Source organism: Olea europaea, chromosome 18 (assembly GCF_002742605.1).
Source record: "Olea europaea var. sylvestris chromosome 18, O_europaea_v1, whole genome shotgun sequence".
Classification (NCBI taxonomy): domain Eukaryota; kingdom Viridiplantae; phylum Streptophyta; class Magnoliopsida; order Lamiales; family Oleaceae; genus Olea; species Olea europaea.
In genome coordinates, this window is record NC_036254.1 from 14,118,606 (window position 1) to 14,190,694 (window position 72,089).

At 35.1% G+C, this 72,089-nt stretch overlaps 3 protein-coding genes, 2 long non-coding RNA genes and 1 pseudogene across 6 annotated transcripts; 3 read left to right on the forward strand and 3 right to left on the reverse strand.

The window, feature by feature from the left end:
- Positions 1–2,856: 2,856 nt before the first annotated feature.
- On the forward strand, positions 2,857–5,440 carry LOC111367552. The gene is made up of 3 exons (XR_002697840.1): positions 2,857–3,068; positions 3,789–4,082; positions 5,094–5,440. It is a non-coding gene; the product is annotated as an uncharacterized LOC111367552 (long non-coding RNA).
- A 7,995-nt stretch (positions 5,441–13,435) lies between these two features.
- LOC111367551 (NADH dehydrogenase [ubiquinone] iron-sulfur protein 1, mitochondrial-like) lies at positions 13,436–27,455 on the forward strand. Its single transcript, XM_022988488.1, has 2 exons — positions 13,436–14,482; positions 27,318–27,455. Exon 1 carries the CDS (start codon positions 13,494–13,496, stop codon positions 14,418–14,420), a length of 927 nt encoding a protein of 308 aa, XP_022844256.1. The 5' UTR covers positions 13,436–13,493; the 3' UTR covers positions 14,421–14,482; positions 27,318–27,455.
- Positions 27,456–27,876: 421 nt separating this feature from the next.
- On the reverse strand, positions 27,877–29,801 carry LOC111367553 (annotated as a pseudogene).
- An 8,518-nt stretch (positions 29,802–38,319) lies between these two features.
- Positions 38,320–41,420, reverse strand: LOC111367554 (centromere protein V-like). Of its 2 annotated transcripts, XM_022988490.1 has the most exons (3): positions 41,267–41,420; positions 38,764–38,941; positions 38,320–38,649 (listed from the first exon to the last, which is right to left on the reverse strand). In XM_022988490.1, exons 2-3 carry the CDS (start codon positions 38,913–38,915, stop codon positions 38,490–38,492), a joined length of 312 nt encoding a protein of 103 aa, XP_022844258.1. In that variant the 5' UTR covers positions 38,916–38,941; positions 41,267–41,420; the 3' UTR covers positions 38,320–38,489. The 2 variants fall into 2 exon arrangements, with proteins under 2 accessions (XP_022844258.1, XP_022844257.1); XM_022988489.1 differs by having other exon boundaries at positions 38,320–38,941; positions 41,267–41,415.
- A 9,236-nt stretch (positions 41,421–50,656) lies between these two features.
- LOC111367555 (aspartic proteinase PCS1-like) lies at positions 50,657–52,351 on the forward strand. The gene has a single exon (XM_022988491.1). The coding sequence runs from the start codon at positions 50,722–50,724 to the stop codon at positions 52,066–52,068; it is 1,347 nt and encodes a 448-aa protein (XP_022844259.1). The 5' UTR covers positions 50,657–50,721; the 3' UTR covers positions 52,069–52,351.
- A 16,019-nt stretch (positions 52,352–68,370) lies between these two features.
- On the reverse strand, positions 68,371–70,384 carry LOC111366486. Its single transcript, XR_002697666.1, has 2 exons — positions 70,036–70,384; positions 68,371–68,788 (listed from the first exon to the last, which is right to left on the reverse strand). It is a non-coding gene; the product is annotated as an uncharacterized LOC111366486 (long non-coding RNA).
- Positions 70,385–72,089: the final 1,705 nt, after the last annotated feature.

Below are 72,089 nucleotides of genomic sequence, written 5' to 3' on the forward strand. Positions count from 1 at the left end.
TCTAAGGTTGCTAAGTTATACTTTCATGAGATCGTCAAGCTGTATGGCCTCCCAAAGACCATTGTCTCGGATGGGGATGTGCGTTTCACTAGCTATTTTTGGCGAACCCTATGGAGTATGGTTGGCACTAAACTGAAATTCTCTGCAGCATGCCACGCACAAACGGATGGTCAAATTGAAGTTGTTGACCACAATCTTGGTAATCTATTAAGGTGTCTAGTCCAGGAAAATCTTAGGAATTGGGACTTATTTTTTTCTACCGCCCAACTTGCATACAACAGTTCAGTGAATTGGTTTATAGGTATGAGTCCTTTTGAGGTTGTTCATGGTTTTAAGTCTAGGAAGCCGTTAGACCTTATTCTCATGTCTTCACATGCTAGTGTGTCCATGTCAGCTGAGTCTTTTGCACAACATTTGCGTGACTTGCATATTGAGATCAATAAGCAGCTAGAAGCGAGTAATGCATTATATAAATTTTGAGCTGATCTGCACAAACGCCACGTTGAATTTAATGTTGGGAATTATGTTATGATTCGAATTAGATCGAAACAGCGTCCATCTGGGCCTACTTCCAAATTACAAGCTCGTAGTGCTGGTTTTTTTAAAATTTTAAAGCGTGTTGGTCCAAATGCATATTTCATTGACTTACCATCACACTTTGGCTACACCCTGCCTTTAATGTTGAGGACTTAGTTTCTTATAAAGGTCAATTTCACCCTGCTGATGATACTTTCGTACCTCCATTTGTGGACCCTCATCTTGAACATGTTATCCCTGCACCGATTCCACTTGTTGCAGCACGTAAAAATAAAATTGATATTATTCTAGATGCACAGACCATATTAACCAAGGATGGAGACATTCAGTGTTTCCTTGTTCGTTGGGAGGGTCGTCCTGATTCTGATTGTATTTGAATCTCCAAGGAGACACTTCAACAGCTTGATCCCGATTTGTTGGAGCATTATATGAGTTAACAAGATCTTCCATTACCAGGATCACCATCCTTATGTGTCTATAGACGTTGAAAAAAGTTTGCTCAACCGCTTAGTTTGTGGCTGGGAGATTGACAGCAGCATTTTGTAGTTTACCTACTTGATGGGGTTGAATTTTTCTCCCATTCCAGAAGAGTTGATGTGGACATCATACTCATCATCAGGCCATTTGTGGGCCATTTTTATCTTCTATTTTAGGTTTATATTTTGTAGGACTTGTATATGAGTTTGGCCCATACCCAAATTTAGTATTTTGTCATTTATATGGTTGTAACTTCTCATTTGATGAGTGAAAGACATTTTCTTTGTTGGTTTGTCCACGTCTCTTCCCTCTCTCCCAGTTTCCCCTCTCCTCTACTTTCTTCTTCTTCTTCTCCCTGATTGATCCTACATCATATCTCAAGACTGGATCTTTTGTTGATTGGGTTTCTTTAGAGTTCCATAACATGAAATTGAGAAGATTTCAATGGTTGCTACTTTTTGAATGTTTGAATTTTTTTCTGGTCTGATTGTCGGTATAATATTTTTTTCTAAAAGTTCTCCATCTGCTTTTGAACCTTTTTTGGACCAAACCCGTACTTCCCATTGTTATTTTTTATGACCCTAGTATTAATAAAATGAAATATACATGATTTTGATCGAGAGTCCGCAGATTGTTGTATTGTTTTCTTTTTCTTTTTCTTCTTCTTTTCTCTCCTCCCTGGGGCATGTGGGCTACTCCTGCAGATCATTTCAATGCATCTCTAAGTTTGGTTCTGCTGTTTATGATGTAAATTCATCTATGGTTGGCTTCTGTTTTACAATTTGATTTGAGGAATTCGGTTTCTTGAGGTTTAATATCATAGATCTATTCAGCACATTTGGTCTAAAGTCTGATTCATTTTGTCCCCCCCTTTCGGTGTAGTGATCTAACCACAGTTTTTGGTTTGATATTAGTATTATTTTCATTCTCACCTTAATATGGGTATAATCTTTGTAAGCATGTTACTCGTGTTACGCCTCGATGATTCGCGCCTAGATACCGAAGTGACATCTCGATGATTCGCGCCTAGATACCGAAGTGACATCTCGATCATTCGCGCCTCGATACCGAAGTGCCATCTCACCATACGCAGAACCCGTTTACTCCGACCTGAAAATGACCCTCTCGAAACTTCTCCGAAGTGATATATCAATTCCTACTACTGATCTGCCAAAGCATCTCACCTCCGAGGTCGAGATCAAGTGGACCCCACTTAAAAGATCCGCCGCCAATTTAAGATTTGTCCTGCACCTAAGGCTTAAATTGATTTGACGTCTCCATGAGGCTATTTGATGTGACTTATCAACTTTATGTCAATTCAACTCGGGGGAAACAAACTTCCGCCCACTCTACAAGCGCGGCTGATTGACGCCTATGAGCAGACGCTTCATACCGTCAGATGTACACACGCGTTCCACATCCAGCGGTTCATACCACCTACAAATACCCAAGGTTTGACAAGAGGCAAAGGTAATGAAACTCTCAATACATAGCATTCCATAACAAGTTTATATATTCTCCTCCCCCCCCCTTTTTATTGATTGATTTGTGTAGCCCCTGGGCACTGTTCCGACCACCCAAACCTGACTTGACTGTCGGAGTGTATACGGCCGCCACCACCCCCGTCGATTCCGGCCGTGTGCGCCTGATCATTTGTTCATTGCGCAGGGAGGAATACGTGGAGTAACTATAAGTTGGCAACGTGGAGGAGCCATTTTTGGAGGTCAACAACTCGCTTTGTTGGTTGTGATTTCTAAAATTAATCTTTCTTAATAGTTTCTATATTTTCTCCTCAATCTGTCTTTAGGAATGAAGATTAAGACTGATACGCCTATTGCAAAGAAGGCAAGGGAAGGAGTGATGGAGTTCCTATTGATGAATCATCCATTGGACTGCCCAATTTGTGATCAGGGTGGAGAGTGTGATCTTGAGGACCAGTCTATGGCTTTTGGTTCTGATCGAGGTTGTTTTACTGAAATGAAGAGATCGGTTGTTGATAAGAACCTAGGCCCATTGGTCAAAACTGTTATGACTCGATGTATTCAGTGTACAAGGTTTGTATCTGGTTCACTTATAATTGACCTTCCTAATTGGGCATAGTGATGTACATCAACTAAGGTTTCTATTGCATTAATGAAATTAATTTTTTCAGTCTTCTAGATAGAAGTTAAATTGGCAATATAATGGTTCATTTCTATTAGGCTGCTTATGGCAGTTTCTAGCATGAATTTAGAAGCTAAGAAACAGAATAAGCTGGCTGAAATTTTTCGAGACAAACCTTGCCATCGATTTCATGACTATATGTCAGTATCTGTTTCTTTAGTGGTCAACTGTCAACATTGTCTCAGAGAGGCCTATTCTGTACTTCAATAGATAATGTTTGGAACCTGTCGTAATGTAGTCCACTTGAGACTGTACTTGTTCAAACTTATAACTAACTACATTCCTAAACTTGAATACATTTCATTATGTTAAGTGCAATAGTTATATTCTCTCCAGATGTTTTAAATTAATGTAATTCAGGCTGTTTCTATATGCTGATCTATTATAGATAAACGTGTCAAGTGAATGTAAATTATAAGCATGTTTTGGAAGTTTTTATAAACGGTTTAAGTTATAAATAGATAGAAGTAAGTGGTATAAGTAGTAGTCTTTACGTGTCTACGAGTGTGGATAAAAGTAGTTTGACTGATTGAAAACAGTTTATAAATATTAGCCAAACATATGCTGATTTTTTGAAAACCATCTTCAGTAAGGATATGTTCATCAAACAGGTGTGTAAGGTTTGCAACTGAGTAGTTGGTGTTCAGGATCTTGGCATGCTGCGTCGTGGCAGTGGAGAAGAGATTGGAACTTATGTAGAGAAACTAATGACAAGTGAACTTTTAGGGAATGTGATAGATATTTGTCCTGTAGGAGCCCTCACTTCAAAACCTTTTGCCTTTAAAGCTTGAAACTGGGAGTTGAAGGGAACAGAGAGCATTGACATCACTGATGCTGTTGGCTCAAACATCCGAATTGACAGTAGAGGTCCAGAGGTCATGCGCATTCTGCCACGATTGAATGAGGTATTTTGAAATGTAGTGTTGTTTTCCTATCAATTTTGTTTCACGTATCAATTGTTTTAAGCCATCGCTGAGGCTATTGAGAGGATTTGGCGGACGGACATTGTCTTAGAGATAATTTCAACCTTAGATTATGTATTGAATCAAATTTCTGTCAACCTTAAGCTGTGTTTGTTCTGATTGTGATTTTAGTATGCAGTGGAAATAAGGATAGATTCTATCAAGACCAAATCAGTTCAGTAACAAGAACAGAACAAAGTATATTTTGAGAGAAACTTTTTTTTTTATATATATGAATTATTTGATTTGAGTACATGACAAACCTATTTATAGGATAGCATAAGACTACTAAGAGTCACACAATTAAGAAGAATAATAATGACTAATAATGATGGTGAATGCATTCATCTCTTCATCTTCCTCTCCAACACTCTTCATCTTCCTCTCTAACACTCTTCATATTTCATCATGTGGAGAAAACCAAAAGTCTTCAATAATCAACAAGCTGCTTAATTTGGCATTGTTGCCAGTTGTTTAAGAGGTCTCTACATTTTCGATTTCTAGAGCTTAAGTTTCGTAATTTAATTCTGGCGGCATCTTTATTTTGTCAATAAATGATTTCATTGTATTCGTAACTTATGCTGCTTAGACATGGACGTAATAAAGGATATGCCATATCTAGCTGAGAATATTGTAAATTGGGTCTCCGCAAGCCCTATGTTGATATCTGATTTTGTTTACTTTTTCAAATTGATCCAGTGTTGAGAACCTTTTTTCTTGTTTTATGATTAACTTCCCCCTTTTATTTATCTATCCCCCACCCCACCCGGTGCATGAGTTGTATAATATTGCGAAGTTGCTCTCAGACAGTGTTCAAAAGATGTTATTTATTCCTTTGTTATGTATTGTTAACATATTGACCACAGTTTTCATGCAAACTCTTTGACTTGATTTGCTAGTTGTCTTGTTGAAACATGAGAGTAGGTTTAAATCTTTTGTTGCACATATATGCAGGACGTCAATGAAGAATGGATATCAGATAAGACACGTTTCTTTTATGATGGTCTGAAGAGGCAGAGGCTAAATGACCCCGTGATTCATGGTGCAGATGGGCGCTTCAAGACTTTAAGCTGACGGGATGCACTTGCTGTGGTCGCGAGGTCATGCACCAAGCTAAACCAGAGGAAATTGTTGGGGTTGCTGGTAAGTTGTCTGATGCAGAATCCATGATGGCACTAAAAGATTTTTTGAACAAGATGGGGTCAAATAATATTTGGTGCGAAGGAAATGGCCCCCCAAACCCAAATGCTGACCTGCGTTCTGGATATATCATGAACACTACCATCAGTGGGTTGGAGAGAGCAATTGTTTTTCTTTTAGTTGGCACACAGGTAAGCATCCTTGCTAATTGATATGTATGGGTTATGACTTTTGATGACTTCTATGTCTAGTGTCAATCTCAACATAGATTTTTAGCTTGGTAGGCCTCTCTAACCATTGCCAATTTGCTTTAAATTGGATGCCTGGCAAGGTAACAGTGTAAGGTTTTTCGATTTTTGCGCTTCTTAATTTTTGGTTATAGCGTTGATCTGAATACTCTTGTCATAGTACAGTATGATAGTACAGTATGACCTCTATAAGCTAATAACCTCTATTATATAATAAATTTCTTGGTCCCAACATTATTAATTCATAGAGGTAATATTGTATAGTCATAGTTTTGGAATATGCTATTCGTGGACTAGTGTAGAACGGCTGGAAAACTTTGAGAATGACGTACACCACAATTGACTATCTACCATTCAATAAACGCGAGGCTGTCTCAAATTACTAATCCAACCTCAAAATAATAGAAAACAGATGAGTAATCATCAGTTGACTGGTGCATGAAGTTGGCCGTTGTTTGATACTGGGCAATATCATTTCTGTTGATGGTGACGTATTGGTTGTGCTGATTCGATGACTAATTTTAAATGTTTCTTTGGATGGAGCTCAAGAATTTCTTGACAAATTATTATTGGTAGATACAAGTGATACAAGCACAGTGTGCTTGTTTGAGCCCATAGAATGACATGTTCATTTACAGACACAAGTCGATGAGAATTACCCTCTAAGCCCAGTGGTTGGTGCATAAAAACATCTTCATCTAGCTGACCATGGAGAAATGCATTTTGGAAATTCATTTGGAAGATACACCATTGTCAAGGTATTTCAATGGGTTTCACAATTCTGATTGGTGTATGTTCATTAACTGGATTGAAGGTGAGAGCACTGTTTATCCTTGTACCCTTGATAAACCATTTCGTGACATGCCTGAGAATTTTGCTGGCCAATGTTACTTGTTGGCATTGTGTATAGAAGAAATGCTTATTTGCAGCTGAATATGTATATGTAATTGGGTTAGATGGTTATAAGTACCAAGTGTTGTTACCGGTGAGGGATTTATCTCATCACGCATGATTTTCCTTCAGGTTTTTAGTGGAAGCTGTTAGAAAAAATTAATTAGCTGCAGTAGTGATCTGAACAATATAATGCAAAAATATAAAACTTATCGTCCGATCGAGTCTCGTGACAGCACGATGTCCTAAAGTGAAATTGCCCGTCAATAATTGTTGCGACCTCCGTGGACAATCACTCCCAGGATACAACGATCGTAAACCACTTGTACAGCAATCACGAATGATTTTTCTAGAACTCTCAATTGTACTCCAGAATAGATATAAAAACCCGAATATAAGACATTCACAATATGAAAAGAGTGATTGATGCAAGATGATTTTTCTATTTTCTTTTTGTGTGTCTTTTTCCCAAAACGAGATATGGGTTTATATATGCAAGATAGTAGTAATAGTCTTCACCATGTTAATGCAGAATTTTAATGACTGAGTAGTGGGTGTTTTAATGGCTGTTAGTGGGTTGTTACAAAAACAAACAGTCATAAAATACTGGCTAGTTTTACCCATTAAAAAAGAAAAAAATATTTATTTTAGTCAAGAAAGCCCAAGAGCCCAAGGCCCCAATCAAGACATTTTAATATCTGCGTGGGGAGTGACTCGAACCCCTGACGTCCCACACAAATGTCACATTTCCCACCACTTTGACACTTTATCTAATTTGATTATTTCTTTCACATTTTATATTTATACCATAAATATATAACAATCCCCCACATGAAAGAAATAAGATAAATGAAAATATTATTCTGGAGTACGGTAGAAATCATGCAGGCTTATGTGTCTATCGACTTGAACCTTGGCTTTGTATATTCTATCGAGCTTACTAACTGTAGAGTGAACTATGTCTTGAACTCTACAATTATAGTTGCAAACTGAGACAATAGAACACACACATGATTTCTAGAACAGTCATTGAGTTCTCGCGGTTGTGTTCATTTCGACCGTGAACTTTCCCAGTTTCTTTGAGTGCTCTAAAGAATTCGCCTCAATTCTCATAGGAAGCGACCCCACTTCCACACTCAAATAGGTGGTACCATCAAGGGTGCACTGTATTTAAACACCCCACTGAATATCAGCTATAGTAAGCATTAAGAGTATTAGCTCATCCTCTAATCAATACAGTTGGTACTACGCATCATAGGGAGGGGTTTGGAATAAATCCAATGTAGTACCCCCACAGACCACTCCAATAACTTTGTTGTCCCATTGAACCTTGACCATGGGATCTCCAATTGCAAGGTTGAGTTTCCATTATAGGTGATCTAATACATAATAGGCTTTAGCCCCATCCCCCTCGATGTTTGTTGAATTAGTTCTCTAGCTAATCCTTTGGTTAATGGGTCAGCAATGTTATCACTTGACTTCACATAGTCAATAGCTATAATTCCATCTTTAAGCAGCTGACGCACAGTATTGTGCCTCTTACGAATATGTCTAGACTTTCCATTGTAGGATGAATTTTGAGCTCTTGAGATAGCTGCTTGATTATCACAATGTATTGAAATAGTTGGAAATGGTTTAGACCACAAAGGAACATCCATAAGAAAATTCCTTAACCATTCAGCCTCCTCACCTGCCTTATCTAAAGCTATGAACTCAGATTCCATAGTAGATCTAGCAATGCAGGTTTGCTTAGTGGATTTCCAGGAGACAGCTCCGCCTGCTAATGTAAATACATATCGACTTGTAGATTTACTTTCATTGGTAAAGGAAATCCAATTAGCATCACAATATCCCTCAAGTATAGCAGGGAATTTGGTATAATGTATTCCCCAGTCTAGAGTGTATCTCAAATACCTCAAGACTTGAATAAGAGCATCCCAATGTTCATTGTTAGGATTACTAGTATACCTGCTAAGTCTACCGACAGCATATGGTATATCAGGTCTTGTACAGTTCATGAGATACATGAGACTGCCCATTACTTTAGCATACTCTAAAGCGGAAACACTAGGACCTGAATGTTTTCTCAAATGACGGCTTGCATCATAAGGTGTTTTAGTAGGAATACAGTTGTATTAATTAAACTTCTTAAGCACTTTTTCTACATAATGTGATTGGGTCAAAATAATTCCTTCAGAATGTTTTACTATTTTGATTCCTAGAATAACATCAGCAACACCCAAATCTTTCATTTCAAAGTGCTTGTTCAGAAACCACTTAGTTTTATTAACCACATCTAAACTAGTTCCCATAATCAGCATATCATCAACATATAAGCAAATTATCACACCACAATTATTTTCAAATTTGCTATATATGCATTTATCTGCTTCATTTATCACATAACCACTTGATGTCAAAACTGTATCAAAATTTTCGTACCATTGCTTAGGAGCTTGTTTAAGGCCATAAAGGGATTTTTTAAGTCTACATACTTTATCCTCAAGGCATTCTACAACAAATCCTTCAGGCTGATCCATATAAATCTCCTCTTCTAAGTCTCCATTTAAAAATGCAGTTTTGACATCCATTTGATGTATAATAAGATCATACAGTGAGGCAATTGCAATTAACATCCTAATAGAGGTAATCCTAGTAACGGGTGAATAAGTATCAAAGAAGTCAACTCCTTCCTTTTGTTTATAGTCTTTAGCTACAAGTCTTGCTTTATACTTATCAATTGAACCATCAGGTTTAAGTTTTTTCTTAAACAACCATCTACACCCAATTGTCTTACATCCTTGAGGTAAGTCCACTAACTCCAAAGTATTATTAGATATAATTGAATCATATTCACTATTTACAGCTTCCTTCCAAAATATAGAATCTGGTGAAAACATAGTTTCACCAAAAGTATTAGGATCATCCTCTACTAAGTAGGTTATAAAGTCAGGACCGAAAGAAGTAGTGGTCCTAGGTCTTTTGCTTCTCCTAATTTCAGCTTCTTCTAATTCAGATGGCTCCTCTCTAACACTAGGAGGAATACTAAAAGAACTGCTTGATCCTTTAGACTTTTCTTTAAACGGAAATCTATTTTCAAAAAATTCAGCATCTCTAGTTTCAAATATTGTATTCTTTTCAATCAAATTATTTTTAGAGTCAATGACTAAAAATCTGTAGGCATTACTATGAAAAGCATAGCCTATAAAAACAAAATCAACAGTTTTCGGACCAAGTTTAGTTCTCTTAGGTGCTGGAATAGAAGTTTTAGCTAAACACCCCCACACTTTAAGATATTTATATGAAGGTGTTCTGCCCTTCCACATTTCATAAGGAGACTTATTATTTTTCTTACTAGGAATTCTGTTGAGAATATAACATGCAGTAAAAAGTGCTTCCCCCCATATGTTAAAAGGTAATCCAGAAGAGCTTAGCATTGATATGACCATATCCTTAAGGGTTCGATTTTTTCCTTTCAGCTACACCATTAGATTGTGGAGAATAAAGTGGAGTAGTCTCATAAATAATACCATTCTCAACACAAAATTTATCAAAATCTCCTATATATTCTCCTCCCCTATCAGATCTTAAAACTTTAATAGTTTTGTCTAGCTGATTTTCTGCTTCAATTTTATAGGAAATAAATTTTGAATAGCTTTCATCCTTACTCTTAAGTAGATAAATATAACAATATCGAGAATAATTATCAATGAAAGTTAAGAAATATTTATTTCCACCACGAGTAACATATCCTTTTAAGTCACATAAATCAGAATGTATCAAACTTAAGACCGAAGTAGTCCTATCAACATGAGGAAATAGTTTTCTAGAATATTTAGATTCAACACATGTTTCACACTTTGAATTTGGACAATTATCGATTTTGGGAATGTTTCCCAAAGTCATTAATTTTTTAATAGAAGTTTTATTAACGTGTCCAAGTCTAGCATGCCACAAATCATAAGAATCCAACAAGTAAACGGAAGAGCTAGATACTTTATTGTTAATCACAGAGACATTGAGTTTAAACAGACTCTCATCTGCATACCCTTTCCCAACAAAAGAACCACCCTTAGACAGTACAACTTGACCACTTTCAAATACAATCTTAAAACTCTTTTTTACTAAGATAGATCCAGATACTAGATTTTTCCTAATATCAGGTACATAAAGGACATCCTTCAAATTAAGGATATTTCCAGAAGTAAATCTAAGCGTCACAGTTCCTTTCCCCTCTATTTTGGAGGAGGAAGCATTGCCCATGAACAGACATTCTCCATCACTAGCGGGAGTGAATGAAGAAAATGCACCTCTCGTGCAGCAAATATGCTTGGTAGCTCCAGAATCTCCCCACCAGTCTGTCATGTTGCTTACTAGATTCACTTCTATCACCATAGCAGAGAAATTCCCATCCTCTACCACATGTGCCTGATGCTTCACAACTTTTCCTTTCCTATTTCTGCAATCCTTTGCAAAGTAACCTGGTTTACCACAAACAAAACAGTCACCAACAATTTTATTTTTAAATTGGGGCTTAGACCGATTGTTCTTTCCTACAAGTTGTTTTCCCTTATTTCTGCCTTTAAAGTTCTGACCCCTTGTAAAATTTCCAATTGGTTTCTTAGTCCCAGAAATTCCTTCAATAAGATTAGCCTTGGTATCAAAATCTGGCCTTTCCTTACGTTCTGCCATTCTATTGTCCTCCTCAATTCTAATCCTGATAATTAGATCCTCTAAGGACATTTCTTTTCTCTTATGCTTCAAACTATTTTTATACTCTTTCCAAGTAGGTGGCAATTTTTCAATTATAACTGACACTTGAAAGCCCTCACAGATTTTATATCCTTCAGCAATAATTTCGTGAATTATAATCTGCAATTTTTCAACCTGACTAACCACAGTTCTAACATCATTCATTTTAAAATCTAAAAACTTTCCCACAACAAATTTCTTGGTTCCAGCATCTTCTGTAGCATATTTCTTTTCTAATGAATTCCATAACTCTTTTGCAGATTTACACGAGTAGTAAACATCATACAGATCTAAAGTTAAACAATTCAGAATATAATTCCTGCACATATAATCCTTATGTTCCCAATTAGCTAAATCCTCTGTTTCCTTATCAGTGGGATTATCAGCAATTACAAAACTGGGTTTATCTGATTCAATAGCATCAACGACTTTAAGTGTTGTTAAATAAAATCGCAGTTTCATTTGCCATCTCTTAAAATTCTTTCCATCAAACAACTCAGATTTTTCAGAATACTTAGGAACAGATATCTCTACAGCAGACATGGCAACTAATTATAAAATAATTTCACTTTAGATTGTTAGAAAAAATTAATTAGTTGCAGTAGTGATCTGAACAATATAATGCAGAAATATAAAACTTATCGTCCGATCGAGTCTCGTGACAGCATAATGTCCTAAAGTGAAATTGCCCGTCAATAATTGCTGCGACCTCCGTGGACAATCACTCCCAGGATACAACGATCGTAAACCACTTGTACAGCAATCACGAATGATTTTTCTAGAACTCTCAATTGTACTCCAGAAGAGATATAAAAACCCGAATATAAGAAACTCACAATATGATAAGAGTGATTGATGTAAGATGATTTTTCTATTTTCTTTTTGTGTGTCTTTTCCCAAAACGAGATATGGGTTTATATAGGCAAGATGGTAGTAATAGTCTTCACCATGTTAGTGCAGAATTTTAATGACTGAGTAGTAGGTGTTTTAATAGCTGTTAGTGGGTTGTTACAAAAACAAACAGTCATAAAATACTGGCTAGTTTTACCCATTAAAAAAGAAAAAAATATTTATTTTAGTCAAGAAAGCCCAAGAGCCTAAGGCCCCAATCAAGACATTTTAATAACTGCGTGGGAAGTGATTCGAACCCCTGACGTCCCACACAAATGTCACATTTCCCACCACTTTGGCACTTTATCTAATTTGATTATTTCTTTCACATTTTATATTTATACCATAAATATATAACAGAAGCTAGATAAAAATAAACAGTGTTGAAAAATATGATGATTTTTGCCTGCTCATTTATGTGGGAAGTTACTCATGTTTATGAGAACCATCAGATTTGTTAGCCGCGCAATTTGGATTGAATATGGGAGATTAAGTCTGATATGAGATTATGGCCTGATGGGAATGTAATTGATGTGATGGATTCTCCTTTTGGAAGTGGATTGAGGCAAATTTCTTGTAGAAGAGAATTTTCTGTGCTTGCTGCAGATTGAGAAATATGAGGTGATTGAAATGACATGATCTCCAGACAAAAATAATTCTGTGATATGATGATTTTGTCAACTATGTGAGGGAACATGCATGCCAGTGTGGTTAATGCACCCCTGAAACCATCAGATAAAAAGAATGGGAGAACATCCACGTATGAGTTTGAGGTCAGTGCTGAGAATAGACCATGATGGCCAATCATCGAAGCTATTGACAAATTTGTTCATGGCAAAAGAAAAAATAAATAAATATAAGAATAATAAATTTAAAAATAAAAGTAAAACCAATTTGGAGCGGGGTTCTGTAAGAGTTATGGATCAAGCTTTCTATGAGATTTATTTTCTGTTGTTCACTTCAGTATTTGTAGTTTGTAATCATTGGCGCATCATGCAAGTTATTCCTTTCTTTAGATTTGGGATGTCCTTGTGATTTTATTGCAGGTAGCCGTATTGAGTGGCTTAAGTTATAAAGCTGGAAACAACTGAACTTTGATATGATATCTGGCGACTGTCTTGAACGTAAGATATAAAGCTCATGTTTGAGTCCCATTTTTTCATAAGCTCATTATCAACCATGCATTATCCCAATAACTTTGCACGTAAATCCAAAATGTTTCCCTACCTTTTAACCACATATTCTTCAAAAAAATCACTTTTTTTAAAATTTATTTTTGAAAAATGGGGCTCAAACAGGGACAAATTTTCATTGCCCGACTTAAACGTGTTTACAGTTTTTCTTGGTGACATGGTATCCTTATCAGTGTTTGATAACTAACTAATGCGTGTTGGTTTTGGTCTTTCATATTTTTTTTTTTGGTTATTAATTTATGCTTATTCTCTTGAACTGCCAGCCAAGGGTAGAAGTTGCTATGGTGAATGCCAGGATTCGAAAAACAGTTCGAGCAACCAGTGCAACGGTTGGTTACATAGGCCCTGCTGCTGATTTCAACTATGATCATCAACATCTTGGCACGGGCCCTCAAACGCTGATCGAACTTGCCGAGGGACGCCATCCCTTTTGCTCTACCCTCTCAAATGCTAAAAATCCAGTTATCATTGTTGGAGCTGGAATCTTTGAGCGGAAGGACAAGGATGCAATTTTCTCAACAGTTGATGCCATTTCCAAAAATGCGAATGCTGTTAGGCTTGATTGGAACGGGCTTAATGTGTTGCTACTTAATGCTGCCCAAGCTGCGGCTCTGGACCTTGGACTTGTACCAGAATCTAACGAAAGCATTGAATCTGCCAAATTTCTCTATTTGATGGGTGCTGATGATGTGAACTTGGAGAAAGTTCCAGATGATGCCTTTGTCGTTTACCAAGGTCACCATGGTGATCGGGGCGTGTATCGTGCCAATGTAATTCTTCTTTCATCAGCTTTCTCTGAGAAAGAAGGGACATTTGCAAATGCAGAGGGATGTGCTCAAACAACTGTACTAGCAGTCCCCACAGTGGGTGATGCTAAGGATGATTGGAAAAAAATTAGAGCATTGTCTAAGGTGGCAGGTGCTCAGCTGCCTTATGATACTCTTAGTGCTATCAGATCCCGAATGAGGACTGTGGCACCCAATCTTTTGCATTCCGACGAAAGAAAACCAATAGCTTTTTCAACATCTTCCTTGAGACCTGAGATCAAGGGGAAGATGGATATGGCTCCATTTGAACCTGCAGTTGAGAACTTCTATATGACGAATGCAGTCGCAAGGGCATCAAAGATCATGGTCCAGTGCAGTGCATTGTTGACGAAGAAGTGATCACTAGTAGGTTTTGATACTTCAATAAAGGTGTCAAATTGACTTTTTTCCTGAATTTGTAGGTGTTTCGCATGGATAATCGCTAACAATTAAAAAAGGGATCAAACGATTGTGTAAGGAACAAACCTCTTGAGACGAAGTCCCAAAAAGGGTTATTTTACTGGCGATGATTTACAATTGAAAATAAACAGAATGCCTCCAAGGGGTGCAAGCACACGAGTACTAAAAGAAGCGTTTAAGTTTAAAACTAAGAAATTGAAATTACATATTCTCTGTTTAAGAGTATTTGATTCGGGGTCTTTTTCTCTATGTCTTCTCTTCTTTTTATATTCCTTTGGTGATTTCTTCGTGACAAACCGCTTGGAAACTGCTTGATTGCTGTATAACTACCCACTTTCTTTATGGTGGCTAACTTGTCGTGGAACTGCCGTCCCTAACTGTTGCCATTACTCTTTGTCGTTCAACCGCCTTCAACTGGGCTCCTTGAATCGTGGAATGTGATAAGATCACTCAATAACTACTATTCTGGATAACCATAATATTTTATGCTTGCTGAGATCTTGGGCAATTCGAAGGTTTGGGTGAGAACGGGGTCATCGCTCTGGGCGATCGTAAGGTATTCTATTCGTTCAGATTCTGGGCGTCTTGCAAGCTTGGGTGATGATATTACCGTGTTCGTGGGCTTCCACCGCATTCATCAATAATCATGTTTGGACCTTTATCCTGGATTCCCCAATTGGGTTTTACTCTTTGGGCTATTTGATTTGGGCTGCACTTTTAGTGTATCAACAATTACCCCCCAATATGGCAGAATTAATACTAATTATTAATCTTTGCCATATTCACTTTGTATTTTCTAGTAATATTTGAAATTCCCAAGAATTTCAATCATTATTTCCTTCCACAGTCTGAAAAGGTGCAACGTTACAAACCCTCATAAACCAAAAGGACCGCCATTTCATCGCACCACTAAACCACGTCTCTATATTTCGCGCTTCTTCCTCGTTATTTTACTGTTTATCTTCTTGCTTCTCTGCTACGTTTCTCAAGCAAACCTTATCAAAACTGTACTTTGTTTCCAATGGGGATTTCAAAAACTCAATCTGATGATTCTTTTAGTTTTGAAGATTTCCAGAAAATCCTTACTAGGCCATATGTAAATCCAAACTTCCTTGCACAAGCTAGTGCTGACCTTAATGAATTCTATTTGGGTCCATCGTTCAATAATGCCGAAGCCGTCGGACAAGTGGCGGTGGCCCAGCTGTTCCCTTGCACTCAAGGTCCTCCGTTCCTGAACTCTCTGCCATTGAGGCCGATTCGCAAAAAAAGGTATTCACAGTTGGCCCAAAGCTGATGTTATTTTTCGTAGATGGCATGCACGTCTTGTGAGTCATGGCCCCACCAAGGCGATTTTTGATCGTACTAAGATTTCAGATTTACTAGAAATTTCTCTTCAACTCTCGATTTTTGACCTAGTGCTTTTTTATATTGCTTTGAGTTTTTGGTCTTCTGAGTATAACACCTTCGTTTTCCCTCTTGGTCCCATGTCTATTACTTTAAGGGATGTTGGAGCCTTAGTAAATCTTCCGCCTTTGGGCGATACCATCTTTCCTGGTATCTTGATTTCCAGTGTTGCCCCAAAATTTGACAAGAAACTTACTAAGTCCTATTCAAACCTGCAAGGCTTTTATAATCACTCAAGCGCTGAACCTTCCCATGCCGAGCGTGTGGCCTTTCTTCAGATTTGGCTCTGTAAATATATTCTTTGCATGCCAAGTATGAAACCTTCTATGAGCTACTTACCCATAGCGCATGAATTGGCGTGTGGTAGGCCTTTGAACTTATGTTCCTTCTTTTTAGCCGCCCTTTATAGAGGCATGGCTTCCCTTCAGTTTCAACTGAAGAATGGTGCATCTCCCACTAGCAGTGGTCTCCTTTGGTTCACTCAACTATGGTTGGGAGTATATTTTCCACCACTTGGTGCTCCATCAATTTTCCTTCGTTTTGCTAGCTGCTATGGGCTAGCCATTGATCCACTGACCCCTGTAAATATGTCCAGTAAGGACATTTTTTCATTCTTTTATACCTTAAATTTGATTCCTTCTTTCTTTCCTTTTCCTGCTAACTTGACTCCAGATTATGTGCAACCTCCATCCACCCTAGACAGTGCGAGTGTTTCTCTGCTTGTTTAGGTTTAGTTTTTGATTGGGAGGGAATTGTTCCACGATATCTTAACTGGAACCAATGCCAAAGCTGGGGTTGAGATATATGCTCCCCAATTTTTTGCTCGCCAACTTTGGCCAAACTTGGTCTGTTCCTCCTTGTTATTCCAAAAATTTGACAGACCGCTTTCACACTGTTAATAAGGCAGAGGCACAAGCTATCGATGCTCGCAACATTCTTTTAACGAGCAAATTTTCATTAGCCCCTTTCAATTCTAGCTGTGCTGTCCATCCTCTTTTTGAATAGCTTTGGCCATCAGTAAAACATCGATTGTTTGCAGCTGATGCTAATCGTGCCTTCCATTTACTGGACCAACTAGGCACTTCCTCTACTTCTCCTATTTTGGTCACCCCTGTGTCCATTAGGAATCCTTCCCCTACTCGCGCTAAACATTCCATCCATCCATCTGCTTCTATACCTGCCAAGGCTATTGCAGCTAAAGGTGCTTTAAGCCAAAAACGGCCAGTTTCAGCAGCTCCCATTTTGCAGGATGATAATGATGAAGATGATGACGCTCCTCTCATCCTTAGGAGAAAGGTAATTGAATTTGTTTATTCACAAACATACTTTTCTATGTACTAATGGTTTACCTGAATTCCTCAGAAACGTTCAGCCTCTCCTTCAAAGGCTTTGGTTTTGGCAGCCTCTACTCCATCATCTTCTGCTGAAGCTGTTTCAACCAAATCAGCTGATGAAGGGATTATGCTTAAAGAGAAACCCTTAGTCCCGGAACCTTCATCACAACCAGTAGAAAGGTCACCTTCTTCCCAGGGCACCGACCCCCAAACGTTGAACCAGAAGGTAATACATATTTTGATGTTTTACCTTTGCTCGTGCTACTGGTTTCTGATTTATTGCTTCTTGAATTATGCAGAGGCTCCCATGGGCCTGCCCGTTGTGGCAGAGTCTTCTCGCCTAGATAAGGGGAAGTTCCCACAGGTGGTGGAGCCAACTGGTAATATGCCTGAACTTCCTAGGATTGCTGATGAGGTAACCTTTTGCTTCACTTTCATTTTCGCTTCGTTTATTGTAGTGAAATCCCTCAACGTTGACATTTTTCTTTGCAGGATGTTGATGACATTGTGCGTTCCATCCAGGACTTGTTTACTTCCTGGGGGCAAGTCAAGACGTCTCACCCTACTTCAACCAGTCATCCTTCTGCTTCTTCAGAGGAAAATATAAAGTTTCTCAAGCAGTCGGTATTTGAGTACATGTCTTTCATGGACATGGATATCGGCCAGGCTAGTGCTACTAAACATAAGGATAAGCTTGAGCTGTTGAGTGCGAAATTGGCGCAAGCACTCACACTTCCGTCGCTCAATGTTTCTGCTGACTTTAAAGTGATGTTGAAGGTTGTTCACTCTGACATCCTCTCCTTGCTAGCCAAAAATGTTGAACTGAAGGCCAGGAGTACTCAATACCTTCGTGCTGCATCTGAAAGAGAGTCTTTGTTTCTAGAGATTAACAAAGCCGAGGATGAATTAAAAGAAATCTCTTCCGACGTTATGATCGAAGACTCTTTGATGACAAGTTTGGTTACAGAGATGAAAGAGCTTTGAGCAAAAATGGACGACTGTAGGGCAAGAATGGCTGCTAAAAAGTGTAATGCTTCCAAAGGAATTGAACGAACCAAGTCTTTGGTTGAGCAGTACAAAAAGCTGGAAGTTGATGACGATTTTGTAGCTGAATTAAATGTCGCTTCTTCTCAGTAGAGTGAAGATTGGGGGAGACTTAGGGAAAGAATTCGTTCAGCCTAGGGTGAATTGTAATTAAGACATCAAATGCTTTAACTTTCCTTTTGTAACTTCGTACTAACTTTCCTTTTGTAACTTCGCACTAATTGCCATTGCTAATTTTGAATGTAACAACAGTTATCGTCATTAATGAATGACTAGTTTGTCTACTTGCGTATTGATTGACGTTGTCCTTAATCGTCAATCTCTCGAGCATTTAATTGCTTTATGCTAAGATTCATGTACATTCTTCCTTGGTATTTTCATCTCTTTTCCTAAGACGTTTCAGTTATTAGGCATGAATGTGGCCATTCACATTCTATCTTTTCACCTTCATGCCTCTATAAATACGTGTGTATTTCGCACTCACCATTTTCATTTTCATACTTTTCTTCAAAAAATAATTTGCTACCATCGTTTGGCATCTTAACAATTGATCCAAAATTTTCGTCTTCCATAGAAATGGATCATTTGATCTGCCCATTTTGCTATCTGTTTTGATGTCACCTTGGGTATGGGAGATATAGGAAATATTTTTTGGCCAGCAAAGTTCTTCCCATCGTCTCTATATTTTTTATAAGGAGTTCAATGATGGAAGACAATTTTTGAGGATGCTTTTCAAGTCACTTTGCTTGCTGAGAATACTTCTCAGTCTCCTTGCTCATTATTGCAACAATGTGATTAGGCAGGCGATTTGAGGGTGCTTTTCTTCCTTTTTGCTTGTTGAGAGTGCTTCTCAGCCTCTCTGCCTACCCTTGCAGCAGTGCGATCAGGATGGCGACCAAGGCTGGTTCACCCTCTTGCTTGGCAATTGACCGAGAAATTAGTTTTCTCTCAATTGTAGCTTATAGAGCATTTAGTATTTTGTATCTCACAATTTGTAATGTATATTTGATAATAAAGAAATTTCTTTGAACGTATTTCGTTCTGGCCCTATTTATCTACGATCGTTCAACGCAATTTGTATACGCTTTTATTTGTTCATTCTCCCATAAGGAAGGAACATATTTTTTTAAATATTTGCCATTAATGAACTTCATGTGCTTGGTGCCATCTAAATCTTCTAAATGGTAAGCTCCATTAGGCAACAAACTGTTTACTTTATATGGTCCTTCCCAATTGGGTGACCACTTGCCATACTTTGAATCCTTACTATCCAAAGGGAGCATTGTTTTCGAAACCAATTCGCCCAGGCTAAATGACTTGGCTATAACTTTTTTATTATAAAACATAGTCATCCTTCGTTTTTGAACTTGCAATCTATCTAGGACGTCCAACTTTAATTCGTCCAACTCCAATAAGTTTTGAACTAGTGATTTGGTATACTCACCATCACTTAACTTATGTTGCAAACACACTTTGATTGATCGCACATTAATTTCCATGGAAAAAATGGCCTCCTGTCCATAAGTAAGTTGGAAAGGAGTAACTTTGGTACTTGACCGAGGCGACGTCCTATAAGCCCATAAGGCTTTGTTTAGACATTCGTGCCAATTTCTGACATTTTCATCTATCATTTTCCTTATGATATTTTTTAAAACCTTATTAGAAGGTTCTGCTTATCTGTTAGATTGAGCGTAATATGGTGTGGAGTTCATTAATTTAATTTCGAACTTGCTCAAGAATTTATTCACTTGATCTCCATTTAAAGAAGTTCTGTGATCTACCATCAAAGTTTGTGGAATCCTAAATTTATAAATAATATGATCACGGATAAATTCTATGACACTCTTTTGGGTGATTTCCTTTAAAGGTATCGCTTCTACACACTTAGTGAAAAAATCAGTCGCAACTATAATAAAAGTATATTGCTTGGACGATGGGGGATAAATCTTCCCTATCAGGTCTATCGCCCAACCTTTGAATGGCCAGGGTTTAATAATGAGTGTCATTTCTCTTGTTGGCGCCCTTTGTATTGGACCGTGCTTTTGGCATGCTAGGCAACTCTTCGCATATTGAACACATGATTCTTCCATCTTGGGCCAAAAATATCCATTCCTGATAATTAACCATCTCATCTTTTAGCCAGCTTGATGAGCTCCACACATCACTTCATGCACTTCAGCCATGATTGTTCTGGCTATTTGCAAACTTACACATTTTAGTAATATGCCATCAGAGTGTTTCTTAAACAACTCTTCATCTATCAGTGTATAATTTAGCAAATGCAACTTCATTTTTCTAATACATCTTTTATTAGGTTCTTTGAGGAACCTTTTAATCTCTGCCCTCCAATCTATTGTATCTCCATATTGTATGTAATGAATTTCAATCCTTCTTGCCTTTCTTTGGATTATGGGCAATATTACTCCATATTCATAAGTAGATTTCCAATTTAAAACCTTGGAATACCCTGAGGCCATCTGGGCCAACTCATTTGCTATGTCATTCTACATCCTATTAACACATTGAAACTCTACTTGGTCGAATTCTTCCAACAACTCTTGGGTGATTTCATATTGACTTATAATGGAATCACTTTGGCACTTAAAATCACCGATCAATTGGTGAATCACCAATTGAGAATCGCCTCTAACGATCACATTCTTTACCTCCATATCTATCATTAATTCTAAGCCCACAATTAAGGCTTCATATTCAGCTTGATTGTTGGTGCACATCCTATCCAAAGTGAATGCGAACTTGTAACAAATCCCTAAAGGATTTGTTAATGCTACTCCTACTCCTGCACCTTTAGAGGTTTTCGACCCGTCGAAATATAAAACCCAAGGTTTTAATTCAAATGAATTGATTTCTAATTCAATTTCCTCAGGCATGTCAAGACATGGATGATCGGCCAGAAAGTTAGCCAAAGCCTGATTTTTGATTGCCTTTTGGGGTATGTATTGTATTTCAAATTCTGATAATGCTAACGTCCAAAGGCCTACCCTCTGATGTAAAATAGGGCAAGAGAACATATACTTAACCAAATTTACTCTAGAAATCAAATAAACGGTTACGGGCCGTAAATAAGTCCTTAATTTCGTACACGTGAAATACAATGCAAGACATAATTTTTCAATGACAGTAATTACATTCACATTTTGTTAACCATCTACTCAAGTAGTAAATAGCCATTTCTTCACCAAATTAGTCTTCTTGCGCGACCATTCCAGCTATTGATTCTTGTTCAGCCAATATATACACTTTCATTGGCCGTCTTTGGATTGGTGACACCAACACTGGTGGACTTGATAAATACGTCTTTAGGCTTTCAAAAGCCTTTTGATGCTTTTCTTTCCAAACGAATTCCTCCTGGTTTTTCAGCTTTAAAAGTGGCGAAAATGTTTTAGTTCGCCCTATACAGTTAGAAATAAAGCGTCTTAAAAAATTTTCTTGGCCTAGGACCTTTGCAATTCTTTTTTATTGCTAGGTGGTTTGGCTTCTAAAATGGCCTTCGCTTTATTTTTATCAAATTCAATTCCCCTTTTGTGTACTAAGAAACCAAGGAAGTTTCCTGCATTAACGCCAAATGCACATTTCAAGGAATTCAATTTTAGTTTATATTGCTTCATTCGCTCAAATGAACATCTCAATTGTTCAAAATGGTCCTCTTCTTTAATGGATTTGACCACTATATCATCTACATATACCTCAACAAACTTGCCTATCATATCGTGAAAAATCAAGTTCATTGCCCTTTGATAAGTTGCTCCTGCATTTTTCAGGTCGAAAGGCATAACTACCCATTCAAAACATCCTAGAGATCCAGGGCACTTAAAGACAGTTTTGTGTATATCTTCCTCAACTATATAAATTTGATTGTATCCTGAATACCCATCCATGAAGGAATATATTACATGCCTGACAGTCAAGTCTACTAAAGAATCTACTGTAGGCATTGGATATTCATCTTTGGGTGTGGCTATGTTTAAGTTCCTAAAGTCTATACACACCCTTAATTACCATTCTCTTTTAGCACTGGCACGATGTTGGACAATCACTCTACATATCTGGCTGTTCTAATAAAGCCTGCTTTCAATAATCGCTCTATTTCTTTCTTAATCTCAGGAAGTATATTAGGAGCAAAACTCCTAGGAGATTGCTTATGAGGTTTAAAATTTGGTTTGGTTGGCAATCTACGTTCTTCCAAATCCCTATCTGAACCAGGCATATGTTCATATTCCCAAGTAAAACAATCCTTATATTCCTTTAATAAAGCGATTAATTTATCACTAACCTCTTGATCGAGCATCTGGCTGACGAATATTGGGCGATCTTTCCCTCCATTGTCAATATTCACTTTAATCAGAGGGTCTTGTGCTTGAGCGTATCCAGGCTTGTTGATCCTCATTACTTCATTGTCCAATTCCCTTATAGGCACTTCTTCTTCTAAACAATCCACCTTATTGACTTCTCGGCCAATACTTTGTTCCAACTCAAACACTGCCAATTTGTCTCCCAATGCTTTCAAGGCTGCTTCTTCTTTCGTCTTGTCTTTACATTCTGTATTAATAGCCATTAATTTGACTTTGAAGGCCTGAACATCGGCCATTCACCATTGTTGCTTATCACTCATTTAAAACTCTTTGATTACTTTTTTGCCAATTACTGGCTCTTCCAGTGCCACTATGTTTAGCCTCATTTGACTGAACATTTCAGTGAGTGTATCTACTGAAAACGGATCCTCGCTCTATGCAACAAGTTAAGTTTCTTCTCCATCTTGGACCACTCTGACAGGTCCGTAATTTCCTTCATACATGAATCTTTCTACTGAGTTTGCTTCTGGGACAAAAGGTCTATGATCTGCCTGCACCACTTCTGCTTCACCCTTGTCATTCCAGAAAACCAAGCATTGATGGAGCGATAAAGGTATGCAGCGACTTTCGTGTATCCAATCCCTTCCTAATAACACATTGTAACTAATAGGACCATCTATTACGAAGAAGACTGTGGTCTTAGTAGTTGTCCCTACGGTTATGTCCAATGACATAACCCCTTTAGTTGAAGTTGTTCCTCCATTGAAACTTGTAAGGATGACTTTTGTTGGAATTACATCACTTTCTGTCTTTGCAAACTTTCTCATCATCCTAGATAGAATGGTGTTTATAGCTGCTCCATTATCGATAAGTACTTTCGCCACAGGTATACCGTTAACTAAAGCCTTAACGTACAATGGTCTCAAGTGTTTAGTTAACTTCATGATTGGTCTCTTAAAAATAACCTTTTCGGCAGCATCTATTTCCACTTCCTGCTTGTTCTCTGTTGAATTATCCTTTTGTGATTAGTCAACGTGCAGTATGTCGCACTGAGCTTCCGCTTCCTGAATTTCCTTTTTATTATTTTCTAATGCTTCTTCTTCGGTTACCCAACCTGTGGGAGGAGGCATTATTGTTGGAGGTGATCCATACTTTTTAGATCGAGGTACTCTCTTTTTCCTCTTGGGCGTCCCATACAGCACGTAATAATCGAAAGAACGCCCAGATGGTTCTCCCAACAAGTCCACTTCACGAACTCCCTCTCGATGTAGTTGCTTCAAAAGAGTATTGTGCGATACTCCTCTCTTTCTTCTTTCTGCTTCAAGATCAATTTCCTCTTCGATGTCCGTCATACCATCATCCTCTTCACCATTGTAGGCCCTTCTAGAGGCTTGGCCTTCTTCACATTCCAACACACATGCTTCTTCCTTGTTATCCCCCCTTTCTTTTTCTTCTTTCTCTTTGTTCTTAAACTTATTGGCTAGTAAATAGTTATTAGCCATGACAGGAGGTAACGTACCGAACTGAATAGTAAGGGGCTAATCTGGATCTTCTCCATCCTTTCTACCTCGCTCAAACTTCAATCTCCCAGAAGAACTCTCTGGCAATTCTTCCATCGATTCACCTGTACCAGTATCCTCACTGTCTTTGAGAACATTTTGATTGGCCACCTCAAGTAGTTTAGGCGCCTTAGGACATGGTACTCCCTGTTGTTACCTCATCATTCGTCCATAATTCCGTTGAAAATGCTTTTGTTGGGTTCTAGTCATCTCGTTGAAGGGTATCACCTTTCCTGCATTATACTGGAACGAATACCATACATTTGGTTGGCGAGGTTGTGGCCTGAATGTTCTCCCATTATTTATTGACCTGAATTGCCTCTCGAAAGATGATCCCCTATAGAATGATGTACCTCGCCCTTTACCAAGCTAAGCGTTTGGGAAAAAATTAGGGCGATGGTGATGCTGCCATATCCCTGGTTTCTCTGTATTTGCACTCACTTCTCTTTTACATCTCGCACATAGGACGTTGTCATCCTTTTCAGGCTCCTTCCCTTTGATACGTTCAAAGACACTGGCATGTGGCCCAGGGTCCTCTTCTCCGTCATCTATAACCAACTTGCATTTTGGCAACTTATTTTTGAAACCAGTCGTCACCATGTTCAACCCAAGTGGTTGTGGAAAAGGGTTTTCATCCACTGCCATCTTCTTCTTATCCTCGAACGTAATTCATCCTGATTCAATGGCGTCCTGTAACACATGGTGAAAAACCAAACAGTTGTTAGTCAAATGCGACCATGCATTATGCCACTTACAATATGTTTTACCCTTGATTTGTTCAGGGCTTGGCAACTTATGTTTATCGCTCAACTTTATCTGCTTATCCTTATATAGTTTATCAAATATAAGGTTAGCTTTAGTTACATCAAACGAGAACGTTCTAGCCTTCTTGTTTTCATCTTTTATAGGCTCATCCTTGCCCGACGATCTAGGCTTAGCCATTATAGAACAAATATATGCGTCTCCTTTGATTAATTCGGCCAAACACATTTCGGTTTGATTGTAATACTCGTCATTAATGGTATGAACATCAAAACTTGGGTCTCTATAATAAGTCCCCTTGCTAGAATTTTTCATTTGCTCTTCTTCTTTTATTAATCGTTCATATCTAATAACGTTTGTGCTCAATTGGAAAAGATCAGAAAATTCCCTGTCATGGAATTTTTTTTCAAATCAAAGTTTAGACAACTTTGAGCGATTTTGACAAACTCTTTTTTGGGCAAAGGTACAAAACATTTACTTTTTACTGTCTTAAAACTTTGAAGGAAACCTTCTGCCCATTCGTTTGGCATTTGACGTAGACTCGCCAAATCGGCTAAAGTAACTTCAGACTCAGTCTTATAAAACTGAGCATGGAGCAATTGCTCCAATTGTTGCCATGTTTGAACAGAGTTTGTTGGCAAATTGATGAACCAAGAGAAAGCTACTCCTATTAATGAACTAGGGAACAACCTCATTTTATGGAGTCGGTTACTTCACCACTTTACTGTGTGAATCGCCCTATATGTTCTAGAGTAGACACCTCTCCTAACCCGGTAAATAATGAGAATTCTGGCACTTTATACCATCTAGGCCATGGATATGCTTGGTCTATCCAATCAGGGTATGGCTTTGTGTAAGTCGGCCTAATGACAGGACGTACCCTAAAAGCCATTTGATCCTGTACTATTTCCATAATTTGATTTCTCAACATGACGTTGAGGTCATATGGAATTCCTACAGGTTGGTTGATCGGTTGATTTGCCTAAGGCCTGATGTTTGGTCCTTGGTTGGCAACAAAGTTGCCATGATTTGGGCCATTGTTACCATTAGCCTGAATATTTATTCCATCATTGACACATGGGGTATTCTGTCTATTATTTAGGACATTATCTCTTATATTTAGGTTACCCCCCAAGTTAGATGTACTATTACCACTATTCTGATTTGGCATTGCACCATCCCCTGGTTTGAAGTAGGTGGACCAAAAGGTGGTTCTATCCCCTGATTTGGACTTAGGACTGGGGAATTATGTCCCACGATTATCCTAATTTGAAAGTGATTTGCAATAGGCACAACTGGCTGACAAATTTGGCCTACTAATTTATTCATTATTTCATTTAATGTATTCAGTTGTTTGGCCATGTTGTCATAATGTGCATTCCCATTCCGGGTAAATCTTTCCATATTATGAACATTTCGTAGATTTACCTGTTCAACGATATCCTGTGTGAGTTCTCCAAGCAATTCACGCATTGTTCGAGGACTCAACTTTGTCATTGGTTCGTAACGACTGTGACTGCTCTGACTCTGTCCCTCTGTTTGTGGAGAGCTTTGCCGCTCCTCATATCGCTCGATCACAGACTGGACTCCTCCGTGATTTGCTGCTTCTTTATCAGATTTGTGAGGCATATTGTTTCACCTTTTGTATCTTCAACACCAAACACCAAGGTCCCACTGGGCATGCCAAATTGTTTCGCGTGGATAGTCGCTAACAATTAAAAAAAGGATTAGACGATTGTGTAAGGAACAAATCTCTTGAGACGAAGTCCTAAAAAAGGGTGTTTTATTGGCAATGATTTACAATTAGAAATAAACAGAATGCATCCAAGGGGCGCAAGCATACGAGTACTAAAAGAAGCATTTAAGTTTGAAACTAAGAAATCGAAATTACATATTCTCTATTTGAGAGTGTTTGATTCGGGGTTTTTTTCTCCATGTCTTCTCTGCCTTTTATATTCCTTTGATGATTTCTTCGTGACAAACCGCTTGGAAACTGCTTGATTACTGTATAACTACGCACTTTCTTTATGGTGGCTAACTTGTCGTGAAACTGCCATCCCTAACTGTTGTCATTACTTTTTGTCGTTCAACCGCCTTCAACTGAGCTCCTTGAATCGTGGAATGTGATAAGATCACTCAATAAATGCTATTCTGGATAACCACAATGTTTTATACTTGCTGAGATCCTTGGCGATTTGAAGGTTTAGGCGAGAACGGGGTCATCGCTCTGAGCGACCATAAGGTATTCTATTCGTTCAGATTCTGGGTGTCTTGCAAGTGTCGGCGATGATGTTACTGTGTTCGTGGGCTTCCACCGCATTCATCAATAATCCTGTTTGGACCTTTATCCTGGATTCCCCAATTGGGCTTCACTCTTTGGGCTATTTGATTTGGGCTGCACTTTTCGTGTATCAACAGTAGGATTCTTTGTTGGGACAGGAAACAGTTTTCCAAGTAATGCAGTGCCATAGTGTAGTGTTCATAAATGGCAACCTGAGTTTATTTATGGTGTGTACCTTTTTGTAACTTAACTAGTACTTAGCTGTTGTGACCTCAACAGTTGCAGTGGTATTTGTTTATATTGTTGATTTAAGACTCCTATGATGGGGCTCTCCATATGAGTCTTTGACTTTTGAACTTATGCTATTATTACTTGAAACCTCAAAAAATCTTATACCATTGTTAACGTACATATATATGAGTTCGCTCATGGGAAACAACTAAACATATCAAAAAAGGAATGACTAGCTCTGTTTTGGGGACTGCTGTGTTCTGGCCAAGTAGCGTGATAGTTATAACACAGATATCCATCCTAACACTTGAGAGTATACCTAGGGGAAAAACAGAATTGGCGCAATTCCATCCCCATCTCCACCTTCTATGAGTGCCTAGAGCACAAACTTAATCAACCAATAAGAAATTGGAAACTTGTGGTCACTTGTTTTAATCTACTTGCACTTAAATAACAACAGAAGCAGACTATGCTTAATCATTGACTCTGGCATCAATAGTTGAAATAATTTGAAATCGTCGTTGACTCATTACAGTAGTTGCTGGAGATACAAGTACACCAAACCTGTCAACCTGAAAACTGAGTACAAATTCTAACTCTATATTTATCACCAACACATTTTTGTTCTTACAAGGATTTTATTCTGTATAAACTGATTTCATCTTTCATGACCTAACAGCTTGGATTACTTCTATCGAAAATCATTCAGAACTTTTATCCAGCACTTTCGAACAAGAAGCAATGCTTGTTTTACTGTATGAGCTTTCCCAATTTTTTCCATCAAACTGCCTGATCTCCACATGAGTTAGTGTTCCAGGATCCACACATTTGAATGTAACTGCTATGCCATCTGGGCTTGACCTTGGAATGTAGAAGGAGGTTATGCCACAAACTTTGCAGAAAATGTGCTTCGCTGTGTGCGTACCAAAGGTATAAGTGGTAAGAAATTGTTTAGAATCTTCAAAAAGCTCAAACCTTTCCGATGGGACGGTGAAGTGTGTATTGCCTCTCATGGAGCAGTCAGAACAGTTACACTGCCAGGCTACAACACTGGATGGTGCTCTCACTTTCCATCTCACCTTTTTGCAGTGACATCCACCATTGTGTACTACCAGGTCTGAATCCATTCTTCTAGATCCTATATCTGCAAGAATCAAACGGGATAGTAGGTGCAACTATAATACTATAATACGCAAGCAATAGGTCTTGGAGAAATTATTGCTTAAATGAATCATACTCAAAACTTTATGCAGTAAAATTTAGGATTAAAGTATTGCAGAAGAATCAAAATGTTTATCACTGAATGCAAGCTCACAATCTAGTGATCCTGTGTAAAAGTTGGTGTCAGTTCAAAGATAGGTGTAAATAAATGAGTATTTTGCAGAGCTACTTATTCAACAGAGACACCTAAATTTGCAAGACTCGACAGGTTTATGAAACTTTTAAGAAAGTTATTATTGGGAAGACAAAGCTATAACCTCACATTGGGAGTTCTGTAATACAAAACCATCTGATTGATCACAGCACTTGATAATTGAACATTTTGGCGACAGATGGTAAATAGTGCAAGCTCATGGCCTTTATCGAGAACCATTAAATTTCAGGCCTTCTCATTTCCCACGAGTAATTTTGCAAATTGTTTTGTATGCTTGAACCTAGACAAGAAGATCTTATTGTGCATCTTATCGATTTTGGAATTCCAATACAATTGTAAGGCACAAGGCCGAATCCAATAGGTCAAGGATTCAAAACAATTCCAATGACAGACTTTGTTAAGATTTACGATTTTAATAACCATAATATACCTTTGGTTCAATATACAATGTTAAATGATGCCTCAAATTGATGCAGTTGTTCAAGTCTATGACGTAAAAACTTTCCAAATTAGACCCTCAAGAAAAGAGCAAAAACAGGGAGAAAATAATCTGACAGAAGAACCCCATATGGTCCCAAGAGGAAAAAGGAAGTTAAGAAAATAGACAATCACTAAAAGAACAGTGCATAAACATAAAACCCAATTCCCAGATTTGTAGAAAACACATATATTGAGTACATAAATAACCAGCTTGAGAAGAAATTTCAACTCTATCACACAAATAGCAGGACAGAAAATAATTAAATCATAGACATAGGCAAAATTGGAACCCAATCAACAAGATTATGCAGGAGCAAGAACTACCCAAACAAGATTCATGATTATTGTTATTCAGGGCATATACATACAACTTTAAACAAATTCAGAGAGAAAGAGAGACCTTGTAAAGAAGTGGGTAAGGCTGCAGGACAGTCGAAATAATGTAGCTGAAGAGACGAGCTTTATCGTCTAATGATAGTGACAAAGCAATCATCTCTTTGTCAAAATATTACCCGTTCCGGTTCCATCTTTTTAGAGGGGAAAATTATAGGGAGACACGCATATAAAATGAATTATGCTACGTGTACCCATTCAATGTATACAATCCTTTATACCTCCCTCACATGTAGGGGGCCCACACATAATAAATTGTTTGTGGGCCACACCTCAATGTGAGGGGGTTGTCACCGAATGTGTACACGGAAAGTGTACACATAGACTTGTTCATTTAAAATTACATTATCAAGTCTTTTTATTCAAATAATAGGAGTTAAGTATATTTTTATTTATATAAAAAAATATATTGTAATTTTGTTAAAATTATATTATCGAAAAGTGATTTCAAAAACCTAATTTATTTTAGGTCTCCAAAAACCCAAATCAATTGTCCTGACTCCTAGTCCCCCACACATCGATGGCAATTGACGGTGATGACCGAAGATTGAGGACCTTGTCCTTTCCGCGTACCCCACACACACCTGTGGTGAAGATCGCTGTGCACATGGCAGAAGCATAGATGTCACATCGACTTTTTCATCGTCATCGTTAAAAATGGATAAGGGTGTGGTGGCTACGGAGGCGACTGAAAGTCGCTCGATCACTGGGAGATTGGTGATTTGATGCTGCTCCCATTAATAATTCTTGGTTTTTGCTCCCGTAGAAAATTCTTCATTATTATCCCATTCATTAATTTCTCATGAATTCTAATTGCTCTATGTTTAACAAGGCAACTCATCCATGGAACTATTGGGAATTTTACGTTAATTTCCTTTTATTTCTATTTAGCCGCAGAATCTTTTATTGTTCAAGAGAATATTAGCAAAAGAATAATATAATACAAAAATTAAATGGATCATTAAAGCCTTTCACTATATGAAAATTATTACAACCATATAGAATTTTACTCACCAACTCAATCTCCAAGTATTACAAAGAAAAATAGAATCGAGCTTTATCATACCAATTTTTCTACTCTTTGTATGAAAACTCTCAAGATACTAGGCTCATAATATTTCTCTCTCGGATCAACTCTCAGGACACACATGCGAAATAATAAATGCATCCACTATTGTAGGATCAATAATCAAGTAGAAGAGTTCAATTTCAACTCAAAAGAGGACTCCTTCATGTGCAGTACTCCAAAATCGACTGTAAAATTGGAGATCAAATTCTACGAGGGTTCTGCTCTAAACTTTAATTAGAAGTTTTCCATACAATGATTACCTTTTATTATTTGGAATAAAAGTCCTCCAACTTTTGACTTTTGAGGCAATTACCTAATAATACCAATTGTTGAGGTTGTCCCACATCGATTGTGGATGGGGTTGATATTTAGTTTATAAGTGTGGGGGAAAACTTTATCTCTTGAGCTAGTTTTTAGGTGAGAGACCCAATACCACCCAACACTAATATTAGAGCCCAGTTTATCAACAAGTCTTCGGCCCAACGACTATAAAGATACAGATTTGTATGAGGGGGAGACGATTTTGGTCTCCTACAGACCCCGTTGTGGAGGGGAGATGTATTTGGTCTTCCTCAAAGCCCGATATGTGAGAGGGAGTTTGTTGATGTTGTCCCACATCGATTATAGATGGGGTTGGTATTCAGTTTATAAGTGTAAGGAAAAATCTCACCTTTTGAGCTAGCTTTTGGGGTGAGAGAGGCTCAATACTACCCAATAGGAACAACTTGGATCCTCATTCGAGCGGGCAAGTTTAGACAACCAACAATAAACGTTTTATATTTTGTTGAGAACAAATCGATAGGTTGAATTACTTCTTCTTCTTCTTCTTTTTTAACGGTAAGAACTTAAACTTAAATGAGTAATTAGAGAATATGTATGAAGAGCAATTTCATGACTGATAAATAAATTGTGATCAATTAATTTGATAAATTGTAATAGAAAATAACTTGTGACTAGTTAATTTGATATAATTTGTTATTGTAAAATAAGTTTTGACCTATACATTATAAGATTTGTGACTGAGAAACTTGTAACAAATTAATATGACAAATTGTGACCAAATATTTTGTAATTTGTGACAAGAGATATGTTCCGCAACTATGCATGGCCAAATTTGTGTTAAAAGTGACGTGTAACCACACATCTATTAACTACGAATGTCTGTGGTAAAACACATTAGTATTTAAAGTTTGTGATCATTTATATGTTAATTGTGATTGATTGTGACCAAGGCTATCTTCATTGCGACTGTCCTTGATTAGATATATCTTAACTGCAACTGTATGTAACCAAATTTCTGTTACCAGTGACATGTGAAACAAGACATTTGTTAACGGTGAATGTTTGTGACTAACGCTATTTACATTTAAAGTTTGTGACCATTTGTGATCAAGTATGTGTTAAATGTAATTGATTATGAGAAAATTTGTCTTTATTGTGACTGTTTGTAACCAAATATAATATAATTGTGACTGTATATGACCAAGTCTATGTTAACAGTGCCAACAGTAGATGTTTGTGACAAAACATATATACATTTAAAATTTGTGACCATTTGTATGTTAATTGTGATCCTCTATAATCAAGTCTGTGTTTATAGTGATCTGTTGTGACCATTAATGTATGAATGTGACATGTTATCAAATTATGACCTTTTATAACAAATATATTATCATAAATTTGACTGATAGAAAATTAACCTAAGTTAAATAGCAATCAAGTGGTCACATTTGTGAGTATGGTTAATTGTTGTGGCATATAATTAAAATTACTAAGCTCACGATCATATGCTACACATTTTCACTGTCATCAATAGGGATGGTATTTGGTGTGGTGCCCCGCCCCGTTTGCAACCTCCCATTTTTTTTGTACATTTTCAAAATTTCGAGTTATGCTATTATTATAGAATAAAATTCAAATTCAAACTTCAAAATCCAAAGCAAATAATGCTCAAAATATATTAGGTTAGGGTTGTGTTTTCTCCTTTTGTAATTATTTTTACTTTCTTTTTCTTCTTCTTCATGCTCGTTCCGCCAACTAGTCAAGGCAAGTTTTTTTTGCTCCATTTGGAGTGTGTCGGGTTTTTCTGCCATCTCTAGTCATCAACATCACCCAAAGTTGAACACCATCTCAAATCCTTAACCATCACCACAAACTCCTCCTCCACCTTAATCCATTGCTGTCATAGCCACCACCACTTGTACCTCGAATCCACAATTACCACCATATCCCTTAAAATCCACCACTACCTCATAGTAAACACAATGTCACCACTACCATCACCTTCACCTTTAGGAAAACCACAAATTCATAGTTAGACTACAATAAAACCATCGATGTTGAAAGTAAATGCTAGCACAAAAATAGAAGAATAGATGTGCAACAAGAAGTAAATCATCGTCGTGTCACAACGGTGTAAAATTTGGACCTCATGTTGGAAAATAATTGGTTGCAGAAACTTGCAGAACAATAAAGTGTAGAAATAAAACTTATCGACTGATAGTGTCTCGTGATAGCATGATGTCCTAAAGTGAAATTACCCTTCAATAACTACTGCGACCTCTGTGGACAATCACTCTTAGGATATAACGATCACAAACCACTTGTGCAGCAGTCACGAATAGTTTCTCAGAACTCTTGAGAAACTACCATCGCCTTTACCTTTAGCAAAAACAATGTCACCATTACCATTGCCTTCACCTTTAGCAAAACCACAAATTCATAGTTAGACTACAATAAAACCATCGATGTAGAAAGTAAAGGCTAGCAAAAAAATAGAAGAATAGATGCGCAACAAGAAGTAAATCATCATGGTGTCACAACAGTGTAAAATATGGACCTCATGTTGGAAAATAATTGGTAGCAGAAACTAGCAGAACAAGAAAGTGTAGAAATAAAACTTATTGATTGATAGAGTCTCGTGATAACATGATGTCCTAAAGTGAATTACCCGTCGATAACTAATGCGACATCTGTGGACAATCACTCTCAGGATACAATGATTACAGACCACTTGTGTAGCAATCATGAATAGTTTCTCAGAACTCTTGAGTGTACTTCAGAAAAATATGTAAAACTCGAGTATAAAATTTTAGAATATGAAAAGTTGTAATTTTATTTTTGTTGTGTTTTTTCCAAAACTAGATGGGTGTATATATAGGCAGAATGGATCTAACTGCCACCACCATAATCCAAAAATATTTACAACATTTACTGGCTAGTAGGTAATGGGTTGTTAAAAAATGATCATATTATACTAGCTAGTTTAACCTATTAAATACTTTAAAAAATGATCAAAATGAAATAAAAATTAATTTATTTTAATCATGGAAGTCCAAGGCCCCAATCATGCCACTCAAGATTAGAACTTCCGTCCTTCCCTACTTGTATTTGATAGTAGTCAATTTACCTTGCCAGTCATGCCATAAGTGAATATGACAACCAAAAAGAGAGAAATCGTGCCATCAGCTCGAGGGTCATTTAAAATAGTCAAGCTATGGTTAGAGGTCAAACATAATACAACACTGAGCAAATCTTAATTCTAAAATACCCTCCCTCGCCCAACCCTGGCCCCAAAATACAAAAAAGGAAAAGATTAAAAGGCAAACCAAGGACTTTTATATTATTGCGTGAGATGTGACCTGAACCCCTGACCACCCACACAAATTCCACATTTTTCACCACTTGGACACTTCATCTAAACTAGTTATTTCTTTCACATATTATATTTATTGTATAAATATCTAACAATTCCCCACATGAAAGAAAATAAGATAAATATAAATATTATTCTAGAGTACAGTAGAAATCACGCAGGCTTAGGTGTCTATCGACTTGAACCTTGACTTTGTAGTACTATTGAGTTTGCTAACTATAGAGTGAACCATGTCTTGAATTCTACAATTATAGTTATAAACTGAGACAATAGAAAACACGCACATGACTTCTAAAATAATCATTAAGTTCTCACGATTGTGTTCACTTCAATCGTGAACTTTTTTCATTTTTTTGACATCCCTAGAGATTTAGCCTCAAGTCTTTTAGAAAGTGAGCCCATTTCCACACTCAAATAGGTGCTTCTATGAAGGGTGCATTGTATCCCCACTGAATATCAACTATAGTAAATATTAAGTGTATTAGCTCATCCTCTAATCAATACAGTTTGTACTACGCATCATAGGGAAGGGTTTGGAATAAATCCAATGTAGTACCCCCACAGATCACTCCAATAACTTTGTTGTCTCATTGAACCCTTTCCATTGGATTTCCAATCGCAAGGTTGGGTTTCCGTTATATGTGATCTAGTTTGTAATAGGCTTTAACCCCATCCTCTACGATGTTTTTTGAACTAACTCTTTAGCTAATCCTTTGATTAATGGGTTGGCAATATTATTAGACTTCACATAGTCAATAGCTATAACCCCATTCTTAAGCAGCTAACGCGCAATATTATGACTTCTACAAATGTCTAGACTTTCCATTATAGGATGAATTTTTGCTTTTAAAATAGCTGCTTGATTGTTACAATGGACATAAATAGCTAGAAATGGTTTAGACCACAAAGGAACATCCATAAGAAAATTTTCCCAATCAAAGACTTTTATATTATTGCGTGGAATGTGACCCCAAACCCCCGACTTCCCACGCAAATTCCACATTTTCCACCCACTTTGGGCACTTCTTTTAAACTAGTTATATCTTTCACATGTTATATTTATTGTATAAGTATCTAGCATCTTATCCCATCCCCTCAACCATCATCGGCACCAACCATTCATCACTACCACCTAGATCCACAACCATCTTCACTTCAAATCCACCATCATCTACACCCAAATCATCATAGCTGCAACAATTCCCTTTAAAAACTCAAAATTCTTAAAAAAAAATGCTTTTCTCGTAAGAAAAGGAATACATCACAAATCTAACTGTTGTCCCAATTCAATAAATTAAACCTTGGAGGTGACAACATTTGTTGCGGTGCCACCACTGAGGACTTGATCTGTGGGACAGCTGAGGAAGGAATGAAAATTCGAGTACGACGACGAGTTTGGTGGTCGACAGTGGTTTAGTTTTTCCTAATAATTGGATTCAGAATTGACGTTGGCAATTTTTTTACAAAGTTCTGGACCATGTGCAACCAGTACATTGACTTTAGCATTAGTTGCAATAGAAAATTGAGGTTGTGCAATTGTGATGGAAATTGAGGATTGGTGGTTCATTAAGCCATCTTCAACCCTGCACCAAAATTTGTATCAAATCTTGTACCAAACAAAAAATCATCTCCAACCATTATACCAAATAAACAATATTTAGTCATTTTATTCTCTCTCTTTTTTATTCTAAATAATTTATTTTACAAATGCATAAATTACTAAATAAATAATTACATTAAATTAATGAAAGTATTAAATAATAATAATAATAATAATAACAAAAGTAATAAAAATAATAATAAGTACTATTATTTTAATTATAACTATAATAATAAAAATAATGAAAATTATTGTATTAAAAAATATAAAACACAAATGACCCAAATACCCTCCATCAATTACTTTGGCAAATGGAAAAAATGGCAAATATGACTTTATACTGTTTGCACCAAAATGGTTCAAAGTGAATAGTGGTGGACCAAAATGGTGCAAACTAACTTTGATGCTATGTTGGAGAGCTTTTACACCAAAGTTTGGTGAAATTTGGTGTTTTGGTGCTGCCATTGGAGATGGCCTAGAAGGGGATTGGATGGATTTCAATGAACTTGATTCATTGATTTTTCAATTTAAAGAAACTACTAGATTGGAGAACTTGTTCAAGAGAGATCTGTCGGTTGGGGAATTTGTGTATTTAGAAAAAAAATTATTATTATTTTATCACCTATTTTCTGAAAATTTTCTTATAAGTTTGTTAAATGTGAAATTAAAAAATTAAAGTATTTTAGTTGTGTATTTTTCCATTTTCAGAATACTAATGTATGTTAATTGGAGTTCATCATCATTGAGACCAAGGAAACATTGTTCATTTGAAAATGTGATAAACCAATCAAAAGATGATTAAAATTACTCATCTATTCATCAGTGATTTGACAATCTTTGTGTAATAATAGGATTGGGAAGTTCAAAATATGTGAGAGAGATAGAGAGAGAAGAGAAGAGAGATAAATGAGAGGAATAGTGGATCGTTATATCATCGGTGATGTGACGGTCTGTGTAATAATGGAATTGGACAGTTCAAAATATATGAGAGAGAGAGAGAGAGAGAGGAGAGGAGAGATAAATGTGAGGGATAGTGGATTGTTACATCACTGATAATTTATTATCATAATGATAAATATCATTACTCATTTAGGTGTGAATATGGCAAGCTTATCATGCCAATGGATTGACAACCCGGGCTCAGCTCTATCCATTAGGTGAGCCGAGTTTGGCCTGATGACCAAAGGGCTAGACTGCGTTCAGTCCTTGGGGCCTACCTAATATGAGTCGGGCTAGCTCATGAGCCTTCTTAAATTTTTAGACAATTTGGGTACCCAAAAAAAAAAAAAATTACATATGATGAAAAGCATAGAAATTTAACATAATTAAATAAGAAAATAAGGGAATTAAGGTAGGATAGTAGGCTAGCTCACAAATCCCACGGACTTCATTTGTGGAATTCCGGTCGATTGAAATCTGAGTTCAACTCAACCCATGGGCTCATGGTGTAGGAAGTGAATTGCGCATGGGATGAGATCTCACAAGCACTGGACCACTACCACCCCTACCTACTTTTTCTCGTGCTATTCGACCTTTTTTTCTCGTTTATCCATCATTAAATCAGTGTTTGATAAATTGAAAATATGCTTTTACCTTAAAAATGTTATTCATAACTTTAACCTTCTAAAATAATTCTAAAATGAAAAAAAGAAGACTAATAAGTCTAGAATAGTCTAAAGAAGACAATTCAAATGAAAAATTTTAATGTGTATAATTTCATCACCAAGGCACGATTTCAAGATTTTGCAATTAAGGTCAAGAAAAATTAAACGACTCCGTTTTATTTTTCCCCAAATTGGTGCAATATTTTGTAGTTTGCTCTTTAAGAACATCTAAAACATATTCTTTATTTATAAAAAGTATCTTATATATTATAGAGAGCATCTAAAAATTTAGAGAGTAATAGATTTTACACTCCAACAATGCTCTATATTTTGGCTTTCATTTTACTTTTATCAATAAATATTTATTGATTTCTTCTCATATTTTATTTAACATAATTTTTTATATATCAATGATCAATCAATTTAAATATGTTTTGAATAGTTTAACAAGTATTTAAATATGTGTCTTACTAAAAATTTGGAGAGCCAAACCCATTCTTGACTTGAGCATCTCCAAACTCACTTGTTTTTCTGTTCATTGTTACAATTCTCCTAAAAAAATATATATAAATTTTCAATATAATTCATGAAATTTGTACCATAATGCGCACAATTCAGGTCCTATCTCTGCCTTATATGAGTGCCTAAACCATAACTTAATCGACCGTGAAGAAACTGGAAATTTGTGGTCACTCGTTTTAATCCATTTGTGTCTAAATATCGATAGAAGCAGAATATGCTAAATCATTTACTTTAGCTTCAACAGTTGAAATCATTTGAAATCATCACTGACTCATTACAGTAGTTGCTGGAGATACAATTACATCAAATCCATCAACCTGAAAACGGAGTGCAAATTTTGAGTCTACATTTTTCACGAACACATTTTTGTTCTTACAACGATTTCATTCAGAACTTTTATCCGGCACTTTCGAATAGGAAGCAATGCCTGATTCAGCGTATGATCTCTCCCAATTTTTTCCATCAAACTGCCTGATCTCAACATGAGTTATTGTTCCAGGATCCACACATCTGAATGTAACTGCTATGCCATCCGGATTTGACCTTGGAATGTAGAAGGAGGTTATGCCACAAACTTTGCAGAAAGTGTGCTTCGCTGTGTGTGTGCCGAAAGTATAGGTGGTAAGGAATTGTTTGGAATCTTCGAAAAGCTCAAACCTTTCTAATGGGACGGAGAAGCTCAGATTGCCTCTCATGGAGCAGTCAGAACAGTTGCATTGCCAGATTAAAACACTGGATGGTGCTCTCACTTTCCATCTCACCTTTTTGCAGTGGCATCCACCATTGTGTACTACCATGTCCGAATCCATTCTTCAAGATCCTATATTTGTAGGAACTAGACGACCAATAGCATGTAAGGAATACTAGATGCAACTATAATACGCAAGCACTAGATCTTGGAGAAATTATTTCGAAAATGAATCATACTCTAAACTTTAAACAATAATATTTGGGATTGAAGTATTGGAGAAGCAGCAGAAATGGTTATCACCGAATGCAAGCTCACAATATAGTGATCCTGTGTAAATAGTGTAAGTATTATGTCCAATGTCTAATCAACTTTGGACATAAGCACCTTTAATATATAATTGATACAGTTTTATGGCATATCTGTTATTTAATTAATATTTAATTAAATTAAATAATAGAGTCCGTATATTCAAATTTTAGTAATTTGTTAATCAAAAAGAGTTGTGATTGTGAAATACAAATTACGTATAATTGAATTTTAAATCATCTATAATCGTAAATAATAACGAGATACGAATATCTTTATTACAGATAGACCATCACGTGTGATATTTCTAACTTGTGCAATAAGTAGTTGATTTTACAAGTTAAAGTGTAGTGACACTTAAATGAACACGTGAATATTTTGTTATCAAACAAAACATTAGAGATATGCTGGGAGATTCCACATGGATATCTATCTGAGTGTCAGTAATTAATTTTTAACATTCGGTAGTAGAATTAGTCCTTTAACTTGAGATTATCATTGTGCCTTAAATAAGGACAATCATACTTTGATAATGTTGGATGTTGCTCTGTTAAGGGCATCTAATACGACATCGTTCGGGTATGTCAAGAATCATATGAAGGTTGTGAATGATTAATAAAAAATTCGTCACTCTTAGATAGTAAGAGATTATGATCTACATTTTATTCAGTTAAATTGATAATAAAATTATTGACCAAAGTGTACTCATAAGTTCAAAAGGGGTTTTTGACTAACATTGACTTAATAGTAGGATAAAAAATATAATCGATAATTGAGATTGACACATATCCATATCTCGAAATCGACGGATCATATTGACGAAATGATTATAGTTTTATGGTAAACAAACAAGTTTGATTTTATCATACTAAGTGACATTTTCCGTCACATGTATTGCAATGATACATTGCTAGATATCAATCTGGGACGACAAATGTGAATTTGTGATAAATTAAAATAACTATAATAATTCACACCGTTAAGTATCGTGATTGAGAACATAAATGGGTCACACACAAAAAGAGAACTAGAAGAATGAGATTTACCGATTAAATAATTTATAAGTATTGGATAATTAATTAATTAGCTTACTTATTAATAGGCCCGAATTAATTAACTGGATTAATCAATTCATGGACCAGATTTAAATAATTGGATTAATTAAATAGCGGATCGGATTAAGTTTAAGAGACGGTCAAACCCGTTTGGACTTATATTAATAGCCTGCTAGGGTTTGAAAAATCGTAGAGAACATTCATATTCTTATTAACACAAGAAAAGTAAAAACCCTAATTCTCTCAATTTTATTCCCTGTGTAGATTTTCATTGGAGGCTGAAAAATTAGTCAGCTATGAATTACAGATCGTGATTGTTGGAGTTCAAGAAAAGCAAAAGAGTTTACAGAATTCAACGAAGGTATAATTTCTCTCTAAACAAAAAACGGATTCTTAACGCTGAGCATGATTATGATTAAGTAAATTCTCAACAAATAGTGTGAGCTCATGGCCTTTATCGAGAGCCATCAAATTTCAGGCCTTACTCATTTCCCACACGAGTGATTATGCAAATTGTTTAGTATGCTTGAACATAGGCAAGAAGGTCTTATTGTTCATGATATTGCATTTGGAATTTCAATATAATTGTGAAGCACAAGGCCGAATCCAACAGGTCAAGCATACATAACAATTCCAATGACAGACTTTGTTAGATTTATGATTTAGATCTTAACCATAATATACCTTCGATTCCATATACAGTAAGTGGTCCAGTTTTTGACATGAAAATTTTCCAAATTAGACCATCAGTTTCTAAAGAAAGAGCGAAAACAGAGAAAATAATCTGACAGAAGAACCCCATAAAGTCCTAAGAGGAAAAATGAAGTTAAGAAAATAGACAATCAGTCAATTACTAAAAAAACAGTACATAAACATTAAACCCAATTCCCAGATTTGTAGAAAACACATATATTGAGTAGATCAAATAAACCAGTGTGACAAGAAATTTCAACTCCAACCCAGAAGTTGAAGGACAGAAAATAATTAAATCATCCCCCAAACAACAAGAAGCTTAGGACTAGCTCGATTCAATATATAAGCAAGAACTACCTTATTCAGGGCATATACATACAACTGTAAACAAATTCAGAGAGAGAGAGAGAGAGACCTTGGAAAGAAGGGAGTAAGGTTGCGAGACAATCAAAGAATGTGGTTTGAGAGACGAGCTTATTGTCTAATGATAAAGCAAAAAAAAATCATTTCTTCGTCAAAATCTTATCCGCCTCGGTCCCAGGTTTTTAGAATACTGCCGTATCTATTCTTAATTGGTGTTCATCATATTTGAGACCTAGGAAATATTGTTCACTGTAGAATGTGATAAACCGATCGGGAGATGAATGGCCAAGCTTTTCTGGCCAAAGGGCCAGATTGGGTTCAGTCCATGGGCCTGCATAAAAAGAGTTGGGCTAGCTCATGAGCCTTTTTTAATTTTTTTTAAGCCCGTGTTTGGTGTCCATTATTTCTATAGTTAAAAAGTGAAAAATATTTTTTGTTTATATTTAAAGTATTTTATCATGTGAATGTGATTGAAAATGATTCTATAGCAAAAAGTGTTTTAAACCAATGAGCACCAAATATGGGCTAAATATAATGAAAAGCACAGAAATTTAACTTTATTAAATAAGAAAACAAGGAAAGTAAGGTAGGATCATAGGCTGACTCACAAAGTCCACGGACTTGTAGAATTTGGGTCAATCGAGATTTGAGTTTGACTCTACCCATGGACTCATGGTGTAACGGGGTGAATTGTTCATGGGACGAGCTCTCACAAGCACCTAGACCATTGTCATCCCTACCTACTTTTCCCCATGTTATTGCACTTTTTTGTTTTTCATTTCTTCCTTAAATCACCTCAATGGATTTAATGAAATTTTGCTTTTACCTTAAAAATGTTATTAGTAGTTCAACCTACTAATACAAGGCTAAATTGGGAAAAAAAAAAAAAAAAAAAAAAAAAAAAATGAGGAGTGATTGAAAAATATCCCCAAAATAAGTACACAAACAAACTCCCGTGCCATCTCATCAACAAAAAGGAAAGTAGCATAGTTGCCAAATGTAAATAATTTAGAGGAAGCTCTCTTTCACAATTATGAAAAAAAGGCATAATTGGAATATTACTGAAGTTTAAATTTATTCTAACTACAGATAACTAAATTTTCCTTTTTAATATTCTTTTATGGAGAGTAATTACTACTCACAACATCAAAATATTATACACATGGACTTAAATTTTCTGTATAAAAGTTTTAATATACTTTTGAATATACTCGTCTTGATTAATAATAATAAAAGTTCTCTTTCTATTTTTCTTTTTACGCATTTCTCGATTCCTTAAGTTTTTTAAGGCTTTGCTTCCATTCTTATATCTCTACTTGTTTTAGTAGCCCACCTGACAAAATTTCAAGAAGTCACATTGTATACAAGGGTAATTATACTTCACGTTTCATAGTTTCGTAAATTATAACATTTAAAAAAAAAAAAGAAAAAGGAAGAAGACATATTTCATGTCAGAAACAGACAAAACCTTAGAGCCTGTTTGAGCCATATTATTTGTAGAATGAGAATGAAAAATAGAGCCGTTATGGGCACCACACAAAAGATAGAAATTCAAAAATGATGACTTGATATAATGGATAACGGTCATATTTTTTATTTTAATGAGGTAAAAATGGGTCTCAAACAAGGCCTTACACTAGTAATTTTCTTCCCTGTGATACCAAATTGACTTAAAAGAAAGAGCATATTCAAAAGAAAATTTACTCATATAAAAGGTTTATTTGCTTATAAATTAAGCCAAACTATTAAAAAATAAGAAAAATGGCACTGCTAAAATGTTATTGAGGTAGAACTTTGAATATAAAGGGCGTGGATGGTCAAACAAGTTAACCCTTATTACTAGCTAGTGGTCCATATATGTTGTCTCGAACTTAGTGTCCCTTTAATTGGTTCTGTAATACATTTTGGACACTTCGATACATTATAACAATGAATGTATCAAAAGTTATTTAAAATATGTTCGAAAATGAATTAAGACGTAGCTATTCACATTTTAAAACTTGTAAAATGAATGATGTCAACTAAAAAGACGCAAATCTAACTCGTCTGAAATCCTAGTCTATAAAATAAACGAGTCTCGCGTGACCATTATTTTTGAGCCAATTGAAGTCAAATCCTAACTAATTCTAGACTAGAGGTGGCCCTATAATTTACTCCCCATCCATCATCCATGCTTTGTCAATATTGAGTACTCAATCAGGCCTCTCTCCTACATAATATTGACTTTCTCCATATCTACACAATATGGGTTCAATGATATTTTACATCTATTCTCTCTTTCTCTGAGATAAGCTTGAAATATATGTTAAAATATGTACATTCGTGGGAATTGGGATGATAATGTGGTCCAAGGAATATGGACTGGAGACGTGTTTAAGATGCATTGCTGGAGAGTTAAAGAGCGATGTTGATTTGAGAAACATCCATTGTCCAAACAAGTGACAGTTGGGAAAATTTTGGGCCCAACCCAGGAGCACATTTCGGGCTCGTTATTGACCTATCACAATTCGTGCACAATATTAATTGTTGTCAATTTCTTTGTTTGATTGGTTTTGGTTTTATCATGTTCATATCAACTATTAAGGCAAGTCTTGTTAGTTGGAAGTTAAGAGACCCTTTCTCAACTTGACTAATCTTGCACGACTTCGCCGACTAGGGGTTCAATCAAGAAGTTGTATGGAATCCGATCATGAAAGGGATAAACGTTCATATTTGGGGAGGGGAAAGATGTTGAACGTGATTGTAATTATGATAGAATCAAATTCCCAGGTAAGATATGTTAGAATTGGTCGATTTAATTTTCGAGTACTAGTAATAATATTATCATATGTGTTTTTAGAAAAAAATTGATTTACCAAAATTAGATTTTCATAGCGAGCCACGTCAACTTAGCAAAGCATTAACACAATTCTAGTGAATTTGAATAGTAAGAACCGTCAATAGATCAATTTTTAAAATTTGTTGTTTAAGGTCGAGTACAACAACACTTCTTCAATAAAAATAACATCTAATCGAAGGTCCAATTTATTTACTATACTTAAATCCGTTCAAGATTAATATATATATTTTTTTCAAATTAAATACACTTTCTTGATGAAAAGATTCATATTGTTCAACTTTAAGAAACTATTTTTGCGTTAATATATGTACTCCTCTTTCTAGTCATCAATAACACTTGCAGACCTAATCAAGCTGCGCCTTTGTTGACCAATAAGTAGTTAATTTGATTGCGACGACAAATTATTTAATTAATTAATAACTATTTAATCTCCAGCTGGTAGAACGTAACTCGATAATGTTTTGGACGTCGTCACGATTCTCCATTATAAAATGCTGCAGTTTTGTAGACAGTATGACAATTATTCTGCAGATTAAAATTTAAAAATTGCTTACTTTTTAGACCTAAGTTGTTGGGACTTGACACAACAATTAATTTATCAATATTTCATGCTTATATAATTGGTTTGATGTAGGCTATATAGTCTAGGTTTGTATAATAAAGAGTGGATAGACACCGGAAAATAATAGTGACATCATAAAATATATAAATAGTAGTTGAGGAGCGTCAATTGGTAAAACGTATGGATATTTTTATAATTTTTTTGGGGTCAAGGTGTGCATCCATGCTCGACCATACGAGTAATTTATCAAGATGACATTATGATTAGGTATTGAGTCATATATTTTATCGTAAAACATTTTTAGATTGTCTTTAAGTTTCGTGGAGGGCATATGGAAAATTAGAAACTAATTATTGATGACTATAATATTGAAAAAAAAATAACTCGTTTCGATGCATATGACAATGTTAAATAGCCATCGATAATTACATTAATTTTACCCCAAACATAGTTGTAATATAGATATTCAATTTCAATTGGGGGGAATAACACGGAATTTTATGTTTTCATTATTTATAAAAAAAAATAATAATAATAAAGTGCTTGCAATTAATCAAGAGACAGCTATAACAAAAGAATGTGAAATGACACGAGGTACTTTTATTAGTTGTTCACGAAATTTTACGACTAAGCCCGTGATAACTTTCTGAAAATACATATAAATCCGTGACCATTATTTCACACCTTTAACTTTATCCATGTTAATTTGCTTTTTCTGCCTTCTCCCTTGTGAATTCACAAAAAAAAATAAAAAAAATAAATAAATAAAAAAAAATAAAATAAAATTAATTAATCATTTTTTCAGGCTAATTTTAATTATTGATCACATTGATGCAAATATCTCTGTGAAATTCCAATCTTCTATTAGTCACTACATAATATAGATTCAAACATTAAGTCCTCGTTTGGTCTCCATTAAAACTCATCAATTTAATTTAAATTTTTCTCTCTCCTATTTTTAACCACATAATCTTCAATAAAATAATATTACACACAAATCGAAAACTTTTCATTCTTTTACAATCATTTATTTTTCAAAAAAATACTATTCCCCCAATTATAAATCCAAATAATATGAGTCAAACGAGGGTTAACAAAGTAAATACATGTACAGAAAAATAATAGTCAAGTACACTTATTTAATTTATATTAAGTATTGATAATATGATATATCAATATATTTGATAGATAAGTTTATGATGAATTAATCATTAGTGGACTAATATGTCATGTCCTTGGTACTTTATAAATCATTTCTCTACTGCGACTAGAAGTGTAAAGAAAGGTTGACTTGCGCCCCCCAGGGCACTTTTCCACTGGCAAAGGACGGACGCTGTCAAACCTGACAGAGCAGAGGTCGTGAGTTCGAAACATGGGGCTCTTGGAAGGCAATAATTTATTCTTGGAAGGCAAGGATTTATTCTTGGAAGGCAAGTGGGAACTTGGAAGGCAAGGATTATTCTTGGAAGGTAAGGTGCAACTTGGATTGGCTTGCTTGGCACTTTGTCAGACCAGGTGGGGAGCGCTCGGACCCTGACCAGTTGGAGGCACATCCTGCGATTAACCGGACTGTGTGAAGAGGGACCGGATCACAGACCTAAGGATTAGTCTAGAATAGGACAAAAAAAAAACAAACAAAAAAAAAAGGTTGACCTGCTCATAGTTAGGGGAGACCATGTCTGATATCATTTTTCAATTGTTTTCCCCAAAAAATAAATGGAAAATTTTAAATAAACTATTGGGTTCTGTGCCTCAAAATGAAAGGTCACTGGATGGGAGAATTAACTTGGCCCGTCAAATATCCATGGTTTTATGGGTTCCAGCTTGGCTTGCTTTATGTCTCTACTTACAACTTTGATTGCATTCAAGTGGATATGATTCAAAAATAGATTAGTTACAGTTCACTATCTTGTCTAAGGCGTCCAAATTGTTTGAACTTCCTCTTGTCACCTAATCTTTCCATGAATATCTCACTTGCACACCAGTAATACTATTGCACATCAATAGTGTCAGAGTTGAAATCAATAGGCACATTCTGGATTAAAGAATTTTCGATCCCACTCCGATTCCATGTTGGAAAAACTTGTTTGGTAAGTAAGGTTGGTCAAAACTTCTTAACCAAACGAAATTAAACGGTTATTCTTAAGTTAAATATTTGAATGGGTATTCGAATCGAGAACAGACGGGTTTTGTTCAATTCTCAATTCTAAATCAATAACTGAAGAACCGAATCTCCCTAATTTTTTAATTAATTTATTTTAAATAAGTCAAATTATTTTATATTTCTAAATAAATTTGCTAATTAGTTAATTTAACTCAAACAAAAAATGTGATTTTTCTATTTCTAATTTTCAGTTCGAAGCCAACGTAATCAAATTGACCTAAGTTTTATCCAAATCTGTTATTTTACCATAGTGTCGTTTCTAACGTTCCGAAAAAATTGAATTGAAATTTGACAACGCCTCTCTTAATTATTTTAATTTCGCTATTTTTCTTTTCCTGTAATCTTAACAATCAAATTTATGAAAAAATCAGCAAAGAGAGACACAAAAAACGTATAAGATTGGATTACTTTATTTTGTAAGAGTTAAGATTGAACATATTATTAATTGAATTATTGAAAGGATATTCAATTAATTTGAAAAAAAAAATCTCTAAGTAATAGGGGCTAAATAATTATATTCACACACGTATGAATCAAGTTAGTTGACTTGATCAAACAAATAGAAAAGCTGATTATATCAGAAGAACATATGTCACTTTACAAGTTAAATCTCAAGGGTCAACACAAATGATTAACTTGGGAAATTCTAGAAGTAACATAGTTTTTCTAAATCATGGCTAAATATGTGAACAGAAACAAGCTTCTTTATAAAGCTGAATGACCCTTTTGATGTAACTAGCTGGAAAGCCAAAACCAAAGGAAAATCTGTAATAGTTTAATTTAAAATTTTTGAGAAAAAATGGAAGATTATAATGGCAATCCATTAAAATCAATAACTTTTCGAATTACTGTTGTAAACTCTTTTACACATATGCTCTATTTCAACGTATCATTTTAGATAAAAAATTTCGGTTTGTTCTCTGAGCATATAAATCAAGCCTGAAATTACCCTGGCTCGATAAACTATTCTGAATTTAGTAGCAATAAAATAGAAATATGAGAAAATTTTACAAACTTGATTTAGTGCACTATATATAAATTGCAATTATTCTGTAAATCTTGTTGTTCCGTGATGTAACATGTCATTCTATATGCGTTCACATTTTTTTATAAAGACAAAGAAATTCGATATAGCTTGAAATGAAGAATAGGATCAATCATCACATCAATGAAATCTGTAATAGTTTAATTTAAAATTTTTGAGAAAAAATGGAAGATTATAATGGCAACCCATTAAAATCAATAACTTTTCGAATTACTGTTGTAAACTCTTTTACACATATGCTCTATTTCAACGTATCATTTTAGATAAAAAATTTCGGTTTGTTCTCTGAGCATATAAATCAAGCCTGAAATCACCCTGGCTCGATAAACTATTCTGAATTTAGTAGCAATAAAATAGAAATATGAGAAAATTTTACAAACTTGATTTAGTGCACTATATATAAATTGCAATTATTCTGTAAATCTTGTTGTTCCGTGATGTAACATGTCACTCTATATGCGTTCACATTTTTTTATAAAGACAAAGAAATTCGATATAGCTTGAAATGAAGAATAGGATCAATCATCACATCAATAAAAAGGGAAATTTGAAGAAGACAAATTCTTTGTCTGAGGTGCGTGAGCTTGGTTGGTTGGTTAAGTTCTTTGTTTTTATATGTTAATATGCATTTAATTATTTAAGTGTGATTTATTTGTCCTTACAAAAATGTTGTGATTCCACTTGCAGTTTTTTCCTTATATTTTTGTTGTTTTAGTTTTTTTTTTAATAAATCTATCATTTAATGATCAAAATGAAGAGAATTACAAGTTTTGATAAATAATTAAAATGTTGGAATGGATAGTTTTTAGAAAATATTGAGATTAGATTTGTTACATTTCGTAAAGATTGAAGACTAAAGTGTAAGTTTCTCTAATAAAAAATATGGAAACTTAATAATGCAACAAAAAAGTTGAATTAAAATAGGCAGCTAAGTGGTGGGAGTGTGCAAAATGGCCAAATTCCTGTTAATGGATCATGTGAAATATTTCTTTAACTTAGGACATAGATTTTGTGGAATTTAGTGCCAAATTGAGTGCATCAACTTATGCTATAATCAAAATAATAGTATGATTAAAACATATGGTAATGGATCATGTGAAATATTTCTTTAACTTAGAACATAGATTTTGTGGAATTTAGTGCCAAATTGAGTGCATCAACTTATGCTATAATCAAAATAATAGTATGATTAAAACATATGGTAATGGATCATGTGAAATATTTCTTTAACTTAGAACATAGATTTTGTGGAATTTAGTGCCAACTTAATAATGCAACAAAAAAGTTGAATTAAAATAGGCAGCTAAGTGGTGGGAGTGTGCAAAATGGCCAAATTCCTGTTAATGGATCATGTGAAATATTTCTTTAACTTAGGACATAGATTTTGGGGAATTTAGTGCCAAATTGAGTGCATCAACTTATGCTATAATCAAAATAATAGTATGATTAAAACATATGGTAATGGATCATGTGAAATATTTCTTTAACTTAGAACATAGATTTTGTGGAATTTAGTGCCAAATTGAGTGCATCAACTTATGCTATAATCAAAATAATAGTATGAATAAAACATATGGACCCCACCCCTACCTCTGTTGGTCCCACACGTTTCAGTTACAACCTAAATCGAAAGGCAATATGAACAGAAGAGAATCTATTCTATTTTGGACATCTGTGTATTCCTAAGCATATGTTAATTTCAACTTTGATGTTTTGTTACAATTAATCCACTTTTAATTTCATAAATATGCAAGAAAAATTGAAAAGCAAGAAAAAGTATTTTAAGAAGTTGTTTTTGATACTAAGAAATTGCTTTTGAATATATTTGAACATTTTTCTCAAAGTTTGTTGTCTAATTATATAAATTTTTAGAGAAAACTAATCTAAAAATACTTTTCAGAAAACTCTTTTACGAAAAGCAAACATAAAAACAAAATAATAATGTTATTTAACTCAAATGGTACTACAACACCAATCTAATTGATGCTAAGTGTTTGTCTCAATGAAAAAGAGAAATTTGTAATTCATTTAATTATATATCTTATTTAATATCACATTAGTATCATTTAGACGAATACTTTAACATTAATGATGTTAAATAGCATTACTCAAACAAAAACTCCATTAAACCAACCCTAAGAATGAAAGAGAAAAAACCAAATGCTAGAAAATCACTGGAATAGGGGACACGACAGCCCACTCTTAAATTGTAAAAGACATTAAGGCTACAGCACCTAATGAAATCCTAGTTGTTCATAATTACCACTATAAATTTAAAATTATCACACTACGTATATATTACGACCAATAAAAAGACTCCCATCAACTTATATGATGAAAATGAAAAAATAAATGTGTCGTCTCCTCAACAATTTAAATTTTTATTTATCAGAACAAATAAAATCTCGAGTTCAAGTTTCGTGATATTTGATTACAAAAAGTAAACCTAACGTACTCGTCCAGAGATAGTTAATCACTTATCAATCTAATTAGGGAAAAAAAAACTTAAAACAAAAACAAAAAATGAATTTTGAGAGAAAACACGTTTTTGTTTGTAACATATAAGCTACTAAAGGCTGTCATCCACTCATTCATATCTTCCCTCCAATCATAATCAACCCTAAATCCCACGAAAAGTAGAAAATTCAAAAATAGGAAAGAGTGAGGATTCGAGTAGCTTTGACTACAGTACAGTGTGTAGCTAACTCGTATCATTAAGATTGGATACAACCATTAAATTACATGTAAGTTAGAAACCGCGTTCGGCCCTTTTTTATTTTTTATTTATTTATTTTTTCGATTCAAATCCCATATAAATACCAACCAAAACCTCACCACTCTCCCCTCACATCCCACTCTCCTCTCACTTCCGATATCTGTGTAAAAATTCTTTGGCTATGGCTATCGAATACTTCTGCAAGTTTCTCTTTTTTGTTTTGCTCATTTTGTTTAACTTTATGCAAATAACAGTCCAAGAAAATACTGTTTCTTTCTCTTTTCCTTTAACCTCAGCCCCTCTATTGAAAAATGCTTCTCATAAAGCAGTTTTAAGGGCTTCTCTTCTTTCATCTCAACCTCGTAAAGCACTGGTGCAGAAGCCAGTTCCAGGGTCATCATCATATGACTACAAATCAGCATTCAAGTACTCAATGGCTCTGATTGTTTCACTCCCGATTGGGACCCCACCTCAGACTCAACAAATGGTTTTGGATACTGGCAGTCAACTTTCATGGATTCAATGCCACAGGAAGTCACCTAAAAGGCCACCTCCTCCACCCACGACGTCGTTTGATCCTTCTCTTTCATCTTCTTTCTCTGTTCTACCTTGTAACCACCCCATCTGCAAGCCGCGGATTCCCGATTTTACCATCCCAACTTCGTGTGACCAGAACCGGTTGTGCCACTATTCTTACTTCTATGCGGACGGAACACTGGCTGAGGGCAATCTCGTAAGAGAAAAATTTACATTTTCTAGTTCCCGAAGTACACCTCCGCTGATTCTTGGATGTGCAACGGAATCCGCCGAGGCGGAGGGTATTTTGGGGATGAATCTTGGACGGTTGTCGTTTATCTCTCAAGCTAAGATATCAAAATTTTCTTATTGTGTGCCACTAAGACAGGGCGGTGTCCAAACAATGCCCACAGGAACATTTTATCTTGGCCAAAATCCAAATTCACACACATTTCAATATATCAGTCTTTTGACTTTCCCTCAAAGTCAACGCAAGCCCAATCTTGATCCCCTAGCCTTCACCGTTGCTCTTCTAGGGATAAAAATTGGTGGGAAAAAACTGAACATCCCCGAAGCGGTTTTCCGGCCAGACGCAGGAGGTTCCGGTCAGACAATGATCGATTCTGGCACACAATACACGTTTCTAGTGGACACGGCATACTCTAAGGTAAGGGAAGAAGTAGTGAGACTAGTAGGTCCAAAATTGAAGAAAGGGTACGTGTATGGAGGTTCATTGGACATGTGTTTTGATGGCAATCCAATTGAAATTGGACAGTTAATAGGAGACATGTCTTTTCAATTCGACAAGGGTGTAGAAATTTTAATCAGCAAGGAGAGAATTTTAGATCACGTAGAAGGTGGGGTCCATTGCGTAGGAATCGGACGGTCCGAATCTCTTGGTGTTGCGAGTAACATCATAGGTAATTTTCATCAACAGAATCTATGGGTGGAATTTGATACGACCAATCGTCAAGTTGGGTTTGGCAAAGCTGACTGTAGCAAAACCGTGTGATGATCACTGTTTTTAATCTAGTACGTACGTAGAGTTAACATGGTATGGCAGAAAAATGAGGTACATATAGTGGTTGATAATATTGTAGCAGTGCTTTGTAATATCATCCTGCACAGGATGAAAAAACATGTATCTATTACAAGATTTATGTATTTATACGTACATGTATGTCTGTATGTACATGACATGGCATTACTTGATGCCATTTCATGTCAAATTTTGCCACGGATGGATGTCTTGTACATGAGATTTTGACGATATTATGTTTCTATGTCTTTATTTAGAGCATCTTTGTTTTCACATATATTTGAAAAATACTATCCCCTTTTTAATAAACAAAATTCAAAGCACAACTCAAAATAACTGATATTTTGATAAGAAGGTAAGAATTAGTCTTAGTAAGAACAATTTTCTTAGTTTTATATTCGACAAGATAAATATTTATTTTAAACTTACTTGTTCACTTAAAATTAAATTTACTTGTATGTATTTTTAAGTTTTGCCAAACATGCACCGTTTATTAAATTTTGTGGTAGAATCACATCTATGGTGTAACGAAGTAATATATTTTTATGGGGTTCTCTATATGGACAATGCCCTCCTTATTGGTCGCGTGTTTGCAATATATATCTTTATGAGGTTCTACTATATGGAAAAAGGAACGTAGGCCTTGTCCATCTAGGGGGACAATGCGGCGCCACCTATTGGTTGGGAGTTTGCAATGCCCCTCGGATGGACTGGGCCAAGAAGAATAACTCATTTCTATGTTGTTCGATACTCTAGATTGAACTTGGTTAACAAAAAAAATAAAAATAAAAATAAAAAATCTATATAATTCAATCAAAGTATGTGTAATGTTATTTTACGCGACTCTAGACCAACTACAATCAGTCAAAATTTCTTAGTTTTTTATTTTATTCAATTGTAAGTTACTGTTGTTACATAGACTAATGTTTAACATTATTTGTGATTACATATTACATTGATTTATAATCCTGCCAAACAAGTGTGAAAACTTAAAATATATCTACCTAGATGCACAGAAGTCAAAATACACAACAGGAACTATGAATCCCTTGAGGTAAAATTGAAATCCTAGCACGGTATCTTATCCTCGTCCATATAAACATTGCCGTGGTCGGCCAATCAGCGACAGACACAAACTTTTAATTAGTGGTCACAATCAAAATTACAAAAAGCCAAATTTATAAGGTAAATATGAGGCTGTTTTTAGCAAGCTTGTTTTACCTACATGATAAGTAGAGATGACAAAAAAATACACACACACACACACAATTACGACAACTTCAGCAGAAAATGTAAGACTAACTAGAGCTTGTTGTGTTGAAGCATATCTATTTTGGTGCCAACTATAACAAATGGGATTCCAGGAGAAAAATGTAGAAATTCGGGGATATGCTATCCAACAGATATCATTAAATATTTGACTGAGGTAGAAATCACCCAATTCCTTTAATAGCAAGCTCCAATCTTGCCAAACCATATCAAGTCCTTTCCGCTCAATGGTTAGCACCAAACTCAAATTCATGAACACTCAACAGATATATTAAAAGCAACATCATAAGGTTTGCCATCCTTAAACTGCACTTTTACTGTTACTTATTTCTTCTTCTTGAGTAGTAGCATTCTCTTGTAAAAGTCATCAAGCTAATTTTCAGACATATATTTCTTGTTGACCTATGCAAAGAAACAAGAGCCAACACATATATCGTATCAAGGCAATAGACCCATATTTAGGGATAACCACATCTAGCAAGAAATCAGAGAGAAGCAAATGTTTATACTTTAAAGCCAGATAATTGGGATGAATGAAATTATTCAGTTGCACCAAGCTTTTCATTTTAATTGAACTACATTTATGGTTCATAAAATACACATTAAAACCACACGAGCAGTCAGCAGCAAAATCGCATTAGCAGTGCTGAATGGAATCTCATGAAGCTAAAATTGAATAGAATGAGTTTTGATTTTCCAATTTGGACGTTGTTAACAGTTTTTTCTTCTTGGTTCTGCAAAGTGTAAAAGGGAAATTCAGGCGAAAATGTGATTTTTGATTAAAAAAAATGAAAGCTGGTGGATCACGTGCGCCACCAGGACTCACTTTGGGTCCGTCCCTGTGGCCAATAAAACAAATTTTCAAATATTGATCATAGTATGGTGGAGTCTCCACTCGATCGACTAAGTGCTTGCTCAAAATAGTTTAAGAAATTGTTAAAAAAATTATGATCAAAGTCGACTGATAATCACATTTCATCGACTCACAAATTTTATCAACTTCTAAACCATACATTTAACTATTTTTTTTTTATTTTTTTTTTATAATCAAAATGTCCTAAAAAATTTACTCAAAAGCTGTTGTCAAAAAACTTTTATATATTGTCTTAATCCATAGCTTTCGCAAATAGATTTCTAAGAGTTTTTAATTATTATTTTTATTTGGGAAATTAATATATGTAAATTAGGCAATCAAACAAATCTCTTTATCTTATGATTGGATGGTGTCCCAATCTGAGCACCTGTTTTCTGCTACTCAGAGTTTTACTTGTCAATGCCATTTTATTTTCATGTGACGCTTGTTTATCTTATATTGTCAAAACATCCCTTTTTTCGCTAAAGCCAAGATTTCCTTTCTCTGTCTCCTTTACAACTTATTATTTTAACTATTTTTAAACCCAGTAATTAATACTAAACTATATATATATATATATATATATATATAAGGGCAAAAGGAAGAAATAATAATAATAATAATAATAATAATAATAATAATAAAAATAAAATTAAGGTTTTTTTTTCTTCTTCTTCTTCTAAAACTTAGATGATTGATATTAAGCTCCTATTTGACAAAGCTTTTTTGAGATTATAAGTTAATCAAACTTTATTTTTAACCATGCGTTCTACTCGACTCGCAACTTGTATCTACTTTTTAACACACATTTCATAGGATTCCCCGATTTTTAATCTCAAAAAGCATTGTCAAGTCACATTTAAATAAGTACATTTTGTGAGTCAAATCTTTGTCATCTATTTATTAAATCTACACACCTATCATGGTTTGTTATTTAAATTTTTAAATAAAATGGCTTAGGAAGAAAATTATTTTAAATAAGAAATATATGTGTGGTTGATCTCTAAAGATATTTGTTCACTCATTTAAAGTGTTAGTTGAAGTACAATAGTGAAAACCAGAATCGTGGCACCCAGACAAGAATTCAAGAGACTTATCATTTTGGAATTAGATAATCACGTGTAAAAGATACTAGAGTGGGGTCTACTATTGCTCCTTGCATACAACCTCGAAGACAAACTTGTTCGGACTCTTCCGCCAGCCTCAGTTAATATTTTCTAGGAGAATGTCATTTTTACATAAATTGTTCCATATAATTTGGTCAAATTACTTTCATGTGTGGGACTTATTGTAAATAAAAAATTGTCAAAAAATACTCCCATCGAAGCCTGCTTGTGCACACAGTAGGGTCCTATTTTCTATTCACGCCATTTAATCAACTAATCAAGCAATTACATAAATATGCTCTGCCATTGTTTCTTTTGAAAATCCTTATAGGGAAAATAGTTTTTCAATTTTCACTCTGAAGTCGAACATATCAGAGAAAAATCCAACCTACTACATAATTTACATTTTAGAACACCTTTTATTCACTCACAAATTCCTAATTAATTATATCTATTGTTGGCCTAGGAGATATTGTAATGAATGAGATTAATGACACAACATGTAGTAATAAAGATCACAACAAGAAACAAGATTAAAAGTAAAAAAGAACAAAGAGAGTTAATTGTGAAGGAACGATATATATTAACTGACAATATAGAGAGAGATTACAGACATAACAATTATGCATAAACAAAATTGGCAGAGGAGCCTTGTATTTATAAGCGCCACCTTTGAAACCCTAGAAGAGTCTTAAAAGTTAAGAAAATCTGTTAAAATTAGGTTACAATTGTGCATAGAATTTTGATTGAGGGAGGATTTCCTTTCCTTATTCAACTTGAATACAATTTTACTTTCCAAGTAAAAAATCAAATACGCAATCCTACAAAACTCCTAACCATATTTGAATCACAAAACTTAACAATCTCCACCTTGACTTAAATTCTGGTGCAATGAGCAGAGCTCCACAAAATTGTTCCACCAGAGAAATAAACTCATTTGCATCAAAATGAAATGACCAATCTCCTCAACGTAGTAACCAAAACTCTCCATACAAACCATTGTCCTCTGTACAGCATCCACAAGTGACACTTGAACCCTACTCCCAAATTTCCAAAATCCACTAAGGAATTAATGTTTACCAAATAGGGTCAAAGCACACCCTGGAGCAGAAACTATACAAAATCCTGAACAGAAGGCTCCTTACTAGAGTTGTTACCTTCAATATCCCCAAAAGTATTACAGACAACATTGACACCATGGTACCTACACTTAATGGATCCAACCCTAACAACTGAATACAGTGCAACCACTGAAATTGGTGGCAAAGTGGAATCACAAACGCTCTCTCGAGCAATGTTCTGAACCAACCCAAAGCCCATCACAAGAGGTATTGTACCAAACTGAATATCCACCACGGTATTGAACTCATCCAGATGTCTTTTAACTGGTTCTGCGTTTCCCTGCAAGATGTACAATTGAGACCTTTTTCGTCCTTCAAGTACAACCCGGACACCCTTTCGGACCTTCAAGACTCCACCTCCACCAAAAAAGTTATATCCTTTTGCATCAGAGTACTAAACGAGACGAGATTCCTTTTCAGATCTGAAACATGCCGAACCCGATCAATTGTTCTGATTGTCCCACCCGCTAGCCTAAATCTGACTCGACTGATCCCAGCAATACGATAAGATTGATTGTTTCCCATTATAACTCTACCTTGTTGAACAGCCTTATATGTCTGAAAGAAATTTATATTGGAATACATATGATGCGAACATGTCGAATCGAGAATCCACTCCTTGTCAGGCCTAGATTCCACGTCAAATACCACGATCAACATCACATCTCCACAGTTTGAAAAATCCTCAACTACATTTGTTTTGTTTGAAGTCAAATGTTGCACTCCACGATTTACAGCTAAATCACCTTTAACCTGTAACTTATCGCAATCCTTTTGAATATGTCCCTTACGTTTGCAGTAGAAACAAAACAAATTGCTGTTATTCTTCGGTCTGTTCCTCCGTCGACCACCATAAGATTCAGAGCTTCCTCATCCCTCGATATAGCTCCAACCAAATGCTTCAACTTTTCCTTTGAGTGCAAAGTATCATAGATGTCGTCTATAGTCAAAGTATCCCGATGATACAAAAATGGTGTCCTCAAACGACGAATAAGAGGTGACCAGAACCGGTTGTGCCACTATTCCAGTGATCCTCCTTCTGCCATGCAATGGGAATACAACTTTTGCTTTAGAGCTAGTTTGCTAGTGAGAATTTTTGTCATACATAACTGTTCTAGTTTCAACTACAAAGCATTCGCTGTTTTCTCATTCAAGATATCCTGCAGAATATTATTGGATAAATGAAAATGAATTTGCGAGAAAGCCTTCCGATCTCTTGTTGTTTCTCCTCCGTTGTCCAATTAACTGGCATCTTGTCAAAACCCAGCAATGCATTGTCCAAATACAACCACGCCAAAATAGCCCTTATCTTTACTTGCCACAAAGAAAACCTTGTATTGCGATCTAGCAGCGGAATGTTATACTTCATGGCAGCCATCTTTGAAAAATCTCGAACAATCCACAAAGAAGAAGAACCAAACTCTGATACCACTTGTTGGACACAGAGAGATTGTAACGAATGAGATCAATGACACAATATGTAGTAATAAAGATCACAATAAGAAACAATATTAAAGACAAAGAAGAACAAAGAGAGTTAATCGCAGAGGAACGATATTTATTAACTGATAATATGAAGAAAAATTACAGACACAACAATAATGCATAAAATAAAACTTACACAAAGGAGCCTTGTATTTAGAAGTGTCACATTCCAAATACTAGAAGAGTCCTAAAAGGTAAGAAAATCTGTTAAAATTATGTTACAATTGCGCTTAGAACTTCGACTGAGAGAGGATTTCATTTTCTTATTCAACCATGATACAATCTTCCTTTCCAAGTAAAAAATCAAATATACAATTTCACAAGATTCTTACCATATTCGATTCACAAAACCTAACATCTATTGCATCTGAAGAGCTTTTCACTTTAGGACATTTTGGACCCTCTTTTTTTGGGTTGATAAAATGAGTTTTAACAGGTGTTTGTATCAAATTATGTATATAATTAGGTAAAGAATTAAGTTATTTTCATAATTTGGCACAACCAAAAGCTCACAAGTAAATCCAAATGTATGTACTTATTGCGCCCCCATTTGGTCCCCATTTTTTGGAAATGAAAATGGACATTTTTATAAGTATTTATTTTACTTATAAATTGTTTCTTTCTTTCTTTCTTTCTTTTTTCAGCCAACACGAAAATGCTTATAATCTGATGCTAAATTTTATTTTACAATATTGAAACATTGTACATATTTATTCTAGCTTAATCAGTTAATGAGTAATGCTATTCGTAGTTGTTCACTGTGGCAGTCGCCCTACATGGCATACACATGACAGGTGATTATTTGATACATTAATGAGGTAATTTTTTTTTATTCATTAATACATCAAATAATCACCTTCAATGTGTATGCCACGTAAGGCGACTGTTGTAGTGAGCGACTGCAAATAACATTATTCTCAGTTAATTAGATAGTGAATTTTTATGAACTACATAGATACACATATACAACCAAGACTAACCAAACTAGTAACACGAGAAAAACTTTCACCACATAATTGGATCAACATCGATTACAAATTTTGTTAATAAACGTTTTGTCCATACTAGGTTTTGTTAACAATCAAATTTTTAGTAGATTTTGATAAAAGTTGATGAAATGTATGATTGAAAATTTGATAAAAGTTGTGAATTCCATGAAATTTGAAGTTAAAATTAATTAAAAAAAAAATTATTGACTTTTTTAAATAAACCAAACAAGGACATTGTTGACCTCAATTTTGCGCCAACAAAATTTCGGCCACCTTCCTTCTACATATTGAACACCCAGTCAAGAAGTAAAGGCAGCCTGTCGAGAGAAAGGTCCGGCGACTATTTGTATTTTGACGATTAAATCAACAACCGAACAAAAGAGAAATGAGTGCAAAAGATGGAAGAGGGATTTTGATTAGGGTTAGAGTGATATACTTTGATTGTGAATGAGCTCATATATAGAGGGAAATGAAAATGGGACAAGTGGGTTTAGTGAAATGAGTCCAAGTTCAAGATCAATACAAGGTTGCCGATGTTTCTTAGTTTAATAAGTCTGATCCAATTGAATAATCGATGCGAAGTCGACATATGTCGGACCTCCTCCATCGTGTGTTTGCCACATAATTTATAGATATAACAGTCGTAATAATACAAACTTAATACAACAAACATAACGTTGTCAATTTAAGGTGAACAAATTTAAAAGCAAAGCTAAAAAAGCCATTACCTATGATGGGTGACAGTAAATTTGGCTCATTCTCGTGCAATAAACTTCCTTTTTGTGGAGACCCTGCTTCGTCTGCTTACGTGCCAGCCTTGTAAAAGTGAACAAATTGGACTCTTAACAAACACATTAATACATATAAAACATTATAATATATTCTTGGCCCACTTGATTATAAGTTAAAAGGACATAACATTTTTATTTTTTATTTTTAAATAATGATGATAATCTCTTCGAAGTTAAAATATTAACTTGACCACCACTTGCACATTGCCTTTTTTCATATGGAAAAATCCTTTATTAACCTTCAATCATTAGGATTTTACTACTTGATCAAACAAACTTGGAAGATAAGTACAATTTATGTACTTATAGAATGCTATTCTGCTCTCATTATTTTAAACATACAATTTATTTAGAGTTAGACTGAAGTGATCTTCAACCAATTTACTAAGAGAAGAAATATGGAAATGCAGATATCGAAGGGTTTAAAACATAAACACGCCTTGGCGTTAAGTATGAGGTGGTTTTTTGTATATACGAGGAGCATAACATTAATGTGTTTAGGTTTTATTATCGATGTTTTGTTTCCTATCTTTTCTTTTATTTTTTTTATCATACCTAAATTTAATATTGAAAAATAGTTCATCAACTGTTTTTTATTTTTGTTTTTTAGATATCAAATTTCTTAATATTTAATCTTTCTTGTAGCATATGACTTGTACAAATCACATAAAACTCACAACTCGACAAATCTAGATATAAGAGCATGTAAGTTGGAAGACTTCTTAATTACGTAGCATACTTAGATATTCAAGTCCAAAATTGGTTAAACATCTATAAATCCACATAGGGAGTTTAAAGTTTGATGAGAGACATTTATAACAGAATTTCTAAATCTAGACAAAGCTATATGACATTTGTTTTTCCTTTTTTCATGTTACTTGAATAAATTTTCTCAGGTTACATTGGAGATGGTTTTTATTTTTTTATTTTCTTTTTCCAAAAAAAATCCATCTTATTTATATGGCAAAGTTTTTTGAACAAATAAACGAAAATAATGTAAACTCTCCGAATATGGAGAGGTATTTCCTTGTGAAATTTAAACTGAATACCAAGAACCACCCATGGCCTTCAGCCATCACCCATCACATCTATCTATCAGGACCGGTGATATTGGTAGCTTCACCGAAGAACACTATGCGTAAAAGTCATTTCCAATCTCAATGATACTCTCTTTGAAATTGATATCAATGTCAAGATCCAAAGAGGGTAGGGGCTCACAAGTTGGTGCCAACCAAACCATAATGATTTTATGTTGTTATTTTCAATCCCACTTGTAGACGAGTTAATTGATCAATCGTACGCAATTAAGCTTCTATTTGGCAAATTTTATAAATTAATTTATAAATATCAAACATCATTTTCAACCACACGTTTTAAAGAACTCACGAGTTCAATTCACTTACTCATCGCTCATTACTATCTATTTATATATCAAACCTCCAAACAGTGGCTAACTAGTGAAGAACACAGATGTGGACAAGAAAAAGCTGGCAATAAAGTAAAAGAATTAGGTTCACATCAGTTTCAAACTCTTCTCGAGATAATAAAATTAGCCCAATATATATACGCACGCCTGTGGCGTCTCTCTTTCATGGAAGCTGGCCGAAGAAACTATATGGAAAAGCATTAAACGCCCACATCTTTTGAAAAAGTATCAAACTACATTTTGAATAGTTTTAATGCTTTAAGCTTTATAGAGAAAAAAGGTTCAGAGCCATAACAACTGGATACGAAATCATCGTTAATATTGACAACCTGTTTAAATATTTAGATTGTTAGAGAGGAGATAACTTTTCTTCATTCATAATTTATCTTCAACATGTCCTTTCATGTAGAGACGAAACAGAAGATAGATTATATTCATTTATATTTTATCGTCAAAGTTATAAAGGGTGAGAAAAAGGGTCATGACTTCTCTTTAAATCTCATCTACCTTTGGCAGCAGCCCCCAAATTTAAAATGAGTTGCCACTAGCTAATACTCCACTCCAGCCAGCAGGTACCAGCTGCTTCTCTCTATTCCTTTATGTTTGGTGAGAGATTTTTAATAAAACAACTAGGGATAAAGGACAAAATATCAAATGATGGTCCTGACAATACTCCAAAATTCAAAGTCATCGTCTTTTGATTTCATTTTTGGGTATTATATTGTTTAATGTATATTACGAGTGATTTGAAAGTGATGGAAGTGAATAATCATAAGAAAGACAAGTCGAATCAAAACGAGAACAAAAAATGGTGGAAGTCGAAAATCGCCCAGGCTTAAGAAAGGGTGATTGCCGGGCCTAATATATGAATTATAGAGGAAAATTTAGTGAACTAGGCGATCACCCGGTACAAAATTTTGTTGTCGTTGGCTTTTGAATCTGGTATCATTTCGAAGGGCTTCACATCCTTTTGGCTTGATTTTTGCACATTTTCGTGCATGAAGGTTGTAGCATTATATATATATATGGATGGCTTTCATGTTGGAAAACATATCTTTAATATCAAATTCATTCAATCACTTCCAAAATTAAAGATCAAACTCATTTTCAATATTTGTTCTAAAAATCCCTTTCCAAATTTTGTTTACTTGATTCAAACTTGGATTAGGATTTTGATTACTCCTACATACTATTTGTCATAAAAGTCTTCAAGCACTTATTTTGGTGACGACAAATATTGTTTGAGGATAGCGATTTATACAGGGGACGGATTTAGGGGGGGCTACCTAGGCTGTAGTCCGCCCCCCCCTCCCCGGCCTGGTCAATTAAAATTTTTTAAGGTAATTTTCTTTATTATTATTATTATTATTATTATTTTTTTTTTTGTAAAAACAGATTTTTAATGAGTAATTTTTTTCCCCTATTAGCCCCGCTTGAAATTTTTTTAGCCCAGTCTTGAATTTAAACCTGGATCCGTCCTTGGATTTATAATTGTATCCAAACCTTTCATTATGGTGAAATATCTTGTTGACGTGTGTGTGTTTTTTTTTTATTTATTTTTATTAACTTTATTGTTCTTCATCAACTTTTGATCACCATTGTATTGGTTTATAATTTAATGCAAAAGTAATTCGTTTAACTTAATGATATGGTGTTAATTGTTCAATTTAACTGAGTGATAGTGTATATTTGGTATGTGAACCATAGAATGAAATAATCTACACTTTCGAAAAACAATAGATTGGATAAGTTTCAAGTACCATTCTTGTCCATGCACGCTGCATCCTCTCATTGCACTTGCAAAAGAACACTCACTCATTTTTCACTTAATTTATCTTTTAAAGTTTGAACACTTGTGCCAATCTGCAAAGTGTATAAATATGATATTTTTCTTTGAATGCGAAATCGTAGATGAGTATACGATGAAAACTGAAACATAATACAAGCAATCTTCAGAAAATGTACGCGGATAAAACCCGAGCAGTGTGTCACAACCAGCAGTTTTCTGAAGAGTCTTTGAGTGAAATACTCTCGACTTAGCAGTAGCACCCCTAGCAAGTGGCTTAAAGAAGTAGGTGCATTCTGTGTAATAATTCAAATTTGTGCCAGTCAAATTAACGGATTACTCCACAATTAGGCTATAAAATGGGTTACAGACAACATGCGCTCCAGCATGTTGAATGAATATAAATCCTTCAGTTGATCGCATTTTCATGCCATCAATTACTTAGCTCTTCAATGAGAATTTTGGCTTAATTCCTCAAAAGGATATCGACTTGATGCAAGTCTCATTTCCTCTTTGCATTAACTTCATGCTTCGCGAAAAATGCCTGTCTCAAATGCACCCCCATCTTTTCTTGACAATTTGCAGTAAGAAATAGCTGAGAAAACAACTTATTCACATTATGCTATCTGAATGCAAGACAGATTGAAGATGCAATATTAAATTTTACAGAGAATATGATGACATATAAATCCTTCAGTTTATGGCATTTTTATGCCATCAAATACTTAGCTCTTCAATGAGAATTTTGCCTTAATTCCTCAAATGGATATCGTTGTGATGCAAGTCTAATTTCCTCTTTGCATTCAAACATTAAAATTCATGCTTCGCGAAAAATGCTTGTCTCAAGTACACCCCCATCTTTTCTTGACAATTTGCAGTAAGAAATAGCTAAGAAAACAACTTATTCACATTATGCTATCTGAATGCAAGACAGATTGAAGATGCAATATTAAATTTTACAGAGAATATGATGACTTGGAATATATATAGGAGCGGGACTGATCTTCTAAGTATAAGAGTACTATGATAATGTGACAAACTACAATAGCTGGTACGAGATAAGATCAAAGCTGGAAAAACCTGAAACAAGTCCAAAATAGTCATTCTGAAAAACTGTTTTTAAAACAAAAATTAGAAAATGTGTTTGGTTTAAAAATTTTAGAAATTGTTTTATGACATTTTTTTTCCAATTAATTTGATTATTTAGTAAAACATATCAATTTTATTGTAATATGTGATGAAAAAATATAAATTTTAAAGTTGGTAAAAAAAAAAAAAAAGAATCATTGTAAGATTGGGAAATGGCAATAGAGAGATGGATTCTCTACTAGGATTCTTGGAGGAGCCTCAGATGAGACAAGGATGGGTATTTGTATTTGGGTATGCTTTTTGTGATTTTATTAATTATTTAAGGTCATTTCCTTGTTTTGAATTTTATTTTATAAAATTTTCCCTATTTTCGAAAATGCATTTTCGAAAGCATATTATAAGTGTTTCTAGAAAATAGAAAGCTGAAATTTGCTTCAAAACGACAAATCAAATGCATTTTAAAGTTTTCAATTTTGGAATCGATGGTGGCACCCACCCACGACGTGCTCGGCCCTACGAAATTTGCTCGGGCCACTCCCACCATGTACCTGGGTGCCATAATTTGCAGATTAGGTCCTCAAACTTTCAATCTTCTTCAACCATTGAATTATTATTTCCATCTATTTTGATTTTGATCCTTTTGATCACCGGATTGGCCCTTCAACTTTTGATTCCTCAATTTTGGTCCTTAAACTTCTTCATATACCTATTTTAGTCCCCCCAATATTTATGAAATCTTTCAGTTGACTTCTATTTCGTCCATTTAAATCCCAATACCTTCCAGCATTCATCAAGCATCATCTTTTTGCCTGGCCAATGCTTCTAACTACTTCATTTTGCTTCAATCACCTTCAAATTGGAAATTTAGCCTAAAAAAGTCAAATACAACATAAATGAAATAAGTCGCAATTTGCTCAATTAATAAATTTTTAGGCTAATTTAAGACCCTACTTAGCATGTAAAACACACATATCAGATACCAAAAAAAAAAAAAAAAAAAAAAAGGCTGACTGGACTAATATGCGATCCACAAAAAAGTAATTTTTTTTTTTTTTTTTTTTGGGTGGGGAATGGGTGGTGGGTGAATATCGACTTGCTTACATTGCATTGGACATCCAGTGAAGATCCCCCCTCATTTTTCTTTTATCCGTACGCTGCAATTTTAAGTAGCAAACAACAAATATATTAATAATTATCAAATTTACATTTTAGTTACAAAAGAAGTTTAAATTATTTTGTGAACACCATTTTAAAAATTCCCCATAACTTATGCCATTACCATATTATTACACAAGGAATATTAAGCCACAGTTTGTACATCAATCTAATTTGTTTCAAAAATTCATTTTCAAATGCACATTCTTTCATTAAAATAATTTTGCACGTAAATTCAAATATTTTTCCTACTTTTCTTTTTTAACCACATATTTTGAATATATTCTACAAAGTCTAATCTCGTATAATGGATTCAAAGGGGTGGTGTATGTGGCAAGCAGGGGAGGATCTAGAATTATTTTTCAGTGGGAGCGAGATAGAAAATTGACTAAAAAAAATTGTGAAAAAAAATCTGAAAATTTTAAATTTAACAAGGTCGAATTGAACGTTTTTGAAGATTTAGTTGGGGTGGCCGACCCCACTCGTCCCTTAGGGGGTCCGCCCCTGGTGGCAAGGTACATAGTAACAGTTTTAAGTTGTCATTGTTAGAAACTTGCACCGTTGAATGTTTGTGGTGTCATTGCTGTCACGAGACAGAACACAAATTCTCACAATATTAACATGAAAGATTTATCAACGATCTCAATTTTTTGCATCCTGAAATATAGATAACAAGAAAAGTACCCTACAGGAATCCAAAAAAAAGTTATCCTCATAAACAGATATGGCTGCTTAATGCTTCGAGAGCATGGTGGTTTCTGCAATCATTTGAAGGCGTTTATGGCATCTGTTTCGTGTTTTTCACTAAGACAATGCTCATTGCCTTCGCCATATGCTGAAATATGCTCTTTGTGTCTAAGTCCAAGCTTTTCGATTGCCTTCTTTATGACTTCCAAGCACCCATCATGTCTCATAGACTTTGTGCTAAAGCAACATTATGTGAGAGATTCATATAATTATTCATCTAAACATTACCTGTAGTCATAGCCGGTCCTGAGGCGAGGCAAATGAGGCCCTCGCCTAAGGCCCAAGACCATAAGGGGCCTCATTTTAGACCAAATTTTTTTTTCCCAAACAAGACCAAACAATCCAAATCCAATGGTGTGGGATTTGATGTAAATTTATTGAAGATAAGATCTAAAATGGTTAAATTTGGGTTTTTTTCTTGAAAATGGTGTGAGATTTGATGAATTTTATAAATGGGTGTCTATAAATATTCATGTCGTTGTCTTATTTTTGTACAAAAACTTTGTGAAGATAAATATTTATGTGACTGTATTTGTTGAATCTATGTTGTTGTCTTATTTTTGTACAAAAACTTTTGAGAAAGATATTACTACATTTTACAATTCTTTCATTCTAGATCTGCTTTAAAAGGGGCAGAAAGTCGTATTTTAATATATATGTATATTTTTGTTTAATTTTAGATGATAATAAATTTTTAATCAATTATGCCAATTTCTTAATCGACACTTCCACACTTGGCATAAGTTCCTTCACTCTATGATTAAATCTTTGGTTTGTTATTTTATAATATAAATCATTTCTATAATATATTTGGTTGTTGTTTAAATGTTAGTTTTAAATTAGCAATAGCTCGCATAATACAGTGTTGAATTTTACATTTACGTTGATTTCGTTAGGGCCTAATTTGTAGAATTCGCATCGGGCTCCGACAATCATAGGATTGGCTGTGCTATACTTCACAACATTTCCCAATGGCCACTCAATTTTACATCGTCCACCTCCATTGGCCACCGGATGGAATTCGTTAGTTAACCTACCTACGTGGATGGCGGTAATCTGACGTGGCTCATTAAATGTTGAGTTAATTGCCATGTCAACGCCACGTCACTTGAATCCAAACACACATTTACCATGTGTTGCAAATTTAAATGCGACTTTCCTACATTATTAAGGCAAATTCGTTTATGTGGAAGTAAACGAAATTGGATAAAACTATTTGTACAAAATTTGGTTGACAAAATGGTTTACTCACTTTCACATGCATGTGAGTCCCCCTTGCATTAAAAAATTCGGCCATGTGGTCCCTAGCATTCTATTGTGAGAACGTGTAAAATTTTTAGTACAAATTTATTTGTACATGTAGCACAATCCAATGAAATTACCCCAAATTGAAACGCACAAGCCCTAAGGCGAAATTGACCATTTTGACCCAAAAATTCGAACCGTTCCTACACCGGCAGGTTGATGAATACATTGAAAGTTTACTGGGTTTCTTCCATCTTTTTTGCAGTTTTTCTTGAAGTTTTTCTTCCAGTTTACTGTGTCTTTTCCATCTGATATTTATCTGGGATTGAGAATCAGGAGTTATTGCGCCTTTATGTAAGAGTAGTGACAGGAAACAGTAGTGGCTCTGTAACATTCCCTTAGATATTATCCTCTCAATTTAGATAAATCAACATTGATTTTACCGTGGTTGTCAACTTGTCATAGGAACCTTGACGTAAGAGGAGATACTGTGGGATTTTCTTTGCATTTAGAGAGTCCTCCATATTATAAAGCAAATTATATGAGCATGGTTGTTCTATATTGATCTTTGATTTGAAACTGATGTGGCAAAAGAAATTTATATTTATGGCTACATTGATCATTTCTCTAGTTGATGCATCTCATGTGTATCTGTATGACATAGCTGGACTCATTTGACGACCTTTTCTTTGCACTATTTGCAGTGGACAAAGTAGAAACTTTGAAGGTGAGTCTAATGGAGTCTCGAGGTGTATTTGTTTGGGTAAATGTATGCCTAAGGATCCGATTCAAGAGATTTGATCAAATATCTGAAAGTGAAGGCGTGGAGATATCCCCGAACATAATTATCCGCAAGAGAAAAGGATCTATGGAAGAGAACAAGAAGGAAAGGGAAGAGAAAAGTGAATGTGTTCGGATAATGTGATGGGAGAAAAGACTATTGTTGTATTTTTCATATTTTGTAATCGGTACTAAATTTGGTGTAAATTAGGTTGAAAGTTGGAGTACATTTATCTTTTTTATGTCAATTGAAGTTATTTCCTAACTTTAGTCGTTGAGCTTTTATTGAAGTTATTTGATCCATGATTTTCGTATTCGTTGAAATACCAACATAAGGCAAAGGTTGAAACAAATCGAAGAGCCAGGTTATATGCATTCACAAACTTATAGATTTACATCAGCAGGAACGGATGTATATCTTCTTGTACTCATGTTCAGAAATTTAATATCAACGTTATTATTAAAAGAAATATACAGATGCCATTACTCAAGAGTTACTATCACTGTCTTTACATTGTACTGCACTACAGATTACTATCAACGTCCTTACACCGAATGGATGTAGCTTTTGTCGTCTTCACAGCTCTTATTTTTCGTGCCCTTGCCGCTTTCAGCTTCGACAATTCAGCCTCATCCGTTCGTTGTAATTCATCAAAGGTAAATTCCACGTCATCTGATGAACATTGCGACAACTTCTTCTACTTCGAACGATTTTTCCAAATCATCCACTTCCATATCCCAGCATAATATTTATTTGAATCCATTGGTTGCTGAGGGAGCCCAAATGCAGCATCTGGCTTCTTACCAGAATCAAATTCAAGCCCACATCCCACAGCACAGGTCTTCCACTCCTAAAAAACATGTTAGAGGTATCAAAAAGTGTCAACCACAGATTACAGAAAGAAATGTGTCATTGTCATTAGTGAGTCTTGTTTCTTTGTCCCCATCTATGGACTTTGATAATAATAAATTATCACTTTGACCCTTCTCTGCAAGTACATATGTAATGTAAAATGAAAACGATAAAGAAGCATAAATTTAAGAGTGATTGTCATGTATCCATGACAATTAATCAACAATACAAGCTTTCAAGTCCGCATTATTATGCACTATCTCCAGATTTTCCAAAAAAGTTCGAGAAGAATTTTAATTAAACAAACCATATCACTACTAAAAAACAGCTTTTCACTTATGGAAAATTATCCGTTGGTAATTAGAAATGAATTATCCGTTGTTAAAAGTTATTCACTTTCAACTACGATAATCAGCAACTAATTTTCCGTTGGTAACGATGATATCTCTTTACCAACGGATATTTCGTACCTTATGTAACCGTTTACTATTTGGATCTTGACGTACCGAATATTACCAACGGATAATTAAAAGTAATTCACTTTCAACTACGATAATCAGTAACGGATTTTCCATTGGTAACGATGATATTTCTTTACCAACGAATATTCCGTGCCTTATGTAATCGTTTAACATTTGGATCTTTCACATACAAATATTCCGTTGGTAATTAAAAATAGATTATTTGTTGGTAAAAGTAATTCACTTCTCCCACATTGAAAGTTCACAACAAATTCTTTGAAGTTGCCTTCTATAAATTAATTTGTGATCCAATAAATGGTTAAACAATACAAAATCTTTCAATTCGGTTGGCTAAAAGTTAAAAAAATTAGAATTATTAAATAAATAATAATAACAATAATAAATAAATAAATAACTTTTTTTTTACCATGTCTCACACCTATGCAGCTAATTACAACATTGATTACTACCAATTGTAATAGTAGACAAATTACCAACGAAAAGTCGATTGATATTTATTAAGATTTTTACCAACGAAAAATTCGTTGGTGAAATGTTTACTCTTTACTTACGACAGGATCCATTGGTAACTATCAGCAATCCTCAAATTAGCAACGGATTTACGGTTGCAAATATTCCGTTCATAAAGAGTAATAGTAACGGATATCAAAGTTTCAAGAATGAAAAATTCGTGTCTGAAGCCATGTTTTTTAGTAGTGATATATTACTGCAGAATATGAAATTTGGTAGAACTTGAAATATATATAGATACATATCTCGTCACCTCCATTGACAAAAATGGGCTCTTTCTTAATATCTCTAGTATTAGAAACAGAATTCTCCTCCTCCAACCACGCCTCACACCTGTCTTCGGGCCAAAGGATAGTTAAGCACGCCACCACCAAGGCCCGACCAAGCTTCATCTGCCTAAGAAACCATTGATTAAGACGAAGTCATTGACTTGGTGAACTGGTAGAACGATTCAGCCCACATGTTAACCAGGTCGACGTTCTTTGCCATATCGAGTCTGCACAAAAATGCGATCTCCCCTATGGCTTTGCCTTCTTCACCAGGTTCGCCTTAGGGTTTATGGGTTTCAATTTGGGGTAATTTCATTTCCTTCCATAGCAACGATTTTGCCTTAATGAAGGAAAGTCAGCTTTTCAATTTGTAATACATGGTAAAGACACGTTTGGATTTAGCTGACATGGCATTTACGTGGCAATTAACTTAACATTTAATGGGGCACGTCAGATTACCATCATCCATATAGATAGATTAATTAACGAATTCCATCCGATGAATAATGGAGTAGGACAACATAAAGTTGAGTGGTCATGAGGAAAGATTGTAAAGTATAGTGAGTAAGCCATGACATATAGCAAAGTTCAATAGCCACTTAAACATTTAACTCGGTTAGAATTCGTAAGTGTCAATTTCTTTGCAATAGGATGATTATTTTGCGTATTTGTCAAGAATATGCTTAAACATTTGTACTGTCAGATCATGGGGAGGATTCAATTATGGCAAATTATTATTAAGGACCATACTGTGTGTACACAATGGTGTACACACGGCTTTACACCCCCTCTCACTCACATGGAGGGGGGCCCACAGGTAATAAAATATTCGTGGGCCCGCTCCATGTGAGGGGGGGTATAAAGCCGTGTGTACAACACACGACATTTTCCTATTATTAATTACTTGAAAGGTACTGTTGTGGTGTACACACGACATTTTCCTATTATTAATTACTTGAAAGGTACTAGTCAAGCCATTCAAACATAGTTGACTTGTTTCCATAGCTCATATAGTTCGATCCACGATGATAATTATCTATATTGTGGAGGGTTTTGACATATAAAAGTTTTTAAAATATATATATATTTTTTTTGTTAAATTTTTAAAAGTCTTTAGTGAAATTCTACCCAAGTCTATATAAGTTAATGGGAGACTTTCATTAATTCTTTACATATCTATAGAAGTTAGGGAAAATTGCAGCTGAAACTCCAAATCTTTGAAACATTAGCAAAATTTCCTCAAACCTTTGATTTGTTATAGTCGTCACCTCTAACCTTTCCAAACGTTATAGGTGAAACCCTTTTGGACGATTTTTATCCACAATTTCGTTAGTTGACCAAAAATTTAACTTTGACCACATTTTTAATACTTTAAAAGGGGGTAAAATAGTAAATTTCCATTTATCACATTATCTATTAATTAAATCGAAAAATGAGAAAAAAAAAAACACAACCCGTCTTCTTTCTCTCACCTTGCCACCACCCCTATACCCTGTTATGGCAGCGCCAGATTCCGGTACCCAATGTTGGGCCACCTCTTTCCTCTCCCTATGTAAAACTTCAGGGTGTGAATCCAAGAACGTTATAGCCCACAATAAAGATGAAGTCGAAGCATCCTGTGAAGCAAACAAGAAGTCAAACAAATAACCCCAATTTCCATGTAGCTGTATTTAAATGGTTTTTCTGCAAATTCCCTCAAATTTTCCTACATCCAGAAGTCAATTAAGCACGTGGGTTCTTCTCCGACCTTCATTCTCTTATGGCTTTCTTCTGCGCAACCAGTGAGCGTCTCAATTAGTCTCTATATAGCTGGCCTCGCATTTCTGAAGGCAAAACTCGATAAATCATTTGGGACTTTCATTAATCCAACGTTGAAAAAATTGTAATCTTTGTTAAATCTCTGACGCGCTTCCTTTCTACGGTAAGGGCCGACTAATACTGTTTGCAAGGTATCCAAATTCATGTCCCGACAGAGGATTCGAAGTGGAATAGACCCAGAAGATTCACTTTCCGTTTTCACTGAGCTAGATGAAACACC

Coding starts and splice junctions, on each gene's coding strand:
- LOC111367551 (XM_022988488.1), top strand. CDS start 13,494: ATGCTTATTCTCTTGAACTGCCAGCCAAGGGTAGAAGTTGCTATGGTG.
- LOC111367555 (XM_022988491.1), top strand. CDS start 50,722: ATGGCTATCGAATACTTCTGCAAGTTTCTCTTTTTTGTTTTGCTCATT.
- LOC111367554 (XM_022988489.1), bottom strand. CDS start 38,915: ATGGATTCGGACATGGTAGTACACAATGGTGGATGCCACTGCAAAAAG.